This window comes from Bombina bombina, chromosome 1 (assembly GCF_027579735.1).
Source record: "Bombina bombina isolate aBomBom1 chromosome 1, aBomBom1.pri, whole genome shotgun sequence".
Lineage (NCBI taxonomy): Eukaryota > Metazoa > Chordata > Amphibia > Anura > Bombinatoridae > Bombina > Bombina bombina.
The window spans coordinates 935,337,652-935,409,740 of NC_069499.1; the positions used below are offsets into that span (position 1 = coordinate 935,337,652).

At 39.1% G+C, this 72,089-nt stretch overlaps 1 protein-coding gene across 1 annotated transcript; it reads right to left on the reverse strand.

Moving 5' to 3' along the window:
* Positions 1–17,280: 17,280 nt before the first annotated feature.
* Positions 17,281–49,914, reverse strand: FKBP1A (FKBP prolyl isomerase 1A). The gene is made up of 5 exons (XM_053700714.1): positions 49,757–49,914; positions 48,318–48,365; positions 42,167–42,279; positions 25,401–25,547; positions 17,281–17,632 (listed from the first exon to the last, which is right to left on the reverse strand). Exons 1-4 carry the CDS (start codon positions 49,791–49,793, stop codon positions 25,419–25,421), a joined length of 327 nt encoding a protein of 108 aa, XP_053556689.1. The 5' UTR covers positions 49,794–49,914; the 3' UTR covers positions 17,281–17,632; positions 25,401–25,418.
* Positions 49,915–72,089: the final 22,175 nt, after the last annotated feature.

Consider the following 72,089-nt stretch of genomic DNA (forward strand, 5'->3'; position numbering starts at 1 on the left):
ATGCTAACAAAACCTCATCCTCTGTAAAAAGATTACTGTTAAGCTTGTTTCTATTTTGCGTAGCATCCCTTAATGTAGACATTGTATCTTCACAATCTTTAGTGAAAACAGAACAGAAGTAATCATTGAGACATTCTGCAATCTGCTTATCTCCTTCTATTATTCTACCATCAACTGATTTCAATTTTACTATTCCTACCTTATTTTTTCTTCTTTCACTGATATATCTAAAGAATGTTTTGTCCCCATGTTTTACTGACTGTGCTATCTTCTCTTCTGCATGAGCTTTAACCTTCCTAATTAACTGCTTAGTCTTTTTTTGTTAGAGTCTCCATATTTTCATATCATCATCTGCTTGTGTGTGTCTGTAATTTTTATAAGCTATCTTTTTTGTCTTTACAGCATGTGCTACTTCTTTGGAAAACCAAATTGGTTTCCGCTTTCTTTTACTTTTACAGACATGTCTAATACAGTGTGCGGTTGCATCTAAAATGGCACCTTTCACAAATTCCCACTGTTCTTGAACCCCTGTAATAAGAGTTTTCCCCTTTAAATAGTTCTTTAGGTATTCTCCCATTAATGAAAAATCTGCCGTCCTAAAGTCTAAAACTTTTGTTTTAGTCTGGGTGGACAGTTCCTGAACATGAATACTAAACCAAACAGATTGATGATCACTGGATCCTAAGTTCTCACCTACAGACACATCTGAAACTGTATCACTGTTTGTAAGTATTAGATCTAATATAGCTTCCTTACGAGTTGGTTCCTTGACTAATTGTTCAAGTGATTCCCCTAGCAGAGATTCAAGAATATACCTGCTTCTAGCCGATCTAGCAGAAGGAATCTTCCAGTCTATATCTGGCAAATTAAAGTCCCCCAGTACTATAACCTTACCCTTCATGGTCATTTTGGTTATTTCATCTAATAACAGATTGTCCAGTTTTTCATCCTGCAATGGAGGCCTATATACAACCCCTATTCTAAAAACATTTTTATCTCCAATTTCCAAAGTCACCCAAATACTTTCCACCTCATCATTTGTTCCTACAATTTCAGTAACCTTTATATTTTCATTTACATACAAAGCAACTCCTCCACCTTTCTTTCCTACTCTGTTCTTTTTAAATAACCTGTATCCAGGTATGACTATGTCCCAGTCATGCAAATCATTGTACCATGTTTCTGTTATAGCTACTAAATCCAAGTTGTCCCTAGTCATTATTGAAATGAGTTCAGGTAATTTATTTCCTAAGCTGCGAGCATTTGTGCTCATGGCACGAAGAATTTTTCTACTAGAATTTCTCGAATTGTTACTTGGACTAACAGTTTTGGCATGCTGTGGGGGGCAGGTGGATATATTAATGCTACCCCCCTTTATTAGTTTAAATGATTTCTAATAAAGTATTTGAACTCCTCTCCCAGATACTCTGTTCCTTTAGCATCCAAATGCAAGCCATCTCTCCTAAATAACCTAGTATCTTTCCAAACAGAGCTATAATGGCCAATAAAACCAAATCCTCGTTCCCTGCACCACTTATCTAACCAAGAATTAAATGTTGTTATCCGCTCCATCTTTCCTGCTTCCTGGTCATACACAGGTAAAATAGCAGAAAATGATAGAGTTGATGCCACAGTCTCTAAATGATTACCTAGGTCACAAAACTCTTTCTGAACAGCAGCAACATGATTACTAGCCAGATCATTTGTTCCTAAATGTACAATCACATCTAACTCACTTCCCTTTCCTGCTGCCTTAACAATTCTCAAAATACGATTCTTATCCCTGTGAGCAGGGAAGCCAACAGAGACCAAGTTCTGTAACGACTTTAGGGTTGGTGGTTCCATCCCCGGTGAGGTTCTTCCACCTTTCATCCTTCTAAGGTTGATGGACTGAACAGCGTCTTGTGTCACTTGAAATTCTGTTTGTTCGTTCCAGGACACTTGGGACTTCCTCTGACCTATACAGTTATGCTTCCTCAGGCAATGGAACGGAGACTATGCAAACTTGTCTCCTCATATAATCCTTTTTTTCTATGATGGTTGGCTCTGGTTCAACCTATTCCAGGTCACATGATTTACCAGAGTGTGGACTCAAGCGGAGTCTGTTCTTTTCTAGACTTCCTGCAGCTGAGAGCGAGTTTCTTGGCTCTTCTGTTCTGGTCTCTGTTGGCTTCGGACCAGTTTCATTGTTGCTATCTGTCGGCAATCCATGTTCCAGGGGTGGTCACTTGGAACCTGGATTTTCTGAGTAGACAGGTTTTTTAGTTGAAAACGTTTTTTATTCATTTTTTCCTCAGAATTACAAAGAGCATAAGTCACATAAACATAACATAGTAAGAATTAAGGCTTACAACATCAAGTCACATTCTCATTTAAGCAGGTACATTCCACACTTGGTAACCAGGTTTCAGCACCAATAAAACATGTATCGCATGATATGATGGCAAACATTATCTCTTTCTTCAACCTTATTCAAACCCATACCCAAGAGGAGCACAAATCAATAAAGTCTACATGAGCTTGCAGGACCCCTGAAACAGTAGCACTCAAGCGAGCTTAGGCATCTCATTTTGGTCAATACTATAAACTAACTAATCAGTAGGTGTGTTTAGTAATGTAGGTTATAGGTCAGATTGCCCACCAGATCTAGCCTCTGAATACATGATCCATGGTTCCCAGATGGAAACAAACTGCTCTTTGGTATCAAGCAAATTTGCTGCATTGCTACTCATTTGGTAGTAGTATCCAATTTTATTTACAATAAGCTGAAAAGTGGGGATCGTTGATTTCCAAAACTGGGCTATTGTTAATCTAACTATTGTAACGATCGTAAATATAGACTTATTTCGTGTAAGACTGAACCCAGGCAGAGGTTCATGCAGAAGGGCTTGGGTGGGTGATACCCTTAAAGGGCATCCAAAAATATCACTTAGTAGACTGAATGTTTGTAAGCAAATATTAGAGACCTGCGGGCAATCCCACCACATATGTGAGTAAGTTTTTTTCTCGTCACACCCTCTCAGACATTTCCCTTCACCCATGTCCGAATTATGAAGTCTTGAGGGGTGAAAGTACCATCGGAATGCTGTCTTCATGTAGTTCTCTTTGAGATGAGCATATATGGAAAAGGAAGGCCCCCTATACAAAACAGTATTCCATTTTTCAAGTGGCCAAGCAAAATTAAACTCCTCTTCCCACTTTTGCATAAAGGGAAGCTTACAAGCAGTTAGTGGAGAGTTAAAAATGGTATACAACCTAGTAATAGTGCCTTCCACTCTCTGCTTGGCTTAGCAGATTTGTTCTAGGTAAGTGGTACTCCCTTTATATGAACTACCTATCACTTCAAAGACTCTCGCCCTCAGCTGCAGATAATGGTACCAACTGGGTCTATCTTGATCATTGAGGCTAGTGTATGTGTTAAAGTCCATGAAGTACTGTCCCCTCAGAGTGTCTGCAATTCTATACAACCCCATTTATTCTGAAGTCCCATGTCAAGTGTAGTGGATAGAGTTACTAAAGGCATCGCCTTGGATGTGTCTGAAATTAGCCTAAACTTGGCGGTCAATGTCCCATAATGAAATGGAATGTGAGACAGCGAGGAAAATGTTCCAAATAGTGGGTTTATGAGATTTATTGGTCCATAGAAGTTTATAAATTGGTTCCACCCCGACCATATCGGATTCTAATTGTACCCATTGAATATTATCAGCTCTATTATGCCAAAAAGCTGTCTCAGCCATTCGAGCTGCATGGTAGTATGCTAAAAAGTCTGGCAGTCCCATTCCCCCTCCTCCCCTGTCTCTGCAAATAGTTTGTTTATTAGTTCTTGATCTCCTTCCTTGCCAAATAAAAGAAATTATATGTTTCTGGAGTTGTATGAGCATTTGGGTTGTCAGTGACACAGGAAGACATCTGAATAGATACAATAATTTTGGGAGAATTGACATCTTAATTTCAATTATTCTGCCATATAACGAGATTTTCATCTTTTCCCACTTCTGAAACAAATTTTTAACCTGCGAGATCAGGGGAGGGTAGTTAATTTGGTATAGAGCGTCAACCCTACTCGTGATCATCACCCCCAGATATCTCATTCCCTTCTCTGCCCAAGAAAAAGAAAAATTGAGCTCTATAAGTTTTTTAGTGTGTGCTGGTAAATTGACACTAATAGCTTCGCATTTATCATTATTAATTTTGTAGCCCGAGAACTCAGCAAACTTATCTATATTGGAGTATAATATTGGTAGGGAGATAAGTGGCTTGGTGATCGATAGGATAACATCATCTGCAAAGAGACTAATTTTGTATTCTTTAGAGTTTACGCTTATTCCTGTTATATCTACATTTCGTCGAATATTAGCTGCTAGGGGTTCGATGCATAGAGCAAATAGCAATGGGGAAAGAGGGCACTCCTGTCTAGTGCCATTTGCGATTTCTATGGGCTTTGATTTATATCCTGCTATCTTAACAAATGCAGATGGATGAGAGTATATCGTGGAAATTGTCTTTCTGAAGTTTCCCATTATGCCCATTGTGTCTAGCACCCTATCTAGATACTCCCAATAAATATGGTTGAATGCCTTCTCTGCATCCAAGGAGAGGAAAAGAGAAGGCACTCCTTTAACCAATGCAAAATTAATTAAATCTATCACTTTTCTAACATTATCCGGGGGCCTCCCTATTTGTTATGAACCCTACCTGGTCCGGATGGACAAGTTTGGGCATTAGCTTGATGAGTCTGGAGGCTAAAATTTTAGAAAAAAATTTAATATCTTGATTAATTAAGGAGATAGGACGATAATTTTTGCAGTGCTGTTTATTTTTGCCCGGTTTCGGAATAACTGAAATCCGCGCTAGTAAAAATTCTTTAGGGATAAAACCCCCTTCTAACATATGGTTAAAAGTGCTTACCAGTAAGGGGCCCAGTTAGTCTAAGAACAGCTTTTAAAAAATACCAGTATATCCATCCGGACCAGGTGCTTTGTTAGCTTTTAGGTGTTTGATTGTTTGTCTAATTTCATTCAGTGTGATTGGTGCATTTAGGCTATCTGCGTCAACGGTATCAAGTTTAGGCAAGTCGCCCTGACCCAAAAAGGAGTTAGCTATGTGTTGGGGATTACTATCCTTTGGAGGGAGGGCATACAGTGTCTAGTAATATGATGCAAATGTGTCTGCTATAATCTGTGGGTGATTAGAAGTGGAAGCATCTGGTTTCTGCAGCTGAGGGATTATCGTGAGCCTCGTTAAATCTTTCAACCTACTGGCTAACATTTTGTCAGGTTTATTCGCATTAATAAAATACTGTGTATCAATAATTTTAAGTGATCTGGTTGCTTCTTGAGATAATAGTTTATTGAGCTCCGCTCTTTTATAATTTAAGTTTTTAAGCGTTGCCTTGCTATGAGTGACACAGTGGTGAGTATGTAGTTGCTTAATTTCTTCTCTTAACCTCTCTATACAGATTTGTGCTGCTTTTAATTTAGAGCTAGATTCTCTAATCAGTATACCTCGTACACATATGAAGGGTTTTCTACTGACTGTTGATCACTGACTGTCGAACAAAGGAAATTACTCTAAGAATATTTTGTCTTTAAATAAGGTGGGATTCAAGTTCCAACTTTTATTTCTTAGCGGATCTATCAGGCCTGAGAGTGTAGTTAAAACTATATTATGGATCTCATGATCCCTCCCCCACTTCATTTTGAGGCTTTTCGTTTTTGCTCTCTTCTTAGAACATGGGGATTCCCTAGGCAGGATCTTAGGGAACCCACTGTATGGGAACACAGATGGTCCTCAACTTCCTTGACAAGAGGAATTCTCTCGTTCCACTATGACCTTCTACTTGATTCTCAACCATCCCTAAAGATATCGCAACATCTTGCTTGGGAGAGAGAGCTTGAGTTCACCGCTGATGCTGAGACCTGGAATAGGGAGATACTATTTACCAGAAAATTACTCCATTGTGCAACCTTATGGGAGCTATTCTATAAGATTACGGTTAGATGGCATCTTGTACCTTATACTCTTCATAAAATACACACCAATCACCCCCCTACTTGCTGGAGAGGATGTGGTATGCTAGGTACGCAGAGTCATATCTGGTGGTCTTGCCCCAAAATCACACAAGTTTGGACACAATTGTTCCAGATCTGCAAGTCATTTAACTTTGCTTACACACTTAGCCCTCAGACTTGTCTCCTACATATAGAATTTCCAACTATGCCCCAAGCCCATAAATCTCTCATTATCTATTTACTCATGTCCACTAAATTAGAGATAGCCAGAGCATGGAAACAGAAATCACCCCCTGCCTTTTCACAAATTATGTCCACTATACATTTTATACGGAACATGGAGTCCTACTCGTACTCTGTACTTGATAAGATGGACGCATATATTGATATCTGGGCACCATGGATAGAGAAGTTTCCAAAGTAAAGACTTGATATTCTACCTATTTCTTGTCTTATTTTATATTATATCTCTTTATCTTTACCTATGTTATTTGTTTGCCTTTTTTTTTTTATCTCTCCTTCCCCCTCCTCCCCATTCCTTCCCACATACCTATACGATGTGACTTTTGAGACACCTATTGAGATGGGATATTATTATTTACTATGTGACATAAAATGTAAAATGAGAACTGTTATATTCTCTTCACCAACTTATAGACCCTGATCATCTAAGTATCAACTATGGTTGACTTTACACATTTCTTATGTTATACTTTATGTTATGTCGACTGACCTTTGTAACCTTTTGGTCATTTGAACAGCTGATGATCCCTGTGTGGATTCACTCAATGTTGATATATTTTGTAATCGATTGTTATTTTATTTGTTCTCACAATAAAAAGATTTAAAACAAAAAAAAAACTATATTATGGTCTGACCAGGTACTGACTATTATGTCTGACTTTATAATTAATGGCGCCAATATCTGGCTCACCAAAATATGATCAATTCTGGAATAAACCTTATGGGCTGTGGAATAGAAAGTATAATCCCTGCTTTTACAATTATGAACTCTCCAGCAGATTATGATCCAACAGGAAATCACACAATACTTTCCTAAATTTCTGAGCCTGAGAAGCGGACCTCACTCCCGATCTATCCACTTCTGGATCTACCACCAAGTTGAATTATCCCCCAATGATTAATCTGTACTGTTTCCAATACGTTAACAGCTTACTTATTTTGGCCAAGAATGGGGCCTGGGACTCGTTAGGGGCGTATATATTCCCTATGACAACTGGCGTGTCGCGGATTTTGCCTCTTAAAATTATGTATCGTCCCTGTTTTCTTCTTCCTGAAAGTTAATACTGCTATGCAAAAGTATAGAGACACCAACCTTTTTCCTAAGACTAGTGACATGAAACTGCAAAGGGTACGTTCTGTCCCAGTATTTAGGGGTTACCGATTTTGTGAAATGCGTTTCTTGCATGAAGATTATGTGTGCCTTCAGGGATTTATACATACTAATGGCTTTGCGTCTTTTTACATTAGAGTGAAGACCTCTAACATTGTGTGTGATTACATGAAGTGTCATAAGTGTATTGACTGGTGCTTGCTTTTTTTTTTTTTTTTTTTTTAAATATTTTTTTTATTGAAGTTAAAGCATATATCATTACAACAAAAACTCGCCCTAAGGCCAAAGTTACAACAAAGTCAATAATACATTGTTTATATAAAGGCGTTATTAAATAAGCAATATGCATATATATTTCAAATCTGGATATTAGAATATACAATATCTTAGGCGAGATGAATTAGAACTTCATTTTGTATTATCAGCGTATGAGCTCCACAATCTAATAGTATATTACCTAAGACCAACATATCAACTTGTGGAGATTTATTATGAGTATCAGCCACTCTTGGGCCGAGCTATATAGGGGGGAGGGGGATATTCAGCGGGTAAGCACCGCTATGTTTATAGGAAAAGGAGGTGGGAGGGGGGGCGGAGCCTAGTATAAATGCGGGTAACTTAGGGTGTCTGGAATGATATGGAAGCCTGACAAATAAATATGGGAATAGAAGCGCCTCTAAGCTAAGAGGGGTTGTTAAAATTCACATTTTCAGCTGTGAGCTTAAAGATCACAAATATCAACTGGATATGTGCTTTATAGGTAAGGCTGGTGCAGCAGTTTGTTAGCCGATATCTAACATTATACAGTAAGTCCCTATAGTAAAGGGAAAATTATTGAAGGTAAATAGCCTGTATATATTAGCCAATACTGTCTTGCAGCATTTGTGCCATAGGTTTTTAACTGAATTACTAACTAATAAACAAACTAGGATCGCAGTGAGTATGTAGAAATACATTACAATATAGGCAGTAGCAAAGGTCATATGCTGCATAATTCCTTTAACTGATTATGAGCTAATACAATTGTTTGAGCCAAGTTCCAGAGCAAAGTATGTTTAACTGACTCCAAGTCTGTAGAGAGCTATGCTTGTGGGTAAAGATGTTCAACTCTCTGTTAGAGATGTTCTCCTAAACTAAGAGTGTAACTATGTCAGATGGTGACATATATAAATATAACATCTGTGGGTATGTACTAATAAGAAACATATAGACTCGCTTAGTGTTACACCATATACTTATAGGCTTAATAAAAGTATCCTATTGGAAAGTCTCAGTATTAAAAGGAGCTATAGAAGTATTGTAGGTATAACCAATTAGCATACAGGTAAATAAGAATTCATGCAGGGTATGGTACATACCATATTGGCCTTAATAAGACATACTGCATGATAGTTGGTATAGAGACAAGCTGCTTAACAGTAGGTGTATGTAAGCTTTACAAATAAATATGGGAAAAGCGGCGTCTCTAGACTAAGAGGGGTTGTTAGGTATCTCATGTTCAGCTATGAGCTTAAAGATTTCCAATATCAACTGGATATGTGCTTTATAAGTAAGGTTGGTGCAGCAGCTTGTAAACCGGTATGTGACATTATACAGTATGTCCCTATAGTAAAGGGAAAATTATTGAGGGTAAATAACCTGTATACATTAGTTAATACTGTCCTTCAACATTTGTACTATAGGTTTTTAGTAAATGCAAAACTGAGTTACCAACTAATAAACAAACCAAGTTCATAGTGAGTATGTAAAAATACAGTACAATATGGTCAGTAGCAAAGGTCATATGCTGCATAACTAACATAACTAGTGATTATGAGCTGACACAATTGTTTGAGTCAAATCCTAGAGCAAAGTATGTTTAAACCACAATAAAAAACAAAATTGCATAAGCTGCTATCATTAAAATATCAAACATAGACCAATGCTATAGTTAACATATTCTTAAACTCTAGTCCTTTACAGTAAGGGTATTGCAAATAATGAGTGGGACAAGGACTCAGTCGCAATAGACCATATCTGCGATACAATGGTGAACTGGAAAATATAAAGAGCAGAGTATGGAGTTCTCTAATAACATTAACCCTCTGCATAAAGTGGTTTAATAGATAAACAGTATTATTATATGACGCACTCTCACATCTCAAAACCTTTTATGAAAGCTTTGACCGCACTGAGTATACCCTATAGCGTGGAAGCAATATATAGGAGAACTGATATGCAATATATAACAGTGCTTAGCTATAGCAAATTAAATTGAACTAGATGCACATCATGAATTAAAGTCACATAATGTCCTGCAGGCAAAAGATCGGGAGAGGATCCAGCTGTCTTCAAAAGTCTAGCGAGAGAGAAACTTCAGCTAGCCTCCGCCACATCTAATTAGGTTGCTCAAATGGACAGGTACTAGCCTCCAGCCGTAAATATAAACTTAGGAAGGCTAGGGATCTAATGCGTTTACTGCTTAATGTTTTTCATGGATCTGACCCTCAAAGCACTGACAGTCCAGGCTATTTAGGACATTGAGACAGTTAGGAAGGATTTACCCCACTCCGGTCCTGAGAGCTGTTGTCCAGCTTGAAGATATTTGCCAGCCGTGCTGTAGCCCAGTCAAACATGCGTGCAGTCTTAGAGGTAAGGCACTCTTTTCGGGACCTGGGCAGTCAAACGTGCCGGAGCACCGCCGCATCTGGAATTGATGGCGCTGTTCAAAAAGAACCATCCGGCTCCGCCTGTGAGAAAGTGCTCCATGGAGCTGAGGGAGTCTAACTTCTGAACAGTCTGGGATCAAAAGACCCATCTCCGCTGCCTTAGGTGGCCCCTGCGTTATCACTCTCTTGCGGTCTTCTAAGTAGGTATCTAACTCCGGATCTTCATCCGGCTTAAACACCGGAGCACTAATATCACTTTGCCATTCATTCAGGCTGACTTGCAGTGTCCTGCATCTCATGTCGTAAAGCTGCTTGCTTATGTTAGCTCGAGTAGGTGCAGCATTCACAGGGATAGTGAGCTCCGGATCCCTTGTAGGCTGGGAGTTGATAGTGTTAGATGGTCTCCGTTGTTCGCCGCCATTTTGACTCCCGCATGGGACAATACTGAGCTGCTTAAGTAAAACGCTCATCTCCAGATAGTGAACCTCCAGGATCTTACAGCAACGATCCTCAAATTTATCTAGTGCTGCCTCCAGGTCCATTTCCTTAATGGTAAAGCAAGGGTACTTCCAGACCTTCAGAAAAGGATACACCTCACCCGATCCGACCAAACCGCAAGGCCCCAAACTTTGTTACAGTCTTTATAGGTTAGAATGCCATAAATTCAGGGTTTATTTGGAAAGTAGTAAGCAGATATGGTTGTCTTTGATACCTATAAGGTTTGTGGGTCTAGCTCACTTGAATATTGGATGTACAAACATCTTTAACCAGATACAGCACGGGAGCTCCATGAATATGCGTCTGCTCTCCTTGCTAGTCGGCTCCGCCCCCCCGACTGGTGCTTGCTTTTAACACATTTACATTGCTGAACATTTCTACTAGCATCAATAGAACACTTCTCCACAAAGGAAAGAGTAAACCAAAACAAGTTAGACAGGATATAGTAATTAAACCCTGATAACAGTATAAGTACATTTGGTACCTGGAACCCAGTTGTGACCTGTTGAGGAAAGAATAATAAACATTGCCAACAAAAACATGAAACTTCAGCACTACATACAGAACAAAAATCATTTGTAGCCCGGCATACGAGTTCAGTAACATTTAGAAAAAATTGTAATAAAACTTTTAGCGGATTCAGTGGGAAGGAGGGGGAAGGGAGAGGCTAAGGAAGAGGGTAATCAAAACAAACCACAAAAATCTCCAAACTTAACTAGGTAACTTAAAGGTGTGTAATAGAACATATCACCCTATATTATCATCTACACATATGGAGAATTAGCAATTCAAGTTTCATCATCAAATACCCAAAGAACCCCAATGACCATCTTCAAGTGGGGCTCTCCTGGTCTTGTCTGGGCCGTGCGTTCTTGCCGTTTCTGCTCACAGGTGTCCATTCTTTTGTAATTGCTTTACGTTGTGGTTTTGGAGAAGAGGTTCCTGCTTCATTACTTTTCTCCAGCTTCAGTTTTCCAAAAATAGCCTGTCCCTCCGAGAGAGATGAGCAGGAGTATGATGTCCTCTCGTGCATGAAGATTAGCTTAAATGGGAAACCCCATCTATATTTGATCTGTGCCTTGATCAAGACCGAGACAACAGGTTTAAGTTATCTTCTCCTCCTGAGGATTGTTGGTGAGAGATCTGTAAAGCGTTGCAGGGTATGACCTTCAAAGGTGATTTTAGATATATTACGCACTGCCTACATAATTTGATCCTTAAAGGGACAGTCTAGGCCAAAATAAACTTTCATGATTCAGATAGAGCATGTAATTTTAAACAATTTTCCAATGTGCTTTAATCACCAATTTTGCTTTGTTCTCTTGGTATTCTTAGTTGAAAGCTTAACCTAGGAGGTTCATAAGCTAATTTCTTAGACCTTGAAGCCCACCTCTTTCAGATTGCATTTTAACAGTTTTTCACCACTAGAGGGTGTTAGTTCACGTATTTCATATAGATAACACTGTGCTCGTGCACGAGAAGTTATCTGGGAGCAGGCAGATTGGCTAGACTGCAAGTCTGTCAAAAGAACTGAGAAAAGGGGCAGTTTGCAGAGGCTTAGATACAAGATAATCACAGAGGTTAAAAGTATATTATTATAAATGTGTTAGTTATGCAAAACTGGGAAATGGGTAATAAAGGGATTATCTATCTTTTAAAACAATAAAAATTCTGTCCCTTTAAGATGATAGTAATGTAACTTGGTGATCACATCTCTTGCTGTTGATGATGATGTAGGTGGTCTGGCCAGTGCCCTGTCCATAAGGAACAGTGAGGGGGTCTGTATCCGGTGCTAATTGTTGGAATAGCTTCAGTAGTGTATCCGGCAAGTTGTTGTAGGATTCAGGTAGATTTAGGATTCTAATATTTCATCTTCTGGATCTGTTTTCCAGATCCTCTAGCGAGTCTTCTAGCTTTTGTATCTGTTCTTGCTGTGGTTGTATGAAGACTAGGAATCTCATCTGCAATGTAATCCACTATCTTCTAATGCTGCAGTTCTATCTCCAATTTCTGATATGTCTTGTTTTAATTCAGAGAGAGCAGCCCTCATTTCTTCCTTAAACATTTGCTTTATCTGCAGCAGGAGGTCACTATTTGGAGAGACCCCAACTGCCAATGTATGGGGGCTTTTAGGGGAGGATGGCTGTGAATCAACATCCGCAGATGATTCCCCAGCATTTTGCTTCTTTTTAAGCTGGGACCTTGAGAGACAGTCTTTAACTGACTGATTTCTTCCTTTCATTATAGCAAGCGAAACAGATCAGAGTGGATAATGAAGGCTGGAATTTGATATCGGGGCACTGGGAGACCACAAATTTGTAGAGAGTTAGAATAGGGATATAGGAAAGGACCCCCACTCAATCCGATTATAAGAAATGTTTCTAGTTCGGCCTCATGCCTATAGACTTAATAGGTTGTAGCATATGGATAAGCTAAAACCATGAGGGTGCCAGTTCTTAGGCTTACTTAGTAGTACTCCCTTGGTATCCCAAGCCCAAAGGGATCCTGCAGGGCCGGGAAGGGAGAAAACAGTGTCTGTAAAGTCTCTCAACTGCAGCATACACCCCCTCAGGTATTATATATCACTTAGGCCTGGCCCTCCATATATTCTCTCCCCGGGAACTTTGTCCTCACAGGAATTGTGGATATGACCCGCCAACACACCGGATGGCGGGAAAGGGGGGGAAAGAGAGCTATAAGACTATTTATCAAAGTTCCAGAAGCCCCAAAGCTGTTGCACTTAGATATGTAGTGACGTTATACAGGCTTTCAGATGGGTAATTCTTTATTGAGAACACAGATAACCTTTGCTAGTTGATAATACAGACAAAGCAAATGCCTTTTCAGACTTTGAAGCTGTGTTGGTATAGTGGTATGTACAAAAAAAAAAAATGGCGACTTTCACGCCACTAACCCTTCTCCTAGGGCCCCCTGCAACTCAGTCTGTGCACTTTTTGATGCTTGCAAATCCCCAAATCAGCCTTAAACTTTCACCCAAGTCTGAGAATGCAGTGTCCCACCTCCGATTACTTTTAATAAGTCACCACCTAACTCACTGGTTTTTGGGCTGCCGGTTCCCTTTCAATCTTTTTGCAGTAATAAAGTTAGTGGTTCCTTACCGCTTTTCCCTTTGCTGATGCCCCCCTTGGATCATGTGAACCAAGGATGGCTGTTGAAATTTTTTTTTTTTCTTCCCTCAAATCGGTGACGAGGTCCGGAGTAGGCCGCAGCCGCGGTCTTTCCTACTATTTCTCCGGTTCTAGAGTTCCGGTCCTCGACGCCTCCTCTCAAATCCATCCAACTTTTATTTTAAAAAGGGTCTCACTAAGTCCACTAGTGCCCAGGGATTGGAAGTCAGGCACTTTGCCCTGAAAATATCACTTTTATATCCACTTCCTAGTAGATTATATGCAGAGCTGCACAGACATGCCACTGCTGTTGCTGGCTAGCTCCGCCCCAGTAGACAGGTTTTTTTTATTTGGGAGAGTGGGGACTCCATCTGGGATTTTTTTCCACCCTGATTTTTGAATGGGGTCGGCCGGAGTTCAGTCTTGTGACGTCTCGTCAGGCTGTCTGGCTTTTGGGTCAAAGTTCAGGGCGCCCAGTTCGGGCGGATCACTGCCTGGGCAGTTCTTTGGCTTTTTTGGCCTAGATACTCTATTCCCCCGTTTGCGCTTCTTTGTTGGACTAATCCAATATGGGGAGGCTTCAGTGATCCTCCTCGTTTATAAGTGGCTTCGCAGGATTTGGTATGCCGGTCTGGTGAGCATGTCATCTCTGCAAACCTTGGGCATTTCTGTGGCAGAAGGAACTCTTATTCGGGGTCCCTTATTCCACCCAAGTCTAGCTTTTTTCTACAAAGCTGATTGCTTGGAGATTGGACGCTTGTTCCTGTACTAGCAAATTTTTCTTTGGTTCAGTCTTATATTGCCTTAATTCAGGCAGTTAAGCCTGTACATAGGAAGATAGGGTATGACTGTCTTTATTGGTGTGAACCCAAGAGTTACTCATGGAGTAGAGTTAGGATTCCGAGCATTTTGTATTTTCTCCAAGACAGCTCGGTGCTGGGTTTTTCAGCGGATTCCCTAAAAAGATTGGGTCCATACTTTATTACATCAGCGTCTGGCTGATGTCCCAGATGTACAATCTTTTTGTCAGGCTCTGATTAGAGTCAGGACTGTGTTTCAACCAATTGCTCCTCCTTGGAGTTTTCATTTGGTTTTTAAGAGTTCTTCAAAAGGGTTCGGATTGACCCTATGCTTTCCATAGATAGTAAGTTCTTATCTTGGGAAGTTTTTTATTTCTGGTTGCTATTTCTTCTGATTCAAAGTGTATCTGAATTTTCGGTATTACGCCATGATTCTCCTTATCTTATTTTCCATTCGGATAAGGTGGAGTTACGTACTACACCTGGTTTTCTTAATCAGGTTGTTTCAAACAAGAATATTACTCAGGAGATTGTTGTTCCTTCTTTGTGTTCTAATTCTTCTCCCAAGACGGAACGTCTGTTCCTTAATTTAGACGTAGTTCGTGCTTGACAGTTTTACTTACAAGCGACTACGGATTTAAGTCTATCTTCTTGTTTTTTTCAGATTTGATGCTTTTGTCTCAACTGAGACTGTTTTTGGGAGAAAGGTTCTTCAAGCAGTGGTGCCTTCCATTTGGGTTTCCTGTCTTGTCCCTCCCGTTTCATCCCTGTACTATAGCTTTGGTATTGTATCCCACAAGCAAAGATGAAATCCATGGACTCATCGTATCTTATAAAAGGAAATTTTTGCTTACCTGATAAATTTGTTTCTTTTACGATACGATGAGTCCACGGCCCACCCTGTTTTTATGAGACAGGTCTTTATTTTTGTTACACTCCAGTCACCTCTGCACCTTGGATTTTCCTTTCTCTTCCTAACTTCGGTCGAATGACTGGAGTGGGAGGGAAGGGAGGAGCTATATATATATATATATATACAGCTCTGCTGTGGTGCTCTTTGCCGCCTCCTTCTGACCATGAGGCATAATCCCACAAATAAGGATGAAATCCGTGGACTCATCGTATTGTAAAAGAAACAAATTTTCCTTTTTAGTGTAGGCTGCCCCTTTAACATCCTTTTATACAGCAATTATTTTACAATGGTCAAACTCCACTGACCATGTGCCTTATTTAATGAGCCAATTTGGGCTTTAGTCTGCAGACAAGGCTAGCCACGGTCATAACGTTAGTATGAATTGAATTGTAGTGGTTATCAGTTAAAGCCAATTAGGGACAGATACATAAGCAGGGTTATAGCTAGGTATGTACATTCGGACTGTTGGTTATGAAACAAATGTGAATTTGGCACCAGCCAGTGGCGTTTGGCTATATTCTGAGCCAGGTTTCTTCTTGTGAATGTGCAACACAATAAGATTTGGATTTGCATTTGTTGCATTACAAATATTATACATACACATCCCTAGGTAATAGCCTTGAGAAGTCAGCAGGGTGCATTTCAAGGTCTGAAAGTTAAAAATTGCTCTATTTCCAGAGCTAAATTATGTGAAAATGGAACAAAATAAATATTATATTGCAGTTGTTTCATTATACATAACTAAACATTTTGCTTAAAAATCTCAGTTTACAGTCCCTTTAACACTTTAATTATTTAAAAAGGGACAGTCAAGTCAAAATTAATTTGTCATGATTTAGATAGGGCATCTAGTTTTAAACTACTTTCCAATTTACTTGTATCATTAAACTAGCTTTGTTTTCTTGGTATTCTTTGTTGAAAGCTAAACATAGGTAGAATCGTATGCCAATTTCTAAGCCCTTGAAGGCCGCCTCTTATCTGCATTTGACAGTTTGTCATAGCTAGACAGCGCTAGTTCATGTGTGCCATATAGATAACATTGTGCCAACTTCCATGGAGTTACAGTATATTTGATTCAGTACTGATTGGCTAAAATGCAAGTATGTCAAAAGCACCGAGATAAAGGTGCAGTCTGCACTGGCTTAGATACAAGGTAATCACAGATGAAAAAAAAGTGTATTAATATAACCGTGTAGATTATGCAAAACTGGGGAATGGGTTATACGGAATAATCTTTTTAAAGAGACACTGAAGCGTAGATGCCTTCTTTTTCAAATAAAGATAGAAAGAGAATGAAGAAAAATTGATAATAGGAGTAAATTAGAAAGTTGCTTAAAATTGCATGCTCTATCTGAATCACAAAAGAAAAAAAATTTGGGTTCAGTGTCCCTTTAAACAAACATTTTGAAGAGAGAACATGCTGCAATAGTTGACAGTGGCTAGGCTAGCCTTGTTTTAGTAACAAATCTGGACTGGCACCCTAAAACAAGGCCATAAATAGAGGAGATTGACCATTGAGAAATAAAATGTAGAAAGGTGTTAACATATTTAGAATGTTTTCACAATTGACTGGTATGTTACTTTATTGCAAGACAACAGAAAAAAAAAAAAAACTTGGGCCTACCAGACTTCATGTTCTTTAATGTTCTACTGTATGTTAAATAGAAGCATGAGTACAATTCTCAGTGTGCCCTAACACATTTTGTTTGATTTACGGTGCCCTACAAATGTTCATAGTCTTTATAACAGAAAAGGGGTGCAGGCACTTGCAGTAAGGAGATCATCATAGATACTTCAATGCCAAGTGTTTATATACAATTTAACAAGCTACATGGATGTTTGGATAATGCAGTTCCTTGTTGCAGTGCACAAATAAAAATTGCTACAATACACACTCCCCAATCAAACAAAACAAACAGCTCAGGTACAGAAAAGCTATTTATTTACAGAGTGCAATTGGGGCTGAAGGGTGGTGAAGGGATCAGACACAAAACAGAACAACTCTGCAGTGTATGGTCAGACAGCGCATTAGGGGTTAAATGCTGCCCCAACACTCTGATCTTGGGGCTGTGCCACAGTAACAATATCTCCTATGACATTGCCTTTTGGATGCAGACAGAACCCTCTTCCACCAAATATCATACAAGGTGCCCAGGTCCTGCTGGGGGTGGCAAATAAGTGACAAGCAAAAGGCGGAGTGAGTGACAGGGGGGACGGAGGAGGTAGCATCCATTCTGGGTTTTTGACTCTGTGACCTTCTTGGCAGGCACCCGTCACCTAAACATGAAAACATAAAATATGACAGATGAACAAGAGTGGAGGGAAAAAAAAAAAAAAACATTGACACGATACAGCACTTTCTTAGCATTAGTCCCAAATGAATAGTTTTTTTCTAGATGGTGGATGATATCAATGGAATAACATTCAAATAAACTTTCAAGACCTCGTAGCTCTTTTTTAGATAGTCTTCTATCTGAAGAACAGATCCTTTAAGGGACATGATACCCAAATGTTGAAGCCTTTGAAAGTGCTGCAGCATAGCTGTAAAAAGCTGACTAAAAATATCACCTGAACATCTAAATGTAAAAAAAAGGAAATTCACCTCAAAAATGTCCTAAGTATTCACAGACCACTGTCAAGAGAATTTAGTCCCAGGACTTCAAATTGAGTGTGCCTCCAGCATGAGCAGGCAAAGTCATGTTATTTTTCTATTCAGTTTAAAGGGACATTAAACCCAATTTTTTTCTCTTTCATGATTCAGACAGAGCATACAATTTTAACCCCTTAGTGACCAGAGCACTTTTCCATTTTCTGTCCGTTTGGGACCAAGGCTATTTTTACATTTCTGCAGTGTTTGTGTTTAGCTGAAATTTTCCTCTTACTCATTTAACTGTACCCACACATATTATATACCGTTTTTCTCGCCATTAAATGGACTTTCTAAAAATACCATTATTTTCATCATATCTTATCATTTACTATAAAAAAAATTATAAAATATGAGGAAAAATGGAAAAAAACACACTTTTTCTAACTTTGAACCCCAAAATCTGTTACATATCTACAACCACCAAAAAACACCCATGCTAAATAGTTTCTAAATTTTGTCCTGAGTTTAGAAATACCCAATGTTTACATCTTCTTTGCTTTTTTTGTAACTTATAGGGCCATAAATACAAGTAGCACTTTGCTATTTTCAAAACATATTTTTTTCAAAATTAGCGCTAGTTACATTGGGACACTGATATCTTTCAGGAATCCCTGAATATCCATTGACATATATATATATTTTTTTTTAGAAGACATCCCAAAGTATTGATCTAGGCCCATTTTGGTATATTTCATGCCACCATTTCACCGCCAAATGCGATCAAATACAAAAAATTGTTCACTTTTTCACAAATTTTTTCACAAACTTTCAGTTTCTCACTGAAATTATTTACAAACTGCTTGTGCAATTATGGCATAAATGGTTGTAAATTCTTCTCTGGGATCCCCTTTGTTCAGAAATAGCAGACATATATGGCTTTGGCATTGCTTTTTGGTAATTAGAAGGCCGCTAAATGCCACTGCGCACCACACGTGTATTATGCCCAGCAGTGAAGGGGTTAATTAGGGAGCATGTAAGGAGCTTTTTGGGGTATTTTTAGCTTTAGTGTAGTGTAGTAGACAACCCCAAGTATTGATCTAGGCCCATTTTGGTATATTTCATGCCACCATTTCACCGCCAAATGCGATCAAATTAAAAAAAACATTACATTTTTCACAATTTTAGGTTTGTCACTGAAATCATTTACAAACAGCTTGTGCAATTATGGCACAAATGGTTGTAAATGCTTCTCTGGGATCCCCTTTGTTCAGAAATAGCAGACATATATGACTTTGGCGTTGCTTTTTGGTAATTAGAATGCTGCTAAATGGCGCTGCGCATCACACGTGTATTATGGCTAGCAGTGAAGGGGTTAATTAGGTAGCTTGTAGGGAGCTTGCAGGGTTAATTTTAGCTTTAGTGTAGAGATCAGCCTCCCACCTGAAACATCAGACCCCCTGATCCCTCCCAAACATCTCTCTTCCCTCCCCTACCCCACAAATGTCCCCGCCATCTTAAGTACTGGCAGAAACTCTGCCAGTACTAAAATAAAAGGAAAATTTGTGCATTTTTGTGCATTTTGTTTTAGCATATTTACATATGCTTCTGTGTAGGATCCCCCTTAGCCCCCAACCTCACTGATCCCCCACCCAACAGCTCTCTAACCCTCCCCCTCTGACTTAATGTGCGCCATCTTGGGTACTGGCAGCTGTCTGCCAGTACCCATTTTAGTGAAAATATGTGTTTTTATTAAAAAAATTTCCTTTTTCTGTAGTGTAGCTTCCCCCCCCCCAATACCAACCCCCCACCCCTTCCAGATCGCTTAAATGCTTTTTTTTTTAAATGTTTATTTTCATTTTTTAATACACTTTACTCTTACTTTTTTTCTGTAGTGTAGCGGTTCCCACCCGCTCCCGCCCCGTGCACGCGACCGCCCGCCACCCACCGTGCACGCGCGCCCGTGCGCGCCCCCGAAGGCTCCGCCCCCCTCCACCTTCCAGATCACACCGATGGCCGCCCACCCGCCTCCCAAGTCGGCTCCCACCCACCAACGATACCGGCCATCGATGTCCGGTGCAGAGAGGGCCACAGAGTGGCTCTCTCTGCATCGGATGGCCAGAAAGTGTTATTGCAGGATGCCTCGATGTCGAGGCATCACTGCAATAACCGGAAAGCAGCTGGAAGCGAGCAGGATCGCTTCCAGCTGCTTTCCAGACTGAGGACGTGCAGGGTACGTCCTCAGGCGTTAACTGCCTTTTTTTAGAGGACGTACCCTGCACGTCCTCGGTCATTAAGGGGTTAAACAACATTCCAACTTACTTCTAATATCTAATTTGCTTCATTCATTTGATATCCTTTGTTGAAGAAATAGTGCACGAGTGAGCCAATCACAGGAGGCACCTGTGTGCAGCCACCAATCACCAACGGTTAAGCCTATCTAGATATGCTTTTGAGCAAAGGATATCAAGAGAATGAAGCAAATTAGATAATATAAGTAAATTAGAAAGTGGTTTAAAATTGCATGTTCTTTCTAAATCATGAAAGAAAAAAAATTGGGTTTCATGTCCCTTTAAGTAAGTTTACTGTGAAATCTCATGAGATTTAAAGTGAATGTAAATTTTCATGAATGAGTGCCCGGTTTTTAAAAAAAAACTTTAAAAAATAGGGGCACTTTAATTCATGAAAGTTTACATTGCAGCATTTTTGTTAAAATACTTACCTTTTTCTTCTTCCAAGCCGGACCAACGACCCCCCCGCCCGCAGCTCCTCTATACTTACGTCAGAAATGACGAGTCCGGCTTCCTCCAATTATGGCTCCCCCCCAGAGCAAACATTTCCTGAGGCCACACCGTGATTAGAGGAAGCCGGTTCCGTAACGGCTGTGCTAAGTACAGCATGAAGCGGGTGGGGGGTCATTGGTCTGGCTTGGAAGAAGAAGAAAAAGGTAAGTATTTTAACAAAAATGCTGCAATGTAAACTTTCATGAATTAAAGTGCCCCTGTTTTTTATAGTTTTTTTTTAAAAAACCGGGCACTCATTCATGAAAATTTACATTCACTTTAAATCTCATGAGATTTCACAGTAAACTTACTTAAAGGGACATGAAACCCAATTTTTTTTCTTTCATGATTTAGAAAGAACATGCAATTTTAAACCACTTTCTAATTTACTTCTATTATCTAATTTGAGGTAAATATCTTCCCTTTTTTACAAAGATGCTCAGTTGATATTTTCTATTCAGCTTTTTACAGTTATACTGCATCACTTTCAAGTGGTTTAGCATAGGGGTATTATGTCCCTTTAAGGTTTTGGAAAAAAAAAAAAAAAAAAACTTAGACTACAATTCTTTTTTAGAAACTTTTCAACGTATTTCACACATGCATAGCAAATGTATTGTTTTCTTGGTATCCGTTGAAAAGCATGCCTAGGTAGGCTCAGGGGCTGCAATGCACTAGGGGGAGCTTGCTGCCGATTGGTGGCAAATTAGATTTTTGCTTTCTAGTAAAATCACATTCAGGCTGACAATGTAAATGCTAGTTTCCTCAGAGGGACATAGTACTGAATTGTATACATAATCCTGAGAAATTGATGTTCTGGTACTGAGCAAACCTTTTCTTCTCAGGCTGATTGGGTTTGTCTCTGCACCAAGAGCTGCATTAGGTTTGTGCACTACGGATAACAAAATCTCACTTTACATACAGAATATGCAATTTTAAATTTACAACATTTTGAGTATATAAGGTTCAGGGATCTTCAGAAAAGTAGTGACTATTTCATGAAAATTGATTACTTTTGAGAAGGATTCAGTAGCCAATGTGGGTAGTGTTGGTATAATGAAGAGCAATGCAACTTAGAAATCTAATAGAGGACAAGACAGGTGCACAAAGGCTCTCATTGGAAGCGTGATCACATTTTTTATTAGAGGATGATTGGAGAACCGTGCGTGCGTCAGTACTTTACAATGCGAATGCGCAAAAGGATGCAGTGAACAAGCGAGCTGTGCACATAAGTCAGTTATATCGCACGTGCAATTACAATGGGGAATTTTCAATACATTAATTAGAATAAACGTCCTTATTGGTCAGTAATGCGTCTGAATACTCCTACTTAGCTCTCCTATTCCATGAAGGTGGAGCATTTTGACAATGGACAAACTGTGAAAATGTAAGTGATTTTTTAACATTTACCTCGATTGCAATTACGTTTTTATATTCCATTTGGAAACATTTACTAAATAACATGCAATGTATACATACAATCTGTATAAATATTAGTGCATAATGGTCCTTTAATACATTTCCTGTGACTTGTAACACCAGCTGCAGTTTTTAAATGTATTTTAAATTATTCCTTTATGCTTATTCTTGCAATTGAAATAGCTGGCTTTGCACATTGAAACCAACACCCATAATGAAAATGTAATTGCATTAGTACAGGTGTTTTACATAGAGAGAAACAAGAAAGCAGGGTGCTATTCCTGCAGACTCATCCCATTCATATGGGCATATTCTTGAGAATAATGGGTTATGGCAGACCCGGCAACCATTTGCGCCTTTATATTCGGCCTTGGCATCCTGGTTTGGAGACACCCATGGGTGCCACCAGGTGCACCTAAAATTTAGCCTGGTGTGATGGGAGTAGAGGCAGGTGAAATACAATTCCTCTGCACTGTGAGTACCATCTATTTACCCTGGGATATATTGATTCTCCATCAGGGCTGCCATCAGGGGGTGACTCCTGTCAGGGGCCCAATGGGCCAGGGGGCCCCATGAGACAAGAACAACTTATTTAAAAAAAAAAAAAAAAAAAAAAAAAAAAAAAAATGGCAGCCACCAGAGGTTACTACAGCAGAGTGCTATTCAGCATGGGAATGTTATTACAAGTAGTAAAGCATTAGCATTTGAGAGGATTTCTGAGTGTGCACTAAACCACTATGCACAGTGTGAGACATACTTGGCACTTTGTACAGTGTGTGCCTGAGTCAGATCACTTACATTTGCAGAGGAGGTGGGACTTAGTAAATGTTTTTTTATTGCTTTGTGCAATTTCGGATTGTAACTTCAGTGTGGTAGTAGTTGTATTGTGGGGCCAGGGGTCCATAAAAACATATTTTAGCAATATGCAGCAGTGTATTTATGGATTATTTGACAATGCTGTAGAAATTCTATATTTCAAGCCATGCAGAAATGTTTCCTCCTGAATACACAAATGGTAGGTGCCCTTTTGGCAGATATGAGGTTTTTTCATTCCAGTTTACTGTCCCTTTATGCAAGGAGGCATTTTATCTAAGATTTTTACATCTACTTAAAATGTTATACTCTCAGACTAAGATTGCTCAGTGTTTGAAATGAGACAGGTTAACTTAAAACTGTTCAGTTTACACTACAGCTGACAATTTTGAAATACATACAAACAAGCCTAAATCCTGCATTTAACCAGATTTAAATGGTATGAGAGTGAGTACCACAGCTTATGGTTCCACCAAGACCATATAGAGTACAGCATTTTTCAAAATCCATAAGTACAGCTGACAGATGGGAACATTTGTACACTATATTTGAAGTGGTGCACTTGGTGGGGGAAATGGAGGAAAAAAACATACATATGTCAACCTTTCAAAAGTACTTTTCTTCATCTAGCCGTCTACCCAGATCATTAAAATGTACAAATTTGAATTCACAGAATTATTTTTGTTTTCACATTTACAAATAGGATTCTTTAAAAAAGTGATCTCTTAATTTCTGCAATTTTTTATCATGCATGTCACACACTGATGATTTAGGGGATGCAATGTGCATAAATGTTACCTTCTTTGGGTGTCTGTGTTTATGTCTTTGTGCTTTTGTTTGTCTCTGAGTGTGTATGTATTTTTTTTTCTGTGGGTCTCTGTTAGGGTGTGTGAGTATGTCTTTGTGCTTTTTTCTATGGATGCCTCTGTGAGGGTGGGTGTGTTTTCTGTGGATGTCTCTGAGGGTGTGTGTGTCTGAGTGTTTTCTGTGGGTGTCTCTCTGTGTATGTCTTTGTGTGTTTTATGTGGGTGTCTCTCTGTATTTCCTTGGGTGTATGTGCAAGTTTGAGTGTGTGTGTGTGTGTCTGTGTCAATTGTCTGTTCCTTTTTAGGACATTATGACCTTACTACTGATTATTCACATCTTTCTACAGACTTTGAGACTGAGACCTTTCCGGAAGTCACCAATCCACCATTTAACCTTTCAATTATTGTTTAGGCAGTTCAGGGCCTTTCCTTTCAACCACTGCATGCTGTTATCATTTAGTTGGCATCTTCCTTGACAAAAAGAAAATCAGAACTCCACATTTTGTTAATCTCCTTTTTTGACAAAACTGTAGTCTACCTCATTACTTGTCAGGTCAATGTAAACAAGTGCTGAGTGTCTGTTTGGGTGTCTGAGTGTGTTTCTTTGCGTGTCTGCCAGAGTGTCTATATGTGAATCCTTATGTGTGAGTGTGTGTTTCAGTGCACAAGTGTTTCTGTGTTACTACCTTTACAACATTTCCAAGTTTGACTACACTTAAGAATAAAGTGCATATACGTTTTAGTCAGGGGCCCCAAAATTTATAGTGGCGGCCCTGGTCTGCATAGCCAATTCCTACCTGTAAGTTTCTCACAGTATTTTGCAGGTTCTTTCCTGGTGTATTTATTAGTTTAGTAAACACTGTAATTAAGCCCCTCAGAGCTAATAATATTGCCTGAGACTTGTAGCAGTTGCACAGAAAACTCTGCTTGAAGCTGCAAGTGGTGTGTTTAATCCACAGTTCTAAAGAAACAAGAACATTGGAGTTGGGCTTTATGATATTGTTGATTTAACCTATGTATCGGTTGGTTTTTAGTGTGCCATTTAAAAAAGAAAGAAACTGCATCCTAAAGACGAATTCAGTAAAGAGGCTTTGAAATCAAACATCTTTTGCTCTGGATGGAAAGAATTAGTGGGTTGCTTCTAGTTGACCCTTTTATGGTTCCCACATGGGTTAATTTTTAGGAAGTTACAAGTTTACTGATGTTATTGTCACATTTTGATTTTAACGATAAAGTTTGAATAATAGTACCGTGTTTTATTCCATGAAGAGAAGAGAATCCTGTTGGACTGTGGGCAGCTATGAGTATTGAGAAAGTTATAATATAAATAATCCTATTTCAACCGGAATTTCCTTTAATCCCAGAGAAATGTGGACAGTGCAGTGCACATTCCATGAGCATTATCTTTAATTTCCTATTGCCTTATCTTCAAGTATGTTATGGCTCTCGGGCAATGCTAGATCATTTGTATGAGGAACTACAATTAATACTAAAAGTGTAATTTGAAAGTTAAAAATACTAAATTGGGGGGAGGGGTAGCACCCAACATTGTGAAAGGAGTATACACCATAAAGACATGAATACGAAAGACAAACATACTGATACAACATAATAGTCAGGGAAACTATAAAGACACTTACCCGTAGACACTCCATTTCTCATTCCATCTTCAGCAACTCAACTTCAAAAATCAAGGTGGCATTGGGGGGTATGATCCCCGGGTGTCCAGTTTTGCCATAGGCATAATCAGGGGAACAAGTGAGACGAGCTCTCTGACCCACACTCATCTACAGAAACAAAACAAAAAAAATATAATATGACATGCAGCGGGTTTTAAAGGAACATTAAACCGATTTTACAAGTATTAGAGATGTCACTGCCAAATGCAGAAGTAGGAGGCTGTTTTCAGTATTAGACCATTTGCAGAGCTAAATATCCTCTTCTGCAAGTGAAACACTAAGATCTGTGCAAATCCAGATGTTAGTGTGTTTCACTTACACAAGAGGATCTTTGGCTCTAAAAAGAGCCAAATACCGAAAACAGCCTCCTTCTGCATTTGACAGTGAACTAAATTGCTGAATGCACATCCCTAACAACTTTAGTATTGAGGTTATTCTATGCCTACCTCATCAATACAGTTCTAATATGTTTGCACGATAGGAAAAAGCGTGTGTGCACATGAAAATAATAATAAATAATAATTATATATTTTATTTTTTTCCCCATGGTCAAAAAATATAATTTATGCTTACCTGATAAATTCATTTCTCCTGTAGTGTAGTCAGTCCACGGGTCATCCATTACTTATGGGATTATAACTCCTCCCTAACAGGAAGTGCAAGAGGATCACCCAAGCAGAGCTGCCATATAGCTCCTCCCCTCTACGTCATATCCAGTCATTCGACCGAAACTATAGGGTGCAGTGGTGACTGGAGTTTAATTAAAATTTAGACCTGCTGTAAAAACAGGGCGGGCCGTGGACTGACTACACTACAGGAGAAATGAATTTATCAGGTAAGCATAAATTATATTTTCTCCTGTTAAGTGTAGTCAGTCCACGGGTCATCCATTACTTATGGGATACCAATACCAAAGCTAAAAGTACACGGATGACGGGAGGGACAGGCAGGATCTTTACACGGAAGGAACCACTGCCTGTAGAACCTTTCTCCCAAAAACAGCCTCCGAAGAAGCAAAAGTGTCAAATTTGTAAAATTTTGAAAACGTGTGAAGTGAAGACCAAGTTGCAGCCTTGCAAATCTGTTCAACAGAGGCCTCATTCTTAAAGGCCCAAGTGGAAGCCACAGCTCTAGTAGAATGAGCTGTAATCCTTTCAGGAGGCTGCTGTCCAGCAGTCTCATAGGCTAAACGTATTATGCTACGAAGCCAAAAAGAGAGAGAGGTAGCCGAAGCTTTTTGACCTCTCCTCTGTCCAGAATAAACGACAAACAGGGAAGAAGTTTGACGAAAATCTTTAGTTGCCTGCAAATAAAATTTCAGGGCACGGACGACGTCCAGATTGTGCAAAAGTCGTTCCTTCTTTGAAGAAGGGTTAGGGCACAATGATGGAACAACAATCTCTTGATTGATATTCTTGTTAGTGACTACCTTAGGTAAGAACCCAGGTTTAGTACGCAGAACTACCTTGTCTGAATGAAAAATCAGATAAGGAGAATCACAATGTAAGGCCGATAACTCAGAGACTCTTCGAGCCGAGGAAATAGCCATTAAAAACAGAACTTTCCAAGATAACAGCTTGATATCGATGGAATGAAGGGGTTCAAATGGAACACCTTGCAGAACGTTAAGAACTAAGTTTAAGCTCCACGGCGGAGCAACAGTCTTAAACACAGGCTTAATCCTAGTCAAAGCCTGACAAAAAGCCTGAACGTCTGGAACTTCTGCCAGACGTTTGTGTAAAAGGATAGACAGCGCTGAAATCTGTCCCTTTAACGAACTAGCAGATAAACCCTTTTCTAAACCCTCTTGTAGAAAAGACAATATCCTAGGAATCCTAACTTTACTCCATGAGTAACTCTTGGATTCGCACCAATATAAGTATTTACGCCATATTTTATGGTAAATTTTCCTGGTAACAGGTTTCCTAGCCTGTATTAAGGTATCAATCACTGACTCAGAGAATCCACGCTTTGATAGAATCAAGCGTTCAATCTCCATGCAGTCAGCCTCAGAGAAATTAGATTTGGATGTTTGAAAAGGACCCTGAATCAGAAGGTCCTGTCTCAGAGGCAGAGACCATGGTGGACAGGACGACATGTCCACTAGATCTGCATACCAGGTCCTGCGTGGCCATGCAGGCGCTATTAGAATCACCGATGCTCTCTCCTGTTTGATCCTGGCAATCAATCGAGGAAGCATTGGGAAAGGTGGAAACACATAAGCCATGTTGAAGACCCAAGGTGCTGTCAGAGCATCTATCAGTACCGCTCCCGGGTCCCTGGACCCGTAACAAGGAAGCTTGGCGTTCTGTCGAGACGCCATGAGATCCAGATCTGGTTTGCCCCAATGATGAAGCAGTTGGGCAAACACCTCCGGATGAAGTTCCCACTCCCCCGGATGAAAAGTCTGGCGACTTAGAAAATCCGCCTCCCAGTTCTCCACGCCTGGGATGTGGATCGCTGACAGGTGGCAAGAGTGATACTCTGCCCAGCGAATTATCTTTGAGACTTCCATCATCGCTAGGGAACTCCTTGTTCCTCCTTGATGGTTGATGTAAGCCACAGTCGTGATGTTGTCCGACTGAAACCTGATGAACCTCAGAGTTGCTAACTGAGGCCAAGCCAGAAGAGCATTGAAAATTGCTCTTAATTCCAAAATGTTTATTGGAAGGAGTCTCTCCTCCTGAGTCCATGATCCCTGAGCCTTCAGGGAATTCCAGACTGCGCCCCAACCTAGAAGGCTGGCGTCTGTTGTTACAATCGTCCAATCTGGCCTGCGGAAGGGCATCCCCTTGGACAGATGTGGCCGAGAAAGCCACCATAGAAGAGAATCTCTGGTCTCTTGATCCAGATTTAGCAGAGGGGACAAATCTGAGTAAACCCCATTCCACTGACTTAGCATGCACAATTGCAGCGGTCTGAGATGCAGGCGCGCAAATGGTACTATGTCCATTGCCGCTACCATTAAGCCGATTACCTCCATGCACTGAGCCACTGACGGGTGTTGAATGGAATGAAGGCCACGGCAAGCATTTAGAAGTTTTGATAACCTGTCCTCCGTCAGGTAAATTTTCATTTCTACAGAATCTATAAGAGTCCCTAGAAAGGGAACTCTTGTGAGTGGCACTAGAGAACTCTTTTCTACGTTCACCTTCCACCCATGCGACCTTAGAAATGCCAGAACTAACTCTGTATGAGACTTGGCAGTTTGGAAACTTGACGCTTGTATCAGAATGTCGTCTAGGTACGGAGCTACCGCTATGCCTCGCGGTCTTAGTACCGCCAGAAGGGAGCCCAGAACCTTTGTAAAGATTCTTGGAGCTGTAACTAACCCGAAGGGAAGAGCTACAAACTGGAAATGCCTGTTTAGGAAGGCAAATCTTAGATACCGGTAATGATCCTTGTGAATCGGTATGTGAAGGTAGGCATCCTTTAAATCCACTGTGGTCATGTACTGACCCTCTTGGATCATGGGTAAGATGGTTCGAATAGTTTCCATTTTGAACGATGGAACTCTTAGGAATTTGTTTAGGATCTTTAAGTCCAAGATTGGTCTGAAGGTTCCCTCTTTTTTGGGAACCACAAACAGATTTGAATAGAATCCTTGCCCGTGTTCCGACCGCGGAACTGGGTGGATCACTCCCATTAGTAAGAGGTCTTGTACACAGCGTAGAAACGCCTCTTTCTTTATCTGGTTTGCTGATAACCTTGAAAGATGAAATCTCCCTTGTGGAGGAGAAGCTTTGAAGTCCAGAAGATATCCCTGAGATATGATTTCCAACGCCCAGGGATCCTGGACATCTATTGCCCAAGCCTGGGCAAAGAGAGAAAGTCTGCCCCCCACTATATCCGTTTCCGGATCGGGGGCCCTCACTTCATGCTGTCTTAGGGGCAGCAGCAGGTTTTCTGGCCTGCTTGCCCTTGTTCCAGGACTGGTTAGGTTTCCAGCCCTGTCTGTAGCGAGCAACAGTTCCTTCCTGTCTTGGAGCGGAGGAAGTTGATGCTGCTCCTGCCTTGAAATTACGAAAGGCACGAAAATTAGACTGTTTAGCCTTTGGTTTGGCCCTGTCTTGAGGCAGGGCATGGCCCTTACCTCCAGTAATGTCAGCGATAATTTCTTTCAAGCCGGGCCCAAATAATGTCTGCCCCTTGAAAGGAATATTAAGCAATTTAGATTTAGAAGTCACATCAGCTGACCAGGATTTAAGCCACAGCGCTCTGCGCGCTTGAATGGCGAATCCGGAGTTCTTAGCCGTAAGTTTGGTTAAGTGTACTACGGCATCAGAAATAAATGAATTAGCTAGCTTAAGGGCTTTAAGCTTGTTCATAATCTCATCCAATGGAGCTGTGCTAAGGGTCTCTTCCAGAGACTCAAACCAGAATGCCGCCCCAGCAGTGACAGGCGCGATGCATGCAAGGGGTTGTAATATAAAACCTTGCTGAACAAACATTTTCTTAAGGTAACCCTCTAACTTTTTATCCATTGGATCTGAAAAAGCACAGCTATCCTCCACCGGGATAGTGGTGCGCTTATCCAGAGTAGAAACTGCTCCCTCCACCTTAGGGACCATCTGCCATAGGTCCCGTGTGGCGGCGTCTATTGGAAACATTTTTCTAAATATAGGAGGGGGTGAAAAAGGCACACCGGGTCTATCCCACTCCTTGTTAACAATTTCTGTAAGCCTTTTAAATATAGGGAAAACGTCAGTACACGTCGGTACCGCAAAATATTTATCCAGCCTACATACTTTCTCTGGAATTGCAACCGTGTTACAATCATTCAGAGCCGCTAATACCTCCCCTAGTAATACACGGAGGTTCTCAATCTTAAATTTAAAATTTGAAATCTCTGAATCCAATTTACTTGGATCAGATCCGTCACCCACAGAATGAAGCTCTCCGTCCTCATGTTCTGCAAATTGTGACGCAGTATCAGACATGGCTCTATTATTATCAGCGCACTCTGTTCTTACCCCAGAGTGATCGCGTTTACCTCTTAATTCTGGCAATTTAGATAGTACTTCAGTCATAACATTAGCCATGTCTTGCAAAGTGATTTGTATGGGCCGCCCTGATGTACTTGGCGCCACAATATCACGCACCTCCTGAGCGGGAGGCGAAGGTACTGACACGTGAGGAGAGTTAGTCGGCATAACTTCCCCCTCGTTGTCTGGTGATATTTTCTTAACATATAAAGTTTGACTTTTATTCAAAGTAGCATCTATACATTGAGTGCACAAATTTCTATTGGGCTCCACATTGGCCTTTAAACATAGTGAACAAACAGGTTCATCTGTGTCAGACATGTTTAAACAGACTAGCAATAACACTAGCAAGCTTGGAAAAAACTTTTAAATAAATTTACAAGCTATATAAAAAAACGCTACTGCGCCTTTAAGAAACATAAAAATGTGACACAGTTGAATTAACAATGAACCAAATATGTTAAAACAACCAAATTTTAACAGAAAATGTATAAAGTTAGCAGAGGATTGCACCCACCAGCAAAAGGATGATTAACCCCTTAATACCCAAAACGGATAACAGTTGAAATAAACGTTTTTATCACAGTCAAACACACTGTCACAGATCTGCTGTGACTAATTACCTCCCTCAAAACTAGTTTTGGAGACCCCTGGGCTCTGTAGAGACGTCCTGGATCATGGAGGAGAAATAGGAAGACTGACTAAATTTTTACTGCGCAATAAAGCGCTAAAATAGGCCCCTCCCACTCGTATTACAATAGTGGGGAAGCTCAGTAAACTGTTTTTATGCAGAAAAAAACGACAGCCATGTGGTAAAAATCATGCCCATAAAGTTTTATCACCAAGTACCTCAGAAAAAACGATTAACATGCCAGTAAACGTTTTAAAATTGAAAATTATGAAGTGTTATTAATAAACCTGCTGCTAGTCGCTTTCACTGCAGTGCAGGCTCAAATATTACTTTAATATTGACAGTATTTTCTTAGTGAAATTCCATTCCCCAGAAATACCTCAGAGTATACATACATACATATCAGCCTGATACCAGTCGCTACTACTGCATTTAAGGCTGCACTTACATTACATCGGTATTAGCAGTATTTTCTCAGTCAATTCCATTCCTTAGAAAATAATTTACTGCACATACCTCCTTGCAGGTGGGCCCTGCATGCTATCCCCTGTTCTGAAGTTACCTCACTCCTCAGAATGGCCGAGAACAGCAAATGGATCTTAGTTACGACCGCTAAGATCATAGAAAACTCAGGCAGATTCTTCTTCTAATGCTGCTTGAGAACAAACAACACACTCCGGTGCCGTTTAAAATAAACTTTTGATTGAAGAATAATGTAACGGTACCAACCGGATACCAAGGGTTAACACCAGGGAACAATGTCCTGCATAGGGAATCAGCAGTTCACAACCCAGCCAGTTTTCAGGTTTTAAACAGAATAACACTTTATTTGAAGGCAGCATACAGATTTATACAGGTTTTTGACCCCCCCCCCCCCCAGATGGGGGTGGAAAGAATGTTGTACATTAGATAAAAGGGAGAAGCGCCCTTGACATGATACAATAGGATTATATTACTTAAACACTTCAACCACAGGACACTCTTGACTCTCCTTATCACTTAGGCGTTTCTCTCTGGGGGTGATCAAACAATAGAATGCTAAGCATTAATTAGATTGTAGCTGGAGCCAGCCACTTGTGGTTAGAAAATAAAGTTAACACTTTCAGTCCTGACCGAAGGGTCTGTCACAGACAACCTTTCTTACGTTATAGTCCAGAAGTGGCTAGGTTTGCCACAATGCTCCCCCAGAACCAAGCCGGCATACACAGTCTGATCCCAACGGATCGGCTTGGGGATGTCCGGGGCAACAACTTTCGGCTCAAGTAAGCTACGGGGTGTTCTCCGCCATCTGCTCCAACTTGGCTCAGTACTGCCCCCACCCCAAACATGGAAGCGTCTCTTCCCGGAGGGACTGGGCTTGGGTAGTCACAGGGTTAACATTAGCGGGATCCATGGGAGCATAGGCAGAAACAAGGGGGGCCAAGTCATTTCCAAGGAGAACATCAGCAGGTAAGTCCTTCTTGACCCCCACATTCACAAGTCTAGCGCCCACTCCCCAATCCAAATGTACCCTGGCAACAGGTAGGCGGAACACAGTGCCCCCTGCTACCCTCACAGCCACAGTGTCTCCAGTGTGCTGTTTCTCAGGCACCAAGTTCTCTTGAAGCAAGGTCATGGTAGCACCAGTATCCCGTAGACAACTGACCTCCTTCCCATTCACTTTAACCCGTTGCCGGTTATTCCGGTGGGCAGCTTGCACGGGGTCTGCTTCATGTAGGCTGCCCCAGCATTCTGGCGCCTCTACGTAGCGGGCCACAGGCTGAGGATTATGTGGGATTCCGCCAGCGGGTCTTCTCCAGGACTGTGCTTGATTCGCTGCATTTAGGGGACACTCTGGTCTTTTGTGCCCTAGTTGCTTACATCCAAAGCACCGAATAGGTTGTGAGTAGCCCCGCGAATTGAACCGGGCTCTCTGAGGGTAGTTCGTGGCCGGAGGCCGTGTGGTATAGCGGTGCGCCGGGGGTTGGTAACTGGCAGCTGCTGGGGTGACTGGGGGTCTGTACTCCACTCTAGCAGTGGGCAATCGGTATACTGCTCCCCCTGCCCCTCGTACTGCCACGGATCCGCCAGTGGGTGCTGTATCCGGCACCAAATGGGGAGCTATCAGGGTTAAAGTAGCTCCCGAATCCCGAAGTCCCTGGACCGACATCACCTCATGCAGAATTCCCAGGGGTTCCTCGGCTTGGGTGCTCAACACCTCATGAGCGGCTGGCTCCGTTTGGTAATGGTGAGCAGCCGCCCTTGGGGCCAGGTTCTGTCTGACCTGGTTCCAAGCTTGTCTGCTCCGATTTTGGGTGCACTCACGTGCCATATGTCCCCACTGCTTGCAGGTGTGGCATTGTATATTAGCCCGTCCGTTGTTAGGCTGTAGTCCATGGTGCCTCCTGGCATCAAAATGCTGGTCTGCTAATCTGGCTGCTTCGGTTAAGGTGAGGGGTTTTCGATCTCTCACCCATTCTTGGGCTTCTGGGGACAAGCCGTTAAAGAATTGCTCCAACAGCATCAGTTGTCGCAATTCTTCCATGGTGGTAGCTTGGCTGGCCTGTATCCACCCCTGAGATGCTTGATCCAGCTTGTGGGCCCACTCTGCATGGGAATCTCTTTCTGGCTTGCGCAGGCCTCTAAACTTGCGCCGGTATGCCTCTGAGGTAATGGCATATCTTTCCAAGATCGCTCTCTTCACTTTAGCGTAATCCTTGCTGTCCTCCCTGGGTACAGCGCGATACGCTTCCGCTGCCCTACCGGCTAGCTTGCCTGCTAGCACCGGCACCCATACGGACTGCTCCAAATCATGTAACTCGCACAGTCTCTCAAAATCCTGTAAATACCCATCAATCTCATCCTTCTCCTCACAAAACATTTTAAATGCATGGTATGGGATTTTGGGTCTTACTGGGTTGCTGAGTGCGTCCAAAATGGATTCTGCTCGGGAGGATGCATTCCGCGGACTGTGTGCCATCACGTACTCCTGCACATCTGCCATTACCACGGATAGCATATCCCGTGGTACAGGTTGGGGTAAAAATTCCAGCCTGGTCCTCATTTCCCTCTGGTATAGGGTCTCCTCCATGGCTGCTGGAGGCGTAGCGCTGCGAGCTCTGTCTCCCTCCATCAGCTCAGCAATTAATATAGCCTTGGGTTTGCTGCTGCCTATCTTTCCCCTGGCTTCTAGCAGTTCCTTTTACGTTTGTCTCTTTAGCTTAGAATAATCCATCTCCATTCACTTCGGTCCCTGGTACTCCTTCCATCTTAGTCAGTATTGTAGTAATCCCCCTCTTCCTGAGGTTACTGGCTTGTGTAGTTGCTCTTCTGGGCGATAAGGTTCATTCCGTCGCTTGCCACCAATTGTAACGGTACCAACCGGATACCAAGGGTTAACACCAGGGAACAATGTCCTGCATAGGGAATCAGCAGTTCACAACCCAGCCAGTTTTCAGGTTTTAAACAGAATAACACTTTATTTGAAGGCAGCATACAGATTTATACAGGTTTTTGACCCCCCCCAGATGGGGGTGGAAAGAATGTTGTACATTAGATAAAAGGGAGAAGCGCCCTTGACATGATACAATAGGATTATATTACTTAAACACTTCAACCACAGGACACTCTTGACTCTCCTTATCACTTAGGCGTTTCTCTCTGGGGGTGATCAAACAATAGAATGCTAAGCATTAATTAGATTGTAGCTGGAGCCAGCCACTTGTGGTTAGAAAATAAAGTTAACACTTTCAGTCCTGACCGAAGGGTCTGTCACAGACAACCTTTCTTACGTTATAGTCCAGAAGTGGCTAGGTTTGCCACAAATAAAAACTAAGTTTAACACACCACAGTCCTCTCACACGTCCTATTTTTAGTTAGGTGCAAGAGAATGACTGGGTATGACGTAGAGGGGAGGAGCTATATGGCAGCTCTGCTTGGGTGATCCTCTTGCACTTCCTGTTAGGGAGGAGTTATAATCCCATAAGTAATGGATGACCCGTGGACTGACTACACTTAACAGGAGAAATATTGGCACCCCTGCATTCCTGTCAGACAATGTACCATTCTCATGTTTATTTCTTTTGTTTGTATTGCTATGACACAAAAAAAATGGAGAGAAAAAAAGCCAAATTCTGACACATTCTACGCAAAACTCCAAAAATGTACTTGAAAAAAATATTGTCACCTTCTCAAAATTGTAAGAAATAATTGCATTCCAAGTTTGTGATGCTCCTGTAAATTTGTAATTACTCACGTATCAATTATCACAAATCCAGGGTTTTAAACCCCCTAATGAGGTGCGCTCAAGGAAGGAGATGTGAAATAAAATAGTCCAGAGACGTGGCAGCTCTTCCAATATGTGCAGGAACAAAGATACGATCTACAGTTGGAGACAAGAAGGCGCCAAAATAGGGTAATATCACCACTACACAACGATAAGCTATGGTGACAGACGCAATACTTACAAACGAAGCGGCACTACGATGTGCCCGATTACGCAGACCGGGACCTCACAATCGCCCGGAAGACCAAACACTGGCGAACGGCAAACCTCCGGCAATCACGTGGTTCGTCTGGCCAATCAGGGTCCGATAGACACACACACCTTACTCCAATCTTTACGGAGGAGACAGTGTTCTGTAGTGACGATAGGCAGGAAACCCAAAACACTATAGACACTCGAAATTAATGTGTGATATTTGAGGATAAGGAGGAGATCCACTCCAGCAAGGTACAATAAAAAACAAATTTATTAAAATGTCCTAAAAATCAGCAACGCGTTTCTCGGCTACACAGAGCCGTTTCATCAGGCTGTAATAAAAATGTTTCAACAATTCTGCTGCTTAAGTACCTCCTCTCACCAATCACAACACTTCTCACTTTACACACCTTTCTTGGGGAGGTTACATACAATTGATGTAATACATGTATTCACGGTATTTGGGTAATAACATTGTATCCTAATCTTATTCAAATTACTATTTGTTTGATTCATTACTTATTGAAATAAGCGGATTTTTTTGTTCTATTATAAACTCAACCCTGGTAAATAGTTACTAACTAATACAAACTGTATTTCATGACATTTCGACAAATATTTCATTATTTACTCTATTGCTGAGACACCAATATTATCATTAATAAACCAATTCATGAGTTAGATATATATTATATTAGTAATATGTAAATCGCATAACCTAAATTAATATGCAATATAATAGTCCTATATATCTATATACACAACATTGATCATATAGTATTTTAAAATTAAAGCATCTAAAACGGTGATCTAAGATCGTGTCAAAATTTACCCTTCTAAAACCTATCAATATTAAATATACATAAAATGAGATATAAATATCAGACTCTCAAATAACAAACGCTATATCTACTCTCAATATATGAAATCACAGAATAATTGTGTCACCTGCGGTATCATGTTAGATTCTAAAAGATCCTATAAATTTCATGTGTGATTCTAAAAGATCGCCTATTATGTTCTTTAGGATGATAAAAATAAAAATAATATTAAAAACCTGTAATATACAGACTCTCAAATACACAAATACTATATCTATTCTCAATAACTGATATCACAGAACACTTGCATTATTTGTGGTTCCAAGTATGATTCTATGAGATCCTATAAATTTCATGTGTGATTCTAAAAGATCACCTATTAAGTCATTTGTGATATGGATGTTCATTTTATACTTGCTATAGTCTTTAAAAAAAACATTAGATTCATTGGACTGTGTGTCAGTCTTATTACTACTAAATCACACTTGCATTGACCTTGTCCTAATCAATTATTTTACAAAAAAATAATACATTTGTGTATTTGAGAGTCTGTATATTACAGGTTTTTAATATTTTTATCATCCTAAAGAACATAATAGGCAAGCTTTTAGAATCACACATGAAATTTATAGGATCTTTTAGAATCTAACATGATACCGCAGGTAACAATTATTCTGTGATTTCATATATTGAGAGTAGATATAGCGTTTGTTATTTGAGAGTCTGATATTTATATCTCATTTTATGTATATTTAATATTGATAGGTTTTAGAAGGGTAAATTTTGACACTATCTAAAACACCGTTTTAGATGCTTTCATTTTAAAATACTATATGATCAATATTGTGTATATAGATATATAGGACTATTATATTGCATATTAATTTAGGTTATGCGATTTACATATTACTAATAAAATATAATATATATCTAACTCATGAATTGGTTTATTAATGATAATATTGGTGTCTCAGCAATAGAGTAAATAATGAAATATTTGTCGAAATGTCATGAAATACAGTTTGTATTAGTTAGTAACTATTTACCAGGGGTGAGTTTATAATAGAACAAAAAAAATCCGCTTATTTCAATAAGTAATGAATCAAACAAATAGTAATTTGAATAAACTAGGATACAATGTTATTAGCCAAATACCGTGAATACATGTATTAACATCAATTGTATGTAACTTCCCCAAGAAAGGTGTGTAAAGTGAGAAGTGTTTTGATTGGTGAGAGGCGGTACTTAAGCAGCAGGATTGTTAAAAATGTATTACAGCCCGATGAAACGGCTGTGTAGACGAGAAACGCGTTGCTGATTTTTAGGACATTAATAACATTTGTTTTTTATTGTACCTCGCTGGAGTGGATCTCCTCCTTATCCTTAAATATCACACATTAATTTCGAGTGTCTATAGTGTTTTGGGTTTCCTGTCTATTGTCACTACAGAACACTGTCTCCTCCGTAAAGATTGGAGTAAGGTGTGTGTGTCTATCGGACCCTGATTGGCCAGACGAACCACGTGATTGCCGGAGGTTTGCCGTTCGCCAGTGTTTGGTCTTCCGGACGATTGTGAGGTCCCGGTCTGCGTAATCAGGCACATCGTAGTGCCGCTTCGTTTGTAAGTATTGAGTCTGTCACCATAGCTTATCGTTGTGTAGTGGCGATATTACCCTATTTTGACGCCTTCTTGTCTCCAACTGTAGATCGTATCAATTAACAGGTGCTGAATACATAGAAATCACACCGGCAACCAGTTAAAATAGTGAACAATTTACACAACCTCTCTGTTGTGTGTCTGTGTGCCATACTGAGCATGGAGAAGAGAAAGAACAGCAAAGAATTGTCTGAGGATTTGAGAACAAAAATTGTGGAAAAGCATGGTCAATCTCAAGGTTACAAGTCCATCTCCAGAGATCTTCTGGTTCGAACATGATTTTTATTTACAGGTTAAAGGTACGGGGGGGATGGGCACCCGTTTCGTCCCCAGCTATGCCGTTTATGGCAGCTTTGGAGAATCTGTGGGTACACAGTGGACATAGATGGGGCGAAATATCACCTATCGTCGCTACAAAGACTATATTCTTTTAATCTGGAAAGATCCTGAGGTAGCACTGAATACATTCTGATGTCACCTCCAAAAACATTAATGGAATATCCAACTTCCATGGGATTATAATATAGAATAATTATTTTTTAGATCTAGAAATATAAGTAGAGGATAATGTCATTTAGACTAAACTTATTTTTTAAAAAGTCGATGTTAAAGGGACACTGAACCCAAATTTTTTCTTTCATGATTCAGATAGAGCATGCAATTTTAAAGGAATACTAACCCGAATGTTTTCTTTCATGATTCAGATAGAGCTTACAATTTTAAGCAACTTTCTAATTTACCCTTTATCAATTTTTCTCTGCTCTCATGTTATCTTGATTTGAAAAAGCAGTAATGAAATGTTAGGAGCCGGCCCATTTTTAGTTCAGCACCTGGGTAGAGCTTGCTGATTGGTTTGCTACATTTAGCCACAAATCAGCAAGTGCAACCCAGGTGCTGAACAAAAAATGGTCCGGCTCTAAAGCTTGCAGTACTGCTTTTTCAAATCCAAGATAGCATGAGAACAAAGAAAAAAATTATAATAGGAGTAAATTAGAAAAGTGCTTAAAATCTCTTGCTCTATCTGAATCATGAAAGAAAAAAATTGGGTTTAGTATCCCTTTAAGCAACTTTCTAATTTACTCCTATTATCAATTTTTTCTTCGTTCTCTTGCTATCTTTATTTGAAAAAGGCATCTAAGCTTTTTTTTAATTCAGTACACTGGACAGCACTTTTTTATTGGCGGATGAATTTAACCAACAAAGAGCAAGGACAACCCAGGTTGTTCACCAAAAATGGGCCTGCATCTAAACTTGCATTTCAAATAAAGATACCAAAAGAATGAAGACAATTTGATAATAGGAGTAAATTAGAAAGTTGCTTAAAATGTTATGCTCTATCTGAATCACGAAAGAAAAAAATTGGGTTCAGTGTGCCTTTAATAATATTGTATTGCTGTCTCTAAGTGGATTGAGAATGTTCCAAAGGGACAATTCTACATAAGACTAAACTGTACAGATGTGACAGTATTCAAAGAACAGGCTACCCTTCTAAAAAAGATTTCTAGAAAAAGATAACTTATATGCAACTATTTAATTATTAGAAAGAGGAGATGTGTTAAAATACAAAAAGTGAGACGTCTCTACAGAGAATAGAAATCTATATTTTATATTTAACTATAACAATCAAAGTAAAGACCTCAGAAAAATAATCGAGAAACACTGGGGTATATTAAACCGAGTAACTACTATAAAACCCCTGATAGCAATCAATATTCAAAAGAGCTCCTAATTTAAAAAGGCCATCTAACCAAAAGCTATTGTAGAGATAAAATATTTGTACATTGGCTAAATGACAGCAAAGGATTTAAATATGGCAGAGGTTGTTATGGCTGTAAACATCTTAAAAGTACTAATAAAGGGGTTAATAAATGTAACTCCCAAAATGGAAAAAAAGCTATATGAAATGGATTAATAACATGCAATAGCAAATATGTAGTATATCTACTAGAATGTGAATGCAATTTATTCTATATAGATAAAACTATTAGGTTTTTGAACACAAGAATATATATAATATAAAAGAATGGAGTCAAAACATCCGGGCTCTCTTCATTTAAAAAAAGAAACACAATCAGGACCCCAGTGAGCTTTCATTTATAGGGATTAGAAAAGTAGTTCAAAATTGCATAGGATCTAATATAGACAAAGAACTTTCTAAATTAGAAATGAAGTGGATCGGAAATGAAGTTGAACACCATAATACCATCTGGTCTAAATGTGGATTTCGAATTGGTTCACTTTTTAGAATAAATTAAATATAACGTTATGAATATCTAACTATAACAGCATTATACTGCCAATCCAAAAGGTGAACACACCTAGTGAGCCAATTAGGTGTGTAGCAGCCAATCATCTCCCATTTTTTTAACTAGTTAAATTAAAGGACCATTAAATACAGTAGATTTGCATAATAAAAAGACAATACAAAGTCTGAACTTCAAATACTAAAATTTCAAAAGTTGTCCATTTCCATCAGCCAATCAAAATGCACATACATATATTCTGTGAATTCTTGCACATGCTCAGTAGGAGCTGTGACTCAAAAAGTGTAAATATAAAAAGACTGTGCACATTTTGTTAATGGAAGTAAATTGGAAAGTTGTTGAAAATTGGATGCTCTATTTGAATCATGAAAGTGTAATTATGACTTGAGTGTCCCTTCTTAAATGGATTTGATAGAAGTAAACTGGAAAATTGTTTAAATGTCATGCTATATTATCAATTTTGCTGTGTTATCTTGGAATCCTTTGTTATAGAGTAATCCTAGGTGAGCTCAGGAGTGTGCACTGTTTGCAACAAAGTTTGCAGCAACATTATACATACAGCCATAGACTGCATCCTTTTAAACTCGTATCAGTCTACTTAGGTTAACTCTTAAAGGATAACAAAATACATTAGAAGGTTGTTTAAAAATTACTTACCTATAGTCCCGTTAATGCCCTCAATAAAAGTTGATATTCCCAGACTTGATTATATTTTTAAGAACATTTAACCCTTTCCCGACGGTACTTATTTGTCTACATCAGAAAAAAGTTCAGATGTAAACATCCAAGAAAAATTTAAAACACACAACCGTTTATGCGATCATGTGATTTCAATGATGGGATTGTGTCAGTGAAGTGTGTCTATGATGCTTGGTACCAGCTCCAGCTTGCAATCCCATTTACAAAGCAGCTATGGCTTCAGTACAGTCAAAGGGCTAGGACGCATCATGCTGTCCTAACATCGCTAAAGCCCAGTGCAGTTAGGATGGCATGGAACGTCCTAACGGCGGGAAGGGGTTAAACGGAGATGGTTTAATCTGCCATCTTGTGGCCATTTCAGAAGTCTGAAAGTTATATTTATATGTTTAAACAAATGTTTAGTCATTTTAACATAAACCCCCCCCCCCCCCAAAAAAAAAAAAACCACTAAATATCAAGGCAATTATATTTTTCTATTTCAAATGTTTAAGGGACAGTAAACCTCATAAAAAAAAGTAATGTTACACAATTCTGCTCCTGCAATCAGGAGCGTTATGATTAGAAAGCGTACCCGCAAATTGCTTTTGAAAAGACCTGATCAGAAGAGTCCCTAAAAGCCATTTATTTTGCATATAATATAAAGTTTATGACTATAACAACATTGCCTAAAAACAGATTGCTCACTGACAGTTCAGCAGACCTCTTGCAGCATTATTGGTGAACAGTGACATTATGGTATCCCTTTAAAAAGGGACATACACTAATTTTTTCTTTGCATATAGGTTTTGTAGATGATTTACTAATATAGCCCATAAAGGTTGTTTTTTTTGTTTTGTTTTAAAAAAAAAAAAAAAAAAAATGTATAGTTTGCTTATTTTTAATTAACATTGCTCTGATTTTCAGACTCCTAACCAAGCCCCAAAGTTTTATGAGAATACCGTCAGCTACCTTCTCCAGCTTGCTCCTGTTTGTGTAAAGGGTCTTTTCATATGCAAAAGAAGGGGGAGGGTCTTATTTCCCACTTGCAGTGGGCTTTCCAGCTACCTTTTCAACAGAGCTAAACTGAGAGCTTCTAAGTAAGTTTTTAAACAGTTTTATACTGGACTTTTATGTCAGTATCTGTGCATCTTGTTCTTTATAGTAGTGTCTATTACATGCAGTTATATGAAAATGAGTGTATACTGTCCCTTTAAAGCTGAGATGTTACCTACCTGTGCAACTCCTTCCTCCCAGCCACGGATCACCTCATGACAGCCAATCTTAAACTTGAAAGGCTTGTCTCTGTCACGGGATGAGTCAAACTTCTTGCCATCCTCCAGGAGCCCTACAAGTTAAAAATCACACCACTATATTCTTGTTTTAAAAAGTTAAGGTCCTATAAGCATAATATTAGAACAGTTAGTTAAAAGAGCTACCAGATATATAACACACCAATAACTACAACTTGTGTGGTACCCAGGGTATTCAATAGTGAGTTTGATATTAATTATTGGGAATAATATATTGCATGTACACATCTGCATATATTTTCCTGCCTGTGTAATTTAAATTTACATTTATATGACTAGGATTCACTTTTTTTCCTTCCTCCCCCAGTTAAAATCACCATAATGTGTAGGCAATACTGTTGATATACACATGCCCAGTATCACTGGTTAACTCATGGGGGTATATGAGGGGTTAAAAATTAACACTTAGGGGCTGATTTATCATGGCCCGTCTTGTGCCTAATGAATCAATTTCCGCGCGAGCCTTCAGGCTCACGAGAAACAGGAGTTAAGAAGCAGCTGCTCCTTAACTCAGCCGCTGCCTCTGAGGATGCGAACATCAATCCGCCCGATCTCATACTATCGGGTTGATTGGCACCCCCTGCTAGCGGCCAATCAATCTTGATTGGCCGCAAATCTACAGGGGGCGGCATTGCACAAGCAGTTCACAAGAACTGCTTGTGCGATACGCCGTCGGCATTTATCGATGGATTTTTTAAAAACTATTGTTGTTTAAATATTGAAAACATAAGGGCAAACCTCTGTTATAAAATGGCTGACTAGAATGTACAATTTCTAAATTTGTTAGCGTCAGAGCAGACAGCCTCTAACTTGGCCCTCCAGAGGCTTTGGAACTACATTTCTAATGATGCTCAGCCAGCATATCAGCTGGCTGAGCATCATGGGAAATGTAGTTCCCAAAACCTCCAAGTTTGAGGATGTCTGCGTTAGAGGGACAGTAAATATGTTTTTATTTCAATACATTTTGTTATCTTGCCGTAAAACATTAAGACAAGTCTAAACATTTGAAAAACTTCATGTTTGCTTCAATTGTTTTTCAACAGTCAAACTCCACCTATTACTTGCCTTACTTGGAGGAGCCAATTCAGACGCTAGTCTGCAGGCAATGCTGCTAGTCCTAGTCATTATAAAATGCATTGTTTTGCTGTTATTAGTTACATCCAATTAGGGACACAATGTAACATGGTTAAGCCTTGAGGAGTCCCTGCTTGGTACATTTCAAGTTCTGAGAATTAGAAATTGCTCCATTTTCAGAGCTGAACAACATGAAAAGGGGCAAAATAAATAAGTTATATTGCAGTTTTATTACACATAACTGAACATTTTGTATTAAATCTCAGTTTACTGTCCCTTTAAAAAGGGACAGTCTAGTCAAAATTAAACCCTGCCTCCCTCTAGTCATGGGTGACACCATGTTGAAAATGTGGCTTTCACTACAGTTCAGTGATGTGTTAAAGAGAGGTGCATGAAATGTTTCTAGTGTTTAAAGGGACAGTCAACACCAGAATTTTTGTTGTTTAAAAAGAAAGACAATCCCTTTATTACCCATTCCCCAGTTTTGCATAACCAACACAGTTATAATAATGCACGTTTTACCTCTGATTACCTTGTATCTAAGCTTCTGCTGACTGCCCCCTTATTTAAGTTATTTTGACAGACTTGCATTTTAGCCAATCAGTGCTCACTCCTAGGTCACTTCACTTGCATGAACTCAATGTTATCTATATGAAACACATGAAATAATGCCGTCTAGTGGTCAAAATGCATTTAGATTAGAGGCAGTCTTCAAGGTCTAAGAAATTAGCATATCAACCTCATAGGTTTAGCTTTCAACTAAGACTATTAAAAGAACAAAGCAAAATTGGTGATAAAAGTAAATTGGGAAGTTGTTTAAAATTACATTCCCTTTTTAAATCATGAGTTTATTTTGTAGTTGACTGTCCTTTTAAGTATTCGCCACACCCTATATTGAGAGATGAGGAGGATTGAGGCATCACTACAATACCTTTTTTACCCACCGATGCAGAGAGAGCACTCTGTGGCCCTCTCTTCATCGGCCAGCAATTGTGCCGATCGTTGGTGGGTGGGAGGCCCATCCTGGAGGATATCCGGTAGAAGGGGGCGGGATCGCACGCGGGGGGGGGGAGAACGGGACTGCTACACTATGTAACTGGTAAAGTGTAAAGGGAAGGAGAGAGAGGGGGATACATGTCATCCAAGGGATCTGGGAGGGAGTGGGGGACTACACTACAGAAAAAAAAAATTGGAATTTTTATTTAATTTTTTTAATAAAAAAAAAAAAAAAAGCTAATTTTATGGCAAACTGGGTACTGGAGACAGCAGCCAGTACCCAAGATGGCTGCAAATAGGTAGAGGGGGGAGGGTTAGAGAGCTGTTTGGGGGGTGGGGGGGATCCTACACTGCAGAGGGATCCGGGAGGGATCAGGGAGTGGGATATGTCAGGCGGGAGGCTAATCTCTACACTAAAGCTAAAATGAACCCCTTTACTGCTGGGCATAATACAAGTGTGGTGCCCAGCGGCATTTAGCGGCCGTCTAATTACCAAAAAGCAATGCCAAAGCCATATATGTCTACTATTTTTGAACAAAGGGAATTTTAGAGAAGCATTTACAACCATTTGTGCCATAATTGCACAAGCTGTTTATAAATAATTTCAGTGAGAAACCTTAAGTTTGTGAAAAAAAATTAACGTTTTCTTTTCTTATTTGATCTCATTTGGCGGTGAAATGGTGGCATTAAATATAGCAGATAGTGTTCCAATGTAACTACCGCTAATTTAAAAAAAAACAAAAAAACAATGGTTTGGAAATAGCAAAGTGCTACTTGTATTTATTGCCCTATAACTTACAAAAAAAAAAAAAAAAAAAAAAGCAAAGAACATGTAAACATTGGGTATTCCTAAACTCAGAACAAAATTTAGAAACTATTTAGCATGGGTGTTTTTTGGTGGTTGTAGATGTGTAACAGATTTTGGGGGTCAAAGTTAGAAAAAGTGTGGGTTTTTTTCAATTTTTCCATCATATTTTATAATTTTTTTATAGTAAATTTAAAGATATAATGAATACTGGTATCTTTAGAAAGTCCATTTAATGGCGAGAAAAACGGTATATAAATGTGTGTGTGTACAGTAAATGAGTAAGAGGAAAATTACAGCTAAACACAAACACCGCAGAAATTTAAAAATAGCCCTAGTCCCAAACGGTAAGAAAATTGAAAAGTGCTGTGGTCACTAAGGGGTTAAAATACCATTAAAAATGGTAAATAACATTCCTTAGAGCATGCAATCTTAAATGGACAGTCAAGTCCAAAAAAAACGTTCATGATTCAGATAGTGCATGTAATTTTAAACAACTTTCCAATTTACGTTTATCACCAATTTTGCTTTGTTCTCTTGGTATTCTTAGTTGAAAGCTAAACCTAGGCGGTTCATTTGCTAATTTCTTAGACCTTGAAGGCCGCCTCTAATCTAAATGCATTTTGACAGTTTTTCACCACTAGAGGGCGCTAGTTTATGTATTTCATATAGATAACATTGAGCTCATGCACGTGAATTTACCGAGGAATGAGCACTGATTGGCTAAAATGCAAGTCTGTCAAAAGAACTTAAAGGGGGCAGTCTGCAGAGGCTTAGATACAAGATAATTACAGAGGGAAAACGTGTATTATTATAACTGTGTTGGTTAATTAAAACTGGGGAATGGGTAATTAAGAGATTATCTATCTTATAAAACAACAACAATTCTGGTGTTGACTGTCCCTTTAAGACTAGCGACACTGCACTTGTGTGAGTATAACTCCCACAAAGGGGTTAAACACATAGTAGAAGTACTGTTCATGACCCCTAGAGCACTGCTGGTCCCGAGTGGAAACTGACTTGCACCCAATTGGTAGTGCAAGTAATTATTAGAGCATGTAATAGCTTTTCAACTATAATGGCCCTTTATGGAGGATGTTTGAAGGTTTTAGATAGTTAAGGCGAATGTCATCCTAAAATGTTTTTGTATGTTCTATTTTTGCAACATTAAACAGTTTACTGAAGTTTATCTAGGCAAGCTCAAGGGCAGCAGAGAACCTAGGTTCTAGCTGTTGATTGGTGGAGATAGATAGATATATATATATATATATATATATATATCTATCACCCATGTGTTTAGTTAGAAACCATTAGTGCATTGCTACTCCAACAAATGATACAGATTAGATGATAGAAGTAAATTAGAAAATTGTTTAAAATTATATTCTCTATCTGAATCATGAAAGAAAATCTTTGGGTTTCATGTCCCTTTAAAGGCTAAACCTAGATAAACTGATTTATAAGACTCTGCAGTTCACCTCTTATCTCACAGTCTGGCTGTGAATAGCTAATAACATTTACTGTTTGTTCATGTGTGCCATATAGACCTTGTGCTCACTCCAGTGGAATTATTTATGAGTCAGCACTAATTGCCTGAAATGCAAGTCTGTCAAAAAATCTGAGATAAGGAGGCCGTCTGCAGAAGCTTAGATAAAGGAGTTGATTTATCAACCTATTAGTCAGGCTTTCGCCTGCCTACGACTGCAGGTTCTCACAAGAGAACCTGCACGCCGTTTTAACAAGCAGCGGTCATCTGGCTGCTGCTTCCCTACCCTTTCGCCACCTCTTAGGTGGCGAATTTCAATCTCCCCGGTTTTGTCTGACCGGGGAGATTGACAGCTCAGGACTGCACACAAGCGCAAAATAGCACTCGTGTGCAATGCTGAATTCCGCCAGAGGATTTCAGCCCGCCAGAGGCGAGCTGCGGTGGACAGGGGTGCCTATATGTATAAATCAACCTCATAAAGGTAGTCATGATGGAGGTAAAAAAGTATATTACTTTAACAGTGTTGGTTATGCAAAACTGGGGAATGGTAAATAAAAGGGATTATCTATCTTTTTTTAAAAACATTAACATTTTTTGTGTTTACTGTCCCTTTTGTGTTTTTTTGCCTTGAACATCCATCTACTGCTTCAATAGCATTTAGTAGAGTACCTTGTGTCTTCATCTGACAAGTACAAAAAAAAATGAAAGAGCCCCCACCATTTGCAAGCCAAATTATAAATAAACACACTTATATGCCTTTTCAATAAATATGAGCTACACAAGTACATAGAAAACACTGACATCACCAGGAGAGTTTGACTGTTAGCATTGTATAACCATAAAAATATAATGGTCTATTTAAATTGCTACAATACAGCAAAAGACTGGCTTATTCTAAAAACCCAGATGTCTGTTTTTAAGCTATGCTAATCCTCCTTTTTCCAGGACACCGAGCAGCACTCACTGCTGCTCTCAAAATGCTATATGATATGCATTGCTAACAAAGACATCTGCACACAGGGAATTTTAAAACAAAAACATAAAGTTCCCAAATTACTGCATACAATGCAACCAGCCCAGGTTATTAAGATTTAGAGAGTGAGCTAGGGTTGATGAGTAAAGATCCACATTCTGTAATCACAGTATTTATGTTAGTTTTTTATAATGTAAACCCTTTTCTCTGGTCTATAATTAGCTTAAAGGGACATTCCATCAAAAACGGTAATCGACATGAATGCATTTCAGTTTTGAATAGAAGCATTTTTGTAATATACATGTATTAGCAAAAAGGCTTCTAATAAAAGCTATAGTTTCAAAAGTGTATTCAACTACACACAGCACCAGCCCTGAGAGCCTAAAGGTGCTTGTACCTTCTAGAAAGGACTTCATTTAATTTCCGACATGATACAAGCCCCACTGACACTCTGAGCAGCTGAGACTACCTAGGTATGCTTTACATGCAGAGAAAAATGCTAACCCTAAAACAGTGGTAACTTACTAGAAGCAATTTTGCTAATACATGTATATTGCAAATAAATATCTACTCAAAGATGTGATTCATCTATGTGCATTTAAAATTAGACTGGAATGTCCCTTTAAACCAATTTAGATGGCGAATAGTCATGGTAATTTGAATTAATGCCCTAATATAACACAAAGACATAAGAATGACGTAATCACCGTATTCTGCAAGACATAGGATCTACACTTACCCACATAATGTACATGCACGGTCTGCCCTTTCTTTGGGAAGGTCCGTCCTACAGAAGAATGAACAGATTATATTTGAAAAAAAGTTTACAGTGGATTGAGGTACAAAAAAGTCCTAACTTCTAGAAGCGGCTCTACCTCACAAAAGGAAATTGACACAAATGTAAAAAGGAATATATCACAAATTGTAAAATGTACAACAAAAAATGAAAACACTTTGGCTTAGCAAGGGGAACTCATAAATCAGATGTTATAAATCAATTATCCTTTAAAGGGATAGAAGTGTCAAAAAATAAATGTAAATGGTTGCATTTCAATTTGAAACAGAAGCATTTTTGCAATATCCTTCTAGTAGAAGTTCCTACTGGTTTTCAGTGTAATACGCACATTTCCTGTTTAGGGCCGTGCACCAGTATTTAAACACCACACCTTTTTAGAGAGTAAGCAGTGACTTGTATGACACAAATGAGGTATTTAGAAGCAATACACACCACAGCCACCTCTCTGAACAGGCGGTGTTTGAATGCTGGTGCACGGGCCCTCACAGGATATGTGCATATGTGTCAGAAAGACAGCAACAACTTTCTAGAAGCATTTTTGCTGGTGAAAGTATATTGCAAAAATGCTTAAAATTTCAAATTAAAATGCACCCATGAACAATGAATTTTTGACCTACCCCTTTAATATCTGCTATGTATTATCTCCTATGCTAAGAGTTACAAATTGACTAGGACCCATCTGAGCATTAACATAACAAATATGAGACATGGTTACCTGCTAGGTGAAAATTAACAAGCAGATATGTTTACAATTACTATTATAAATTACAAAGTGATCAGATTGCCAGCTTTCAATCTATCTAGATGTCGTTTGACGTCCATTCTTTGTATTCAAGAGCTTTAGATGTGTAAATATTCCATTACTTCTCGACCTTTCATAAATTTCCTGAACAGTGAGACATGCTTCCGTTTTTGATGTTTCCTTCCTTAGGGAGTTTCCACTACTTCATTAGATGCTTAAAGGATGACTTGATCCCTATTCTGGCCCATGACTCTGTCTTCCCAAAGAAAGCCCGAACTGGATGATCCCCATACATTACACATCCACTCTCTAACAGAGGGAAACCCCACTACATTCCCTTCACCTATTTTGAAACTACCACTTATTCCCTCAGTTGTTCCCTCTGCCTTTTCACAGACACTTTAGTGGAAGCACCCTAGGGGTGGAATGAAACTGTTGAGGCAGATTCCAGCTTTTGATCTGCATACCCTGTCGTTCATTTATGTCACCCCCAAACCTACTACGTTATTTCTCTTTATGGTGGGGTTACCATTCGCTCAAAACACGGGGGTGGTTCTCACATTATTCTCTTGGTATATACAAGAGAAGGGCTGCTCCCTCTCTCCACAGGCGAGACGTTGTGTCCTCTGGTGTCACCTACCATCTCCCGGTGAGATTGTCTCTAATTGCACTCCCATTCTGCTGTCTGTTCCAAAAGCTGACGGACCAACAATCCCAGAGCAGAGCACTTCACGTCTCGCTTACAAGAAGGAAAAAAAATGAGAAAGGGGCTTCTCTATTGGCATTGGCTGCAACGTCCCCGCTTTCTAATGACGTAAACACGCCACCATCCGTAGAAAGCCTTTGTTCAGAACCATTACATTTTTTTAATGGGCGTGGGTGTACGTCGGCCATCTTTGCTAATGGTAACATTCCTTGTTTTTTTTTTTTGTTACATGGGAATAACGGGGCTTAAATGCCAGATAAGAAGATGGCTTCGTGGTATATGAACATGGAGGTTGTGTAATTAGAAGCCATGTTGTGCGAATTCTTTGTTTGGAATAAGAATAGGGGGGAAAGCCAACAGTTTAATCTGTTTATTTCGCCCAGTAAAATAGACGCTGAGCTTTTTCGGGGGTAAATTTTTCGACGACTTCGAGATTTCGTCAGGACACAGTCCCATGTTATCCCCGTAATACATTTTTGCCAGATAATGAAATTCAAAATTATGTGGACATAATAGGAAAATGCGAGCAAATATATAGCACAATATAATATTTGATTTTAAACTATGACCCTGTGGTACCACTTAGTTTGTACTGACAGAAAGCCTCATTGTGCACATGCTGCCTATAATTATACATGAGCACCAAACCTTTATTGATTGTATGTGTTTTAACCCCTTAATGACCACAGCACTTTTCCATTTTCTGTCCATTTGGGACCAAGGCTATTTTTACATTTCTGCGGTGTTTGTGTTTAGCTGTAATTTTCCTCTTACTCATTTACTGTACCCACACATATTACATACTGTTTTTCTCACCATTAAATGGACTTTCTAAAGATACCATTATTTTCATCATATCTTATAATTTACTATAAAAATTTTTATAAAATATGAGGAAAAAATGGAAAAAAACACACTTTTTCTAACTTTGACCCCCAAAATCTGTTACACATCTACAACCGCCAAAAACACCCATGCTAAATAGTTTCTAAATTTTGTCCTGAGTTTAGAAATACCTAATATTTACATGTTCTTTGCTTTTTTTGAAAGCTATAGGGCCATAAATACAAGTAGCACTTTGCTATTTCCAAACCACTTTTTTTCAAAATTAGCGCTAGTTACATTGGAACACTAATATCTTTCAGGAATCCCTGAATATCAATTGACATGTATATATTTTTTTTTAGAAGACATCCCAAAGTATTGATCTAGGCCAATTTTGGTATAGTTCATGTCACCATTTCACCGCCAAATGCGATCAAATAAAAAAAAAAACGTTAAATTTTTCACAATTTTAGGGTTCTCACTGAAATTATTTACAAACAGTTTGTGCAATTATGGCACAAATGGTTGTAAATGCTTCTCTGGGATCCCCTTTGTTCAGAAATAGCAGATATATATGACTTTGGCATTGCTTTCTGGTAATTAGAAGGCCGCAAAATGCTGCTGCGCATCACACGTGTATTATGGCTAGCAGTGAAGGGGTTAATTAGGAAGTTTGTAGGGAGCTTGCAGGGTTAATTTTAGCTTTAGTGTAGAGATCAGCCTCCCACCTGACACATCAGACCCCCTGATCCCTCCCAAACAGCTCCCTTCCCTCCCCCACCCCACAATTGTCCCCGCCATCTTAAGTACTGGCAGAAAGTCTGCCAGTACTAAAATAAAAGCTTTTTGGGGGGGTTTAGGTTTTTAAAAAAAAAAATAAAAAAAATTCTTCTGCTGTGTAGGACCCCCCTTAGCCTCCAACCTCCCTGATCCCCCCCAAAACAGCTCTGTAACCTTCCCCATCTGCCTTATTGGGGGCCATCTTGGGTACTGGCAGCTGTCTGCCAGTACCCAGCTTGCACAAAAAAGGGCTTTTTTTTCTTAGTTTTTTTTTTTTCTGTAGTGTAGCTTCCCCAACCCCCCCCCCACCACCACCACAAACCCCCACCACCTCATTGATCGTTTTTTTTTTTTTTTTTTACTTTTTTTAACTGATTTATTTTAAACCTTTTTCTGTAGTGTAGCGGTTCCCACCCGCTCCCTCCCCGTGCACGCGCCCGCCCCCGCCCTCCCATGCACGCGCGCACATTCGTGGGCATCCCCGCCCACGATCCCGCCCCCCTCCACATCTCCAGGGCCATCGATGGCCGCCACCCGCCTCCCGTTACTGCTCCCACCCACCAACGAAGGAAGCCACCGATCTCCGGTGCAGAGAGGGCCACAGAGTGGCTCTCTCTGCATCGGATGGCTTCAAAAGGTTATTGCAGGATGCCTCCATATCGAGGCATCACTGCAATAACCGGAAAGCAGCCGGAAGCAAACAGGATCGCTTCCAGCTGCTTTCCACACCGAGGACGTGCAGGGTACGTCCTCAGGCGTTAACTGCCTTTTTTTTGAGGACGTACCCTGCACGTCCTCGGTCGTTAAGGGGTTAATATAATTTCAGCGAAATTTAAAGGGATAGTAAATACCACAAATATTGTTTAAAAAGATAGATAATTCCTTTATTTACCATTCCCCAGTTTTGCATAACCAACACTGTTATAGAAATGTTTACCTCTGTAATTACCTTGCATTTAAAGGGACAGTAAACACCCCATATAAACTTACTTTATTGAAAAGATCTTATCCTGCTGAGTAGTCTTTAACTTTTCAATTTGCTTCCTCAAATAGTATTGTGTCCCATCTACATTTTAAATATTGAATCCAGACTGTTAGTTATGGCCCCCAAACTCAGCCCCATGGATAAATCTAGCTTACCATAGTTATCCATGACCCTCTTAGATGCGACTCGCACATCAGTTACTTCTGCAGTTCACGCACTGTTGCGCTTGCGTCATCTGCCGAATTTGCGCATGCGCAACCTCCAGGGGGAACTAATAATCCGGAACCATCTGTTCACAATTTATTTGTGAACCGCATTTACCACCAGCGCACAAAGAAAATAAAAAAAAAAGGTGTCTGTTGCTGAAAGTGTTCCGTGCACATCCGGTTATGAAGAGAATGGAAAAAAAGGTGCGCATGTGCATCGCATTAACAGTTACGTCGATATGTCATCTTCACTGCGTGATGACAGATTGGAACGGATCGTGAGCGAGCAGAGCTTTTGAAAATAAAATATAGACAGGGTGAAGAAGGTGAAGGGAGGAGGAGTTTAGGGGCCATTTTGGAGTGAAAGATAGAGATGGTAACGATAATGATTCTGACAGCTGATGATGTTATTCACTATTGGGGGTATGTGTAAATTGTTTCATTGGTTATGTTGTTTGAGAACAAATCGACTTGTTAGTGGTGTTTACTGTCCCTTTAAGCTTCTGCTGACTGCCTCCGTATCCCAGATCTTATGACAGACTTGCATTTCAGTCAATTAGTGCTGACTCTTAAATAACTTCACGTGCATGAGGACAATATTATCTATATAAAACACATGAACTAACGCCCTCTAGCTGTGAAAAACTGTCAAATGCAGAAGCGGCCTTCAAGGGCTTAGAAATTAGCATATGAGCCTACCTAGGTTTAGCTTTAGAATAACAGAAGAATAACAAGAGTAAAAAGCAAATTTGATGATAAAAGTAAATTAGAAAGTTGTTTAAAATTACATGCCCTATCTACATCATGAACGTTTAATTTGGACTTTACTTCTTTTTTATCCTATTTCAGTGCTAGCAACGCTAGAAGCTAAGAGGTTTAAAGGGATAGTAAACCCAAAAAATTTATTTTATGATTCAGATAGAACATACAATTTTAAACAACTTTACAATTCTATTATCAAATTTGCTTCATTCTCTTGTTATCCATTGCTGAAGGAACACCATTGACCTACTGGCAGCTAGCTGAACACATCTAGTTAGCCAATCACAAGAGACATATGTGTGCAGGCTTAAGTTTAATTTTAACTTTCCTATCCCTTTAAGTAATTCAATATTATTCTGTCATTCAACTATCGAATAGGGCATTTTAAAAGGCATTATTTTACCCCCCCCTGTATATATAATGTTCCTGTACTGAGAAAAACAAACAGGCGTGCCACTCTCCACAAATAAAAAGATTTGAAACTAAAAATGTTTTCTTTCATGATTCAGATAACAATAGGGTTGCCAGCTGTGCTCCATAAAAATACCGGACTACCTTTAGGTGACTGGACATGGGACGTAGCTGGGTTCACACAATGTCCCCACAAAAGCTCAACCTTAGGTTCCACCCTTGATCCGACACACATATTTTTCACAGCTAAGCAGTCATTTTATCCCCTTAGTTGCCAGTAACACATGTTCATAGTAGTGATGTGACCCTCTAGACATCACATATAATAGAAAATGCACAGTGTGACTTATTTTTGAGACATATTTCTAATGCATAAAGGCCTATAAATTCCTTTACATTTAGCTGACAGAGGTTTTTAAGTGTCCAGTATTTTAGTACAGATTGTACTGGGCAGCCTGCTAAAATACTGCTTACCCTATTTGTATGGTTCAGATCAACTATAATTAATATAAAATTGATACACAAATAAAGGCTTCTAAATGTGGGGAATCTACTATTAAGTAATGACCGACCTAGCACCTGTAGTTTCTTAGCTACACTGCACAATTACATATGCTAATTAGTATGGCTGGTAACCACAGAGGTAATCACATGACATGATCTTGAGGCTCAGCCATGGCTCTGTTGATATTACCAGACCAAAGTAGTTCATGTAATTTTATAATGGGAGTTTTGTTAGAACTTAAAGGGACAGTAAACACCTTGTAATTATAAGACATTTCTGTTACCGTCCTACAGAATAACATAGCCAAGTGTAAACATTTGTTTACCAAAATAAAATCATGTTTACTGCAATTGGTTTTGAATAGGAAAACCGCACCCAACACTCACCTTATTTGGAGGAGCCAAATAAGTTTGAGTCGGGAGACAAGGCTTAGCATTGCCATAAAGTTAGTGACTTGTTTTGCAGTTTTTATCTGTTAATGCCAATTATGAAAATATTTGATGCAGAGTTAGCTCTAAAAAGTTAGCAGGACGCAGTTCCAACTCAATGTACAATTTTCAGCGCTAAATTACATGAAAAGCTGCAAAATAGAGTATATTACAAATTGTTTTATTATGCATAATTAAACATCTTATGTTAAAGCTACACTAATAACATAGCTAAAGGGCACTTACTGACTGGCTACCTCACTTGTGCACTAACTGACTGGCTATAAGAGTCGGGGTTTTCCGGTGGGAGGGGCGTGCAACAGGTAGCACGCTTAGTAGCTCAGGTGCAAAGAGCGAGTTGCAAAGAGCGAGTTCCACACTTCCCCACAAACAAGCTCCCTATAGCCGAGAACAAGTATCCTGGCCAGGGAAGTCGGAGGTCGGAGAGGTTTGCCGGAAGCCCCAATTGCCTACTCAGGCCGGTTAGGCACTGGCCACAAACACATACGGCGGCCCCGGAAGCGGGTGGTGTAACAGGAGAGACGTGCACCCTGCAGCACCATCAGTTGTGACAGCCCCGGATACAGGTTAGTGCGGCAGCACGAAGTCGAGACACTCGGGAAGAAGGTCGGCTCCTGCCGTGCCGGAAGCATCTTCATAATTCCGTCCGACTCCACACCTGGTAAAGTACGGGAGATATCTCGCCCTGAACCAGGTAAGGAAGGAGACGGTGAAGTGGCAACGAGCAGGTAGTTTTGACTTTATTATACACTGGAGAATAAAAAAGTATATCCTGTATGTAATATAACGGGCTTAGCACGGACTTAGCATTGGTTTAGTTACACCACCCGGGCGGTATGTGTTTGCTGTGAGCTATTTTAATGGATCTACAACATGTCTGCTGCTTTTACATAAAGTGGGGTCAGGATAACTTGGTTATTTTGACACTGGACTGAGAGACCCCTTCCCTTCTTTCTGGGACATTGTCTAAGGGAGATTTATAACAGGAGAGAAGGGAGAAAATAAGGATCTACATTTGCATAAAAAGGAAACTTAATCAGTAAACAGCATCTGAAATTTGTTTTTTGTACAGTGAGCGTGCAAACTCTTGCTAGATAAGGGCAAAAACTGGGAGGGAAAAGCCGGCTGGGATAATAACGTTGGCCGAGACCCCTGAATGAGTAGAGGTTTGGACTACCACCTAGAACGTATTTTCTACACTACAACAGAGGACAGGTGCGCCTGACAAAGTGGGGGTCCCTGGTCCACAGTAGGCGCAGTTCTTGCCAGAATGAAACAGTGACTATTGGCTGCGTAAAGTTGGCTGTGAGAAGTTGAATAAAACAGCTGGGACTTAAGATTAAGGACTCAGAGACATTGATGCTAGACTATAGCTATATTACTGTTATATTATTTTTCTGCTGTGAGTGGGGTTTTGTTTGCTTTTTTACTGTTGTGCCTGTGCGTGCTTTTTTTTTTTTTTTTTGCTCCTTCTCTCAAGCTGCACAAATTGTATAAGTAGCTTGTTAAGAGGTACTGCCTGATAGAGATATATACTAAACCCAAAAGTATATACTAAGAGCAAGAAAAGATTGTTGGGAGGGTAGCTGTACAGTGGTAGAAGGTGATTTAAAGCTACAGTTTTTTCTGAGTATTCTTCTTTTGTTTAATCCAGCATTTTGAGTTTCAAGGTAACACTAAGGTTACCTCCTTCCAACAAAAAGGGTGTTAGGATAGTGTGTAAGTAAGCTATATCAGAGATTGACCGTAGAGAAATAGGTAGGCCTTTAATTTGGGGTATATTTTTGTAACTAATTACTCAGGGGAATTGATAGGCATCATATTCACTTTGCCACCCTACTAAGGGGGCATATTACTGCACTTGTTTTTTTTTTGTTTTTTTTCCTTCTCACTTCACTTTTTTTTTTTTTTTTTTTGTTTGGGTTAATTACACATTTACTAAGATTTGAGAACACACGGGGGGACAATTAGTTCTCCCTTCCTTTCTTTCTTTTTTTTGCACACTAGTTTTTTCATTTTGAATGGAAAGATTTGTCACAGCGGCTAAAAATAAATCGCCAGCAATGCCACCGAAACAGCGTGATAAAAAAATAAAAAGCCCTGATTTAGAACAGAGTATGGAGGTTCAAGGGATACAGCCGGGCAATTTTGACCCCCAAAATTTGGTCCAACAAATATCTGACTTAATAATGCCACAGCTTACGTCAATAAAAGCAGAAATAGCTGGTCTTACAGATGAAGTTAGGCAGTTTGCTGGCAGATTAGTGGAGGCAGAAACAAGAATTTCAGAGCTGGAAGATCAGATGAGTGTCCAAGAAAATAGGTATAAAGCCCAACATGACATCATTAGAACCATGCAGGCAAAGATAGAAGATCTAGAGGATAGATCACGCAGAAATAATGTAAAGATAATAGGCTATCCTGAATCGGGTCAATTGCAAGATGCTGAGTTAATTAAATTTGCCTCTAAAGACTTACCAGCACTGTTAGGTTTACAAACATCTGAAGTATCATTTTTGGTGGAAAGGGCACACAGGATGGGCACCCCTAGAATAGACACTAATGGCTTAACAAGACCTAGACCCATTATGGTGAAATACCTAAACTTTCAAGATAAGGTAACGATTATGAGACAATTTAAACAAAAAAGACCAATAACGATACAACATGAAAATATCTTGCTATTCCAAGATTTCTCCAGCGAAACCTCCCTGAAACGTAGAGAGATGTCCCCTTTCTGTTCAACACTAATCCAAAAAGGTATTCAGGCAAGACTTATGTACCCAGCGAAAATTTGTTTCAGAATAAATAATGAAAATGTGACCTTGAAATCACCCCAGGAAGCAAGGGATTTTATTAGTACCCTTTAGTTGTATAGGTTAAGATAGTTATAGTGGGGTTGTACTTTTCTTTGTATTTTTATAGCTGTTCTTCCTAAGCAATATAAAATAGATAAAATGTTTTGTGGAAGGTGTTGTGCTAGGATGAAACTAGAAGCTAGATCATGCCGGACCCTGAATGAGCTATCATCAAGAGGGACATATATAGAACTAGAAGTTACATGTTGGAAATGTCTAAATGAGAGTGTCTGTATGTTATGTGTGGTTTTTTTTTTTTTTTTTCTCCCTGTCCGAGATGGCATGGTTCGGGTAGAAAGACACAAGAGATAGAATGCTTAACATAGTATCATGGAACGTGGGGGGAATAACCTCCCCGACTAAAAGGTCTTTAATTTTAAAAACACTAAGAAAAAAGAACCCAGACATCGCTTTATTACAGGAGACCCATCTACAAGAAGTAGAGATGGCTAAACTCAAAAGTAAATGGGTGGGAGAAGTAATAGCCGCCCCTGGGCCTAAACGTAAGAGAGGAGTAGCGATTCTAGTCTCCAAAAAACTGGATTGCAAAATCTTAGTTAAAGAACGGGATACGGGGGGGAGATTTATTATAATTGAAGTAGAATATGGTGATACTGTAATAATTATTTGTAATGTCTACGGCCCTAATGAGTTAGACCCAAAATTTTGGGACACCATGTATATAAAGCTTGCTCCATACCTGAATGGGAACCTGATTGTCGCAGGGGACTTCAACATGACAACGACGCCAGTGATAGATAGAACCAGGCTTGGTAAGCAGGCGATAGGTAGGAAAGCAGAAGAAAGATTATTTGGGTCTTTCCGTAATAAATTAAACCTCCATGATATATGGCGAATTAAGAATCCAGATGTCAGAGAGTTTTCGTGTGTATCTAAAACCCATAAGGTAATGTCCCGCATAGACTTATTTCTTATCAATGATCCCATGCTGTCTCTAGATTTAAATCCAATAATAGAGGACATAATTATTTCTGACCACGCAATAATTGGTTTAAGTTTGGATCATATTAGATACCGGAAGGGGGGAGTTAATAACTTTTTTTTCCCAAAACATCTCATACTAGATATGGAGTTTAATAGATTCCTAATCCATAAATGGAATCAAAATAAAATAGATAATAAAAATTACTATAAGAAGATAGAGGTTTTTTGGGAAGCTGCGAAAGCAGTCTTAAGGGGTGAAATAAAAGCTTATTTGGTTAAACGGAAAAGGAAATCTCAGGAGCAGGATATCCAATTGGCAAATCAATTAAAAAATAGTTATAAATTATATCTTAATAACCCCAATAATAGGTCGTGGGCTAGTTATAATAAAGCTAAAAAGGAAAGAGAGGGATTCCTAAAATTAAAAAGTATAAAACAGGATAGAAGGGCAAATGCCTTCTTCGCTAGCTACCATGGGAGGTCAGCAAAATTTTTAGCTAAAATAACCAAAGGGGGGAAAGAAGGTAGGAAAAATATTGCTAGTATTAAAAAAGGAAATATAAGCTATACAGCACCTAAGGAGATCTGTCGAATAATGTATGAGCACTATTCAGAAATATATGAGGTAGGATCCTGTAATGAAAAGGCCAAAGACCTGTTTTGGAAAAAGGTCTCCCTCCAACAATTAACAGTGGATGAAAGGGCAGATTTGAATCAACCAATATCGGAATTGGAAATTCTAAAAGCTATAGAGAAGGTGAAATTAAATAAAGCTCCAGGACCGGACCAAATTCCGGCTGAATTTTACAGAATACTTAAAAACGAATTAGGAGACACATTGAGAGAACTATTCAATCACTATTTTGTTAAAAACTGCCTAGAATCAAATCTCTTCTCCGCCTCCACAGTCATTCTTATACATAAAAAAGACAAAGACCCAGAAAACCCTAATGCTTACAGGCCAATATCTCTTCAGCTAGGGATAATAGGAAGTGGTATACAGATGTACCGCGCAGGGTATCATTCCATATCAATTTGGTATGGAATGATAATGAAAAATCTGGGTAAAGGTCATCTCGATTCTCTGCATACCAGATGGTTAAAATTAATCCCAGAGCTAGTAGACAAGAATGTCAACCAGAGTATCCCTGTGGTTGGCTATAAGTTCACTTCCTGGAAAGAATCACACAGCTATTTGATAAATCTGGCTTATATTACTCCAACTCGTCTAGGTAAATGGGACAAGAAGTGCAAAGGGAATTGCTTTCACTGCGCGGCTCCACAGGCCGATATACTCCATTGTGTATGGCGTTGTCCGAAAATATATCAATTTTGGGAGAAGATATCATTTTGGTTAAATAGGGTTGTGAGCCAAGTAGTGATCTTTACACCTGTGAGTATTTTCTTTTTTATATTTGATAAGCGTTTTACAACAGAAGAATATGCGTTAATTACTACGGCCATACAAATTGCGCGGTTACTAATTTTTCGCTATTGGAAAGCTAAGAAATACCCAACTATAGCTGAATTTGGCCAAAAAATTATTGACCAATTAATCATAGAGCAGATGAACCTAGAGCCCAATAATGAAAAAAAGGCCAGGAGGTTTTATTTAAAATGGAAGAATGTCATTAGATTACAACCAGTGGAGCTACAAGTAGAAATTTTGGGTCCCCTGCGAGAATCAGGTTTTCTATTCCTAGAAGAGTTAGGTAGGATAGGTCCAGTTACTTGGCCAGGGAGGAATAAATAATTTCCGAAGTTGGTAAGGGCTTACTCCTTCCCCTTCCAGCTTTTTTTTTTTTTTTCTTCTTGTTTTTGTCTTTGTATTGTCCTGTCTTGTCTTGTTTTGCTATGTTGTGTTTGGTTTTGGTTCTGTTATATAGGATAAAAAGTGGCAATTTTGGTACTTAGAGTATTCTGATTTGGTCTATGAGAGAAGAGATGACTATTTCTTTTGCAATAGTATGAGTAGTTCAGACAACTATGTTAGTAAGAAAACATTATTTGCCTATTCATGATTTAGAACCTGTAAAGGTGATATAGATATTCTTGCTCTGTATTTTGGTTCTTTATTGTTACTGCTTGTCTGACTTCAATATTTTTTAGCTCTTTTTCTGTTCAGTACCATAATTTGACATGTCAATAAAAAGTTAATTAAAAAAAAAAAAAAACATAATTTATGTAAGAACTTACCTGATAAATTCATTTCTTTCATATTAGCAAGAGTCCATGAGCTAGTGACGTATGGGATATACATTCCTACCAGGAGGGGCAAAGTTTCCCAAACCTCAAAATGCCTATAAATACACCCCTCACCACACCCACAATTCAGTTTAACGAATAGCCAAGAAGTGGGGTGATAAAAAAGTGCGAAAGCATATAAAATAAGGAATTGGAATAATTGTGCTTTATACAAAATCATAACCACCACAAAAAAAGGGCGGGCCTCATGGACTCTTGCTAATATGAAAGAAATGAATTTATCAGGTAAGTTCTTACATAAATTATGTTTTCTTTCATGTAATTAGCAAGAGTCCATGAGCTAGTGACGTATGGGATAATGATTACCCAAGATGTGGATCTTTCCACACAAGAGTCACTAGAGAGGGAGGGATAAAATAAAGACAGCCAATTCCTGCTGAAAATAATCCACACCCAAAATAAAGTTTAATGAAAAAACATAAGCAGAAGATTCAAACTGAAACCGCTGCCTGAAGTACTTTTCTACCAAAAACTGCTTCAGAAGAAGAAAATACATCAAAATGGTAGAATTTAGTAAAAGTATGCAAAGAGGACCAAGTTGCTGCTTTGCAAATCTGATCAACCGAAGCTTCATTCCTAAACGCCCAGGAAGTAGAAACTGACCTAGTAGAATGAGCTGTAATCCTCTGAGGCGGAGTTTTACCCGACTCAACATAGGCAAGATGAATTAAAGATTTCAACCAAGATGCCAAAGAAATGGCAGAAGCTTTCTGGCCTTTTCTAGCACCGGAAAAAATAACAAATAGACTAGAAGTCTTTCGGAAAGACTTAGTAGCTTCAACATAATATTTCAAAGCTCTAACAACATCCAAAGAATGCAACGATTTCTCCTTAGAATTCTTAGGATTAGGACATAATGAAGGAACCACAATTTCTCTACTAATGTTGTTGGAATTCACAACTTTAGGTAAAAATTCAAAAGAAGTTCGCAACACCGCCTTATCCTGATGAAAAATCAGAAAAGGAGACTCACAAGAAAGAGCAGATAATTCAGAAACTCTTCTAGCAGAAGAGATGGCCAAAAGGAACAAAACTTTCCAAGAAAGTAATTTAATGTCCAATGAATGCATAGGTTCAAACGGAGGAGCTTGAAGAGCTCCCAGAACCAAATTCAAACTCCAAGGAGGAGAAATTGACTTAATGACAGGTTTTATACGAACCAAAGCTTGTACAAAACAATGAATATCAGGAAGAATAGCAATCTTTCTGTGAAAAAGAACAGAAAGAGCAGAGATTTGACCTTTCAAGGAACTTGCGGACAAACCCTTATCTAAACCATCCTGAAGAAACTGTAAAATTCTCGGTATTCTAAAAGAATGCCAAGAAAAATGATGAGAAAGACACCAAGAAATATAAGTCTTCCAGACTCTATAATATATCTCTCTAGATACAGATTTACGAGCCTGTAACATAGTATTAATCACAGAGTCAGAGAAACCTCTTTGACCAAGAATCAAGCGTTCAATCTCCATACCTTTAAATTTAAGGATTTCAGATCCTGATGGAAAAAAGGACCTTGTGACAGAAGGTCTGGTCTTAACGGAAGAGTCCACGGTTGGCAAGAGGCCATCCGGACAAGATCCGCATACCAAAACCTGTGAGGCCATGCCGGAGCTACCAGCAGAACAAACGAGCATTCCTTCAGAATCTTGGAGATTACTCTTGGAAGAAGAACTAGAGGCGGAAAGATATAAGCAGGATGATACTTCCAAGGAAGTGATAATGCATCCACTGCCTCCGCCTGAGGATCCCGGGATCTGGACAGATACCTGGGAAGTTTCTTGTTTAGATGAGACGCCATCAGATCTATTTCTGGAAGTTCCCACATTTGAACAATCTGAAGAAATACCTCTGGGTGAAGAGACCATTCGCCCGGATGCAACGTTTGGCGACTGAGATAATCCGCTTCCCAATTGTCTATACCTGGGATATGAACCGCAGAGATTAGACAGGAGCTGGATTCCGCCCAAACCAAAATTTGAGATACTTCTTTCATAGCCAGAGGACTGTGAGTCCCTCCTTGATGATTGATATATGACACAGTTGTGACATTGTCTGTCTGAAAACAAATGAACGATTCTCTCTTCAGAAGAGGCCAAAACTGAAGAGCTCTGAAAATTGCACGGAGTTCCAAAATATTGATCGGTAATCTCACCTCCTGAGATTCCCAAACTCCTTGTGCCGTCAGAGATCCCCACACAGCTCCCCAACCTGTGAGACTTGCATCTGTTGAAATTACAGTCCAGGTCGGAAGCACAAAAGAAGCCCCCTGAATTAAACGATGGTGATCTGTCCACCACGTTAGAGAGTGACGAACAATCGGTTTTAAAGATATTAATTGAGATATCTTTGTGTAATCCTTGCACCATTGATTCAGCATACAGAGCTGAAGAGGTCGCATGTGAAAACGAGCAAAGGGGATCGCGTCCGATGCAGCAGTCATAAGACCTAGAATTTCCATGCATAAGGCTACCGAAGGGAATGATTGTGACTGAAGGTTTCGACAAGCTGAAATCAATTTTAGACGTCTCTTGTCTGTTAAAGACAGAGTCATGGACACTGAATCTATCTGGAAACCCAGAAAAGTTACCCTTGTCTGAGGAATCAATGAACTTTTTGGTAAATTGATCCTCCAACCATGATCTTGAAGAAACAACACAAGTCGATTCGTATGAGATTCTGCTAAATGTAAAGACTGAGCAAGTACCAAGATATCGTCCAAATAAGGAAATACCACAATACCCTGTTCTCTGATTACAGACAGAAGGGCACCGAGAACCTTTGTAAAAATTCTTGGAGCTGTAGCTAGGCCAAACGGCAGAGCCACAAACTGGTAATGCTTGTCCAGAAAAGAGAATCTCAGGAACTGATAATGATCTGGATGAATCTGAATATGCAGATATGCATCCTGTAAATCTATTGTGGACATATAATGCCCTTGCTGAACAAAAGGCAAGATAGTCCTTACAGTTACCATCTTGAACGTTGGTATCCTTACATAACGATTCAATATTTTTAGATCCAGAACTGGTCTGAAGGAATTCTCCTTCTTTGGTACAATGAAGAGATTTGAATAAAACCCCATCCCCTGTTCCGGAACTGGAACTGGCATAATTACTCCAGCCAACTCTAGATCTGAAACACAATTCAGAAATGCTTGAGCTTTCACTGGATTTACTGGGACACGGGAAAGAAAAAATCTCTTTGCAGGAGGTCTCATCTTGAAACCAATTCTGTACCCTTCTGAAACAATGTTCTGAATCCAAAGATTGTGAACAGAATTGATCCAAATTTCTTTGAAAAAACGTAATCTGCCCCCTACCAGCTGAGCTGGAATGAGGGCCGCACCTTCATGTGGACTTAGAAACAGGCTTTGCCTTTCTAGCAGGCTTGGATTTATTCCAGACCGGAGATGGTTTCCAAACTGAAACTGCTCCTGAGGATGAAGGATTAGGCTTTTGTTCTTTGTTGAAACGAAAGGAACGAAAACGATTATTAGCCCTGTTTTTACCCTTAGATTTTTTATCCTGTGGTAAAAAAGTTCCTTTCCCACCAGTAACAGTTGAGATAATAGAATCCAACTGAGAACCAAATAATTTGTTACCCTGGAAAGAAATGGAAAGTAGAGTTGATTTAGAAGCCATATCAGCATTCCAAGTCTTAAGCCATAAAGCTCTTCTAGCTAAAATAGCTAGAGACATAAACCTGACATCAACTCTGATAATATCAAAAATGGCATCACAGATAAAATTATTAGCATGCTGAAGAAGAATAATAATATCATGAGAATCATGATCTGTTACTTGTTGCGCTAAAGTTTCCAACCAAAAAGTTGAAGCTGCAGCAACATCAGCCAATGATATAGCAGGTCTAAGAAGATTACCTGAACACAGATAAGCTTTTCTTAGAAAGGATTCAATTTTCCTATCTAAAGGATCCTTAAACGAAGTACCATCTGACGTAGGAATAGTAGTACGTTTAGCAAGGGTAGAAATAGCCCCATCAACTTTAGGGATTTTGTCCCAAAATTCTAATCTGTCAGACGGCACAGGATATAATTGCTTAAAACGTTTAGAAGGAGTAAATGAATTACCCAATTTATCCCATTGTTTGGAAATTACTGCAGAAATAGCATTAGGAACAGGAAAAACTTCTGGAATAACCACAGGAGATTTAAATACCTTATCTAAACGTTTAGAATTAGTATCAAGAGGACCAGAATCCTCAATTTCTAAAGCAATTAGTACTTCTTTAAGTAAAGAACGAATAAATTCCATTTTAAATAAATATGAAGATTTATCAGCATCAATCTCTGAGACAGAATCCTCTGAACCAGAAGAGTCATCAGAATCAGAATGATGATGTTCATTTAAAAATTCATCTGTAGAGAGAGAAGTTTTAAAAGATTTTTTATGTTTACTAGAAGGAGAAATAACAGACATAGCCTTCTTTATGGATTCAGAAACAAAATCTCTTATGTTATCAGGAACATTCTGCACCTTAGATGTTGAGGGAACTGCAACAGGCAATGGTACATTACTAAAGGAAATATTATCTGCTTTAACAAGTTTGTCATGACAATTAATACAAACAACAGCCGGAGGAATAGCTACCAAAAGTTTACAGCAGATACACTTAGCTTTGGTAGATCCAGCACTAGACAGCGATTTTCCTGTAGTATCTTCTGACTCAGATGCAACGTGAGACATCTTGCAATATGTAAGAGAAAAAACAACATATAAAGCAAAATTGATCAAATTCCTTAAATGACAGTTTCAGGAATGGGAAAGAATGCCAAAGAACAAGCTTCTAGCAACCAGAAGCAATAAAAAATGAGACTTAAATAATGTGGAGACAAAAGCGACGCCCATATTTTTTAGCGCCAAATAAGACGCCCACATTATTTGGCGCCTAAATGCTTTTGGCGCCAAAAATGACGCCACATCCGGAACGCCGACATTTTTGGCGCAAAATAACGTCAAAAAATGACGCAACTTCCGGCGACACGTATGACGCCAGAAACGGAAAATAATTTTTTGCTCCAAAAAAGTCAGCGCCAAGAATGACGCAATAAAATGAATCATTTTCAGCCCCCGCGAGCCTAACAGCCCATAGGGAAAAAAGAGTCAAATTTTTGAAGGTAAGAAAAAAATGATTAATTCAAGTGCATTATCCCAAATATGAAACTGACTGTCTGAAAAATAAGGAATGTTGAACATTCTGAGTCAAGGCAAATAAATGTTTGAATACATATATTTAGAACTTTATAAACAAAGTGCCCAACCATAGCTTAGAGTGTCACAGAAAATAAGATTTACTTACCCCAGGACACTCATCTACATGTTTGTAGAAAGCCAAACCAGTACTGAAACGAGAATCAGCAGAGGTAATGGTATATATAAGAGTATATCGTCGATCTGAAAAGGGAGGTAAGAGATGAATCTCTACGACCGATAACAGAGAACCTATGAAATAGACCCCGTAGAAGGAGATCACTGCATTCAAATAGGCAATACTCTCCTCACATCCCTCTGACATTCACTGCACGCTGAGAGGAAAACCGGGCTCCAACTTGCTGCGGAGCGCATATCAACGTAGAATCTAGCACAAACTTACTTCACCACCTCCATCGGAGGCAAAGTTTGTAAAACTGAATTGTGGGTGTGGTGAGGGGTGTATTTATAGGCATTTTGAGGTTTGGGAAACTTTGCCCCTCCTGGTAGGAATGTATATCCCATACGTCACTAGCTCATGGACTCTTGCTAATTACATGAAAGAAAATAACATAGCTAAAGGCTAAACTGACAGCCATGGTATAATGTTATGCCTAGATGTCATGGTGACAGCCTTAGGGGAGTGGCTTATGTGATGCAGCAGTTATGTCACAAAACCAACTGACAACACAAAGCCACCACCCTCATAACTGCTGCTCATTTTACTAGAGTTGTCACTTACATGTAAATATTAGTTATCTAATCTCTATTTCACAGCCATCACATTACAGTACAGCTAGTGCTTTACAACCACAGCTCTGTATATGTGCTGATATTAAGAACAGTGACTACCTCCAACACAATGCAAATGGCATCCGGCGGGAGCTGCAGGTATGAACACCAGTTACTACAAGCAGTGTTACCATGATCACCCCAACTCAGTAACTGAATAATACTAAGTCACATTTATATACATTGTAAAATAATACAGATAAATGACAGAAGTAATAGCTTAATCTCTGTAGGTTCCTATGGGCACTAGTACACTGAGACAAAACATAGCATGCACATTTTGCGTAATAATGATCAATATTATCTTCACACCTTTATTTAAAAATACAAATATTATAATTAATATTTTAATTTTAAAAATTAATTATTTTAAACATTATAGCATTATAAGTATTATAGTTATAACTGTAGGAAACACCAATGCCTTTCTTTGCTTCCTCTACATATCTTTATAAGACTTGCAGCTGGCAGTAAATGCTTTAATCCAGTTATAGGATGGTAAGAATTACTGCATTATTAGTCTGCAAATGCTCTAAAGAATGGACTTCTAGCAAAGGCCTAGAATATAAACCCCACGGCATGGCTCAGCAATTTATACGCTTCCAACTCACTGGTGCTGGGACCCTCAGACTGATGCATATCTGACCAGCAGTATACATGCTAATGGCAGATGTCCTCACACTGCAAACTCACTGGTGCTTGGACCCTCATTAAACACTGTACTGTAAGGTGCAGCATCTGATGTGTCAAGGTATTTGAAATATTATTACATGATATATACAGGTATACATATTATTTAATAGATCTGTGGCTGTGTACATCAAATAATACAGATAAATGACAGAAGTAATAGCTTAAACTTTGTAGGTTCCTATGGGCACCAGTACACTGAGACAAAACATAGCATGCACATTTTGCGTAATAATGATCAATATTATCTTCACACCTTTATTTAAAAATACAAATATTATAATTAATATTTTAATTTTAAAAATTAATTATTTTAAACATTATAAGTATTATAGTTATAACTGTAGGAAACACCAATGCCTTTCTTTGCTTCCTCTACATATCTTTATAAGACTTGCAGCTGGCAGTAAATGCTTTAATCCAGTTATAGGATGGTAAGAATTACTGCATTATTAGTCTGCAAATGCTCTAAAGAATGGACTTCTAGCAAAGGCCTAGAATATAAACCCCACGGCATGGCTCAGCAATTTATACGCTTCCAACTCACTGGTGCTGGGACCCTCAGACTGATGCATATCTGACCAGCAGTATACATGCTAATGGCAGATGTCCTCACACTGCAAACTCACTGGTGCTTGGACCCTCATTAAACACTGTACTGTAAGGTGCAGCATCTGATGTGTCAAGGTATTTGAAATATTATTACATGATATATACAGGTATACATATTATTTAATAGATCTGTGGCTGTGTACATCAAATAATACAGATAAATGACAGAAGTAATAGCTTAAACTTTGTAGGTTCCTATGGGCACCAGTACACTGAGACAAAACATAGCATGCACATTTTGCGTAATAATGATCAATATTATCTTCACACCTTTATTTAAAAATACAAATATTATAATTAATATTTTAATTTTAAAAATTAATTATTTTAAACATTATAAGTATTATAGTTATAACTGTAGGAAACACCAATGCCTTTCTTTGCTTCCTCTACATATCTTTATAAGACTTGCAGCTGGCAGTAAATGCTTTAATCCAGTTATAGGATGGTAAGAATTACTGCATTATTAGTTTGCAAATGCTCTAAAGCATGGACTTCTAGCAAAGGCCTAGAATATAAACCCCACGGCATGGGTCTGCAATTTATACGCTGCAAACTCACTGGTGCTGGGACCCTCAGACTGATGCATATCTGACCAGCAGTATACATGCTAATGGCAGATGTCCTCACACTGCAAACTCACTGGTGCTTGGCCCCTTATTAAACACTGTATTGTAAGGTGCAGCATCTGATGTGTCAAGGTATTTGAAATATTATTAGATGATATATACAGGTATACTTATTATTTAATAGATCTGTGGCTGTGTACATCAAATAATTCATTTAGTTTCTAAAAGCTTCAAATGGCACTGTGAAATTTAGCCCCACTGTTTTTAATTACACAGGATGAATCATAAAAGTCACTTCAAAACATTCTTTACCCCATACAGTGAATAGAGACGTAAATGTCTAAAACTGTTAATTTAAAGCCTAATGAGATGCTCACAATTTCAAGGAAATGGAAATTAGCATGATGGAGCCTCAAAAATACATGCCCATATATGGGTTTCCTGCCAAAGTAAGGAGCCGATCTGTCTAGAAAAAGGTTTGAAAACACAAACATATTCAAGGAATTGTGGCTTTTAACAACTACCTATTAAATTACCCCCTGTGAGCTATATACACGTTATAGTGTAACTACTTGAATTCAAAAATTTTAATACAGCCTACATGATTATAAAATAAAAAATATATATAACAAAAAAATATATAACAATGTTTTATCTGCTGTATTTTGTATGAATATATATATATATATATATATATATATGTGTGTGTGTGTGGGTTACACATATGTACAGTATATTCAGACACATATTACACATGGAGACCTGAGAGCTAAAATTTCAAGATGTTTTCACACATATATATATACAGGTGGCCCTCGTTTTACAACGGTTCAATTTACACCGTTTCAGAATAACAACCTTTTTTCCCAGTCATGTGATTGCTATTGAAAAGCATTGAGAAGCAGTGCATTTATTAAAATAGCCAGTAGGTGGAGCTGTCCGTTTGTGTTGCAGCAAAGCCAAGCAAGCTGAAATTAATCAGTTTAACCAGACCTGAGCTATCGAGCAGATTTCAAAGGAACAAGATCTTCCTCTCTATAAATCAGTCCAGATTGGAATGCATAGAAAGAACTGTTTGCAGAAAAATGCAAGTGAAGTCTGTGTTGTGTGATTATTTTATTAGGTTTTTAATGCTGTTTAGCAAAAGCTTTTGTTCATTTAACTTAGTTTAATTATATATTCTGTGTTGTGTGATTATTTTATTAGGTTTTTAATGCTGTTTAGCAAAAGTTTTTGTTCATTTAACTTAGTTTAATTATATATTCTGTGTTGTGTGATTATTTTATTAGGTTTTTAATGCTGTTTAGCAAAAGTTTTTGTTCATTTAACTTAGTTTAATTATATATTCTGTGTTGTGTGATTATTTTATTAGGTTTATAATGCTGTTTATCATTTAAATTCTTCATTTCAAAGCTTTAAAAATAATGTATTAGGTGTTATTTATGACAATTTTGAGAGGGGCCTGGAACCCATCTCCCTCACTTCCCATTGACTTACATTATAAACTGGGTTTCAATTTACAACGGTTTCGATTTACAACCATTCCTTCTGGAACCTAACCCCGGCGTAAACTGAGGGCTACCTGTATATATATATATTATTTTTTTTGAAACATAGAATGTTTTGGGATTTAACATGAGCATTCTAACAATTATTTATTTGGTTGCAGACAACAATTGGAAATGGGCATCAATTTATATATTCAGGAAGAAGTACACTGAATGTGAAACATGCTGTATTCGTATGAATATATATATCAGGATTTTAAATTCTATTAATTTTAAGCTAATAATAAAGCAGTATAATTACTTTGATATAATATTAAAAAGAATAGTGATGTTTCATATTAAAAAAAAAAATCAGAAGCGGAGCCAACTGCTGAAGCGACTAGAGGCATATTTTAGGAGCTCCTGGATTTTGTACTGATTGTTTGAGTTTTTGGGGTAGATTTGCAGTATATTTTTGATCCATCACCTAGATCTCAAGTTGTAGATATCTATTGCAATCTCAAAGGAACCAAGAATATACTTTACACTTCATTTCCGAGCTCCTGCTTATTTTGACTAATAAGGCAGTAGCAGCTGCTACAAGAGGACGCTAATTCTGCTGGAAAGATCCTTCCCTACGGACAATGATGGAGAGAATGTCCGAGGATAGTCTGTGTGACTTGATAAGAGACCACTTTGGGGACTTATACGCACTTCTTATACAATGGTCTGAACAAATTAAACGACGACAGGCATTTCAAGATGACGCCGGATCTCGGCTGCAGTATATTTCTCTACCGAAGCCATGTGATGCCAGTGCCGACAATCGGAGCCTGCTGGTAGATAAAGTGAGTGCAAGCATGGTTATTGCTCCTGAAATATACCCACCGGATGATTGTGAGCAGCCCAGTCAACACCATGGTCTGGAGTTTGCACGGCTGGACTGTGTGGAATCCCCTGGAATTATAGAAGACTACTACACATATGAACGGGAGCCGTGCAACATTAAAGTGACCATAGAGGCGGGAGGCTGGTCAAGTATAGCAAAGACTGAAGATGGGACTTTTGCTAACAGCGTCCCTCCAGCTGAGATTAACATGCGGCGTCCCACATGGCACAGTAAGCTGTCAATGCCGCATTTGAAGGAGACAACGGCCTCATTACTGGAGCGTCATTATGTTATCTTCTAAGGTTGTAACTGGTGTCGGTTAAGCAGAGACCATTCTACCGCTCTAAAGTCCCTTATAGAACTCTAATTTCTTTTTATTTGGATGAGAGACTATCTTAGCTTCAGTTCTGTTAAGCTGCATATCCTATTTTTCTGTATACTGTTGTGTTACAATTTCAAGTTGGGTTGCTTTTAACTTGGGTGAATATATGTGTTCAGCTGCATGCAACGCCATATGTTTTACAAATATGTGCTTCCTACCGATCCCCATATATCTGTTCCAGTTGTGCATCATAACACAATATTACTTTGTTCAACTATGATATTCTACACTTTAGAATACTTTTCTTTACAGTATTATTTTGATGGACATTCTGTTAGTTATTTATAACTGCTATAACTTCACTTTAGTGGATTCTTGCAGGGAACATTACAGTAAAGTCAACTTACATGATTGTTTATGGTCTGCTCTTCTGGGGACTGAAATAACTGCATAATAAGCTCACTTTAGTGAGCTTGAACTAAATGGGAGTATCTCACTTATGGTGAATATTTAATTATTGCAGGACACCCACCATTGTGCCTTGCTGTGCTGTCAGCGGCCGAGACAGCATGGCTATTATAATGTTCCACAACTTACAGCTAATACTGCTATAGAAAAAGAGATATGCCATTTGAAAACTATAAGTGATCCCCTATATTTATAGATGAACAGGCATTGCTTACTTTTATTTTGTCATTGTCT

Bases quoted from the DNA above. Each gene is read 5' to 3' on its own strand.
- FKBP1A (XM_053700714.1), bottom strand. From the start codon at position 49,793: ATGGGAGTGCAATTAGAGACAATCTCACCGGGAGATG. The intron at 42,280-48,317 runs GTAAGTGTAGAT...TTTAACTTGTAG, and splicing joins CGTGCATGTACATTATGTGG to GGCTCCTGGAGGATGGCAAG. The intron at 25,548-42,166 runs GTAGGTAACATC...TTGTTTCTGTAG, and splicing joins GGGAGGAAGGAGTTGCACAG to ATGAGTGTGGGTCAGAGAGC.